Genomic DNA, 72089 nt, shown 5'->3' on the forward strand with positions numbered 1-72089 from the left:
AAACTGACTTTCTAGACATAAAATGTCACTTTTTTGACCTTATCATACTTTTTCATCAACTTTTGCATTTTAATGTAAACAATCATATTTCGGGTCAGAAACATTTCATAGTACTATATTATGTCTAACTATGTGAAAAAAATCAAATTGGAGTAGGTCGGGCAACTGATTATATGAGTTTGTTCGAAAAACCACTTTCCTTTGCTCCTAGCGCCTTCTCGTTCGCTCTATAGCGTTTTGAGCGGATAAAGAGCACAAGTGTGTAAGGAGACACAGGATGAATGCGAACTACTTTTGTTATTGTACTTTTGATGAAAACTGACTTTCTAGACATAAAATGTCACTTTTTTGACCTTATCATACTTTTTCATCAACTTTTGCATTTTAATGTAAACAATCATATTTCGTAATATTTTGGGTCAGAAACATTTCATAGTACTATATTATGTCTAACTATGTGAAAAAAATCAAATTGGAGTAGGTCGGGCAACTGATTATATGAGTTTGTTCGAAAAACCACTTTCCTTTGCTCCTAGCGCCTTCTCGTTCGCTCTATAGCGTTTTGAGCGGATAAAGAGCACAAGTGTGCATGGAGACACAGGATGAATGCGAACTACTTTTGTTATTGTACTTTTGATGAAAACTGACTTTCTAGACATAAAATGTCACTTTTTTGACCTTATCATACTTTTTCATCAACTTTTGCATTTTAATGTAAACAATCATATTTCGTAATATTTTGGGTCAGAAACATTTCATAGTACTATATTATGTCTAACTATGTGAAAAAAATCAAATTGGAGTAGGTCGGGCAACTGATTATATGAGTTTGTTCGAAAAACCACTTTCCTTTGCTCCTAGCGCCTTCTCGTTCGCTCTATAGCGTTTTGAGCGGATAAAGAGCACAAGTGTGCATGGAGACACAGGATGAATGCGAACTACTTTTGTTATTGTACTTTTGATGAAAACTGACTTTCTAGACATAAAATGTCACTTTTTTGACCTTATCATACTTTTTCATCAACTTTTGCATTTTAATGTAAACAATCATATTTCGTAATATTTTGGGTCAGAAACATTTCATAGTACTATATTATGCCTAACTATGTGAAAAAAATCAAATTGGAGTAGGTCGGGCAACTGATTATATGAGTTTGTTCGAAAAACCACTTTCCTTTGTTCCTAGCGCCTTCTCGTTCGCTCTATAGCGTTTTGAGCGGATAAAGAGCACAAGTGTGCATGGAGACACAGGATGAATGCGAACTACTTTTGTTATTGTACTTTTGATGAAAACTGACTTTCTAGACATAAAATGTCACTTTTTTGACCTTATCATACTTTTTCATCAACTTTTGCATTTTAATGTAAACAATCATATTTCGGGTCAGAAACATTTCATAGTACTATATTATGTCTAACTATGTGAAAAAAATCAAATTGGAGTAGGTCGGGCAACTGATTATATGAGTTTGTTCGAAAAACCACTTTCCTTTGCTCCTAGCGCCTTCTCGTTCGCTCTATAGCGTTTTGAGCGGATAAAGAGCACAAGTGTGTAAGGAGACACAGGATGAATGCGAACTACTTTTGTTATTGTACTTTTGATGAAAACTGACTTTCTAGACATAAAATGTCACTTTTTTGACCTTATCATACTTTTTCATCAACTTTTGCATTTTAATGTAAACAATCATATTTCGTAATATTTTGGGTCAGAAACATTTCATAGTACTATATTATGTCTAACTATGTGAAAAAAATCAAATTGGAGTAGGTCGGGCAACTGATTATATGAGTTTGTTCGAAAAACCACTTTCCTTTGCTCCTAGCGCCTTCTCGTTCGCTCTATAGCGTTTTGAGCGGATAAAGAGCACAAGTGTGTAAGGAGACACAGGATGAATGCGAACTACTTTTGTTATTGTACTTTTGATGAAAACTGACTTTCTAGACATAAAATGTCACTTTTTTAACCTTATCATACTTTTTCATCAACTTTTGCATTTTAATGTAAACAATCATATTTCGTAATATTTTGGGTAAGAAACATTTCATAGTACTATATTATGTCTAACTATGTGAACAAAATCAAAGTGGAGTAGGTCGGGCAACTGATTATATGAGTTTGTTCGAAAACCCACTTTCCTTTGCTCCTAGCGCCTTCTCGTTCGCTCTATAGCGTTTTGAGCGGATAAAGAGCACAAGTGTGTAAGGAGACACAGGATGAATGCGAACTACTTTTGTTATTGTACTTTTGATCAAAACTGACTTTCTAGACATAAAATGTCACTTTTTTGACCTTATCATACTTTTTCATCAACTTTTGCATTTTAATGTAAACAATCATATTTCGTAATATTTTGGGTCAGAAACATTTCATAGTACTATATTATGTCTAACTATGTGAAAAAAATCAAATTGGAGTAGGTCGGGCAACTGATTATATGAGTTTGTTCGAAAAACCACTTTCCTTTGCTCCTAGCGCCTTCTCGTTCGCTCTATAGCGTTTTGAGCGGATAAAGAGCACAAGTGTGTAAGGAGACACAGGATGAATGCGAACTACTTTTGTTATTGTACTTTTGATCAAAACTGACTTTCTAGACATAAAATGTCACTTTTTTGACCTTATCATACTTTTTCATCAACTTTTGCATTTTAATGTAAACAATCATATTTCGTAATATTTTGGGTCAGAAACATTTCATAGTACTATATTATGTCTAACTATGTGAAAAAAATCAAATTGGAGTAGGTCGGGCAACTGATTATATGAGTTTGTTCAAAAAACCACTTTCCTTTGCTCCTAGCTCCTTCTCGTTCGCTCTATAGCGTTTTGAGCGGATAAAGAGCACAAGTGTGCATGGAGACACAGGATGAATGGGAACTCGATTTTTTATTGTACTTTTGATGAAAACGGACTTTCTAGACATAAAATGTCACTTTTTTGACCTTATCATACTTTTTCATCAACTTTTGCATTTTAATGTAAACAATCATATTTCGTAATATTTTGGGTCAGAAACATTTCATAGTACTATATCATGTCTAACTATGTGAAAAAAATCAAATTGGAGTAGGTCGGGCAACTGATTATATGAGTTTGTTCGAAAACCCACTTTCCTTTGCTCCTAGCGCCTTCTCGTTCGCTCTATAGCGTTTTGAGCGGGTAAAGAGCACAAGTGTGTAAGGAGACACAGGATGAATGCGAACTACTTTTGTTATTGTACTTTTGATGAAAACTGTCTTTCTAGACATAAAATGTCACTTTTTTGACCTTATCATACTTTTTCATCAACTTTTGCATTTTAATGTAAACAATCATATTTCGTAATATTTTGGGTCAGAAACATTTCATATAACAAAAGTAGTTCGCATTCATTCTGTGTCTCCTTACCCACTTGTGCTCTTTATCCGCTCAAAACGCTATAGAGCGAACGAGAAGGCGCTAGGAGCAAAGGAAAGTGGTTTTTCGAACAAACTCATATAATCAGTTGCCCGACCTACTCCAATGTGATTTTTTTCACATAGTTAGACATAATATAGTACTATGAAATGTTTCTGACCCAAAATATTACGAAATATGATTGTTTACATTAATATGCAAAAGTTGATGAAAAAGTATGATAAGGTCAAAAAAGTGACATTTTATGTCTAGAAAGTCAGTTTTCATCAAAAGTACAATAACAAAAGTAGTTCGCATTCATCCTGTGTCTCCTTACACACTTGTGCTCTTTATCCGCTCAAAACGCTATAGAGCGAACGAGAAGGCGCTAGGAGCAAAGGAAAGTGGTTTTTCGAACAAACTCATATAATCAGTTGCCCGACCTACTCCAATTTGATTTTTTTCACATAGTTAGACATAATATAGTACTATGAAATGTTTCTGACCCAAAATATTACGAAATATGATTGTTTACATTAAAATGCAAAAGTTGATGAAAAAGTATGATAAGGTCAAAAAAGTGACATTTTATGTCTTGAAAGTCACTTTTCATCAAAAGTACAATAACAAATCGATTTCCCATTCATCCTGTGTCTCCATGCACACTTGTGCTCTTTATCCGCTCAAAACGCTATAGAGCGAACGAGAAGGCGCTAGGAGCAAAGGAAAGTGGTTTTTCTAACAAACTCATATAATCAGTTGCCCGACCTACTCCAATTTGATTTTTTTCACATAGTTAGACATAATATAGTACTATGAAATGTTTCTGACCCAAAATATTACGAAATATGATTGTTTACATTAAAATGCAAAAGTTGATGAAAAAGTATGATAAGGTCAAAAAAGTGACATTTTATGTCTAGAAAGACAGTTTTCATCAAAAGTACAATAACAAAAGTAGTTCGCATTCATCCTGTGTCTCCTTACACACTTGTGCTCTTTATCCGCTCAAAACGCTATAGAGCGAATGAGAAGGCGCTAGGAGCAAAGGAAAGTGGTTTTTCTAACAAACTCATATAATCAGTTGCCCGACCTACTCCAATTTGATTTTTTTCACATAGTTAGACATAATATAGTACTATGAAATGTTTCTGACCCAAAATATTACGAAATATGATTACATTAAAATGCAAAAGTTGATGAAAAAGTATGATAAGGTCAAAAAAGTGACATTTTATGTCTAGAAAGTCACTTTTCATCAAAAGTACAATAACAAATCGAGTTCCCATTCATCCTGTGTCTCCATGCACACTTGTGCTCTTTATCCGCTCAAAACGCTATAGAGCGAACGAGAAGGCGCTAGGAGCAAAGGAAAGTGGTTTTTCGAACAAACTCATATAATCAGTTGCCCGACCTACTCCAATTTGATTTTTTTCACATAGTTAGACATAATATAGTACTATGAAATGTTTCTGACCCAAAATATTACGAAATATGATTGTTTACATTAAAATGCAAAAGTTGATGAAGAAGTATGATAAGGTCAAAAAAGTGACATTTTATGTCTAGAAAGTCAGTTTTCATCAAAAGTACAATAACAAAAGTAGTTCGCATTCATCCTGTGTCTCCTTACACACTTGTGCTCTTTATCCGCTCAAAACGCTATAGAGCGAACGAGAAGGCGCTAGTAGCAAAGGAAAGTGGTTTTTCTAACAAACTCATATAATCAGTTGCCCGACCGACTCCAATTTGATTTTTTTCACATAGTTAGGCATAATATAGTACTATGAAATGTTTCTGACCCAAAATATTACGAAATATGATTGTTTACATTAAAATGCAAAAGTTGATGAAAAAGTATGATAAGGTCAAAAAAGTGACATTTTATGTCTAGAAAGTCAGTTTTCATCAAAAGTACAATAACAAAACTAGTTCCCATTCATCCTGTGTCTCCTTACACACTTGTGCTCTTTATCCGCTCAAAACGCTATAGAGCGAACGAGAAGGCGCTAGGAGCAAAGGAAAGTGGTTTTTCTAACAAACTCATATAATCAGTTGCCCGACCTACTCCAATTTGATTCTTTTCACATATTTAGACATAATATAGTACTATGAAATGTTTCTGACCCAAAATATTACGGAATATGATTGTTTACATTAAAATGTAAAAGTTGATGAAAAAGTATGATAAGGTGAAAAAAGTGACATTTGAAGTGTAGAAAGTCACTTTTCATCAAAGGTCTTCACATTCCTCTTGAGTTTCTATACACATTGGTGCTCTTCAGTTCCTGAAAACGCTATACAGTGATATTGAAGCTGCTGGGAGCGAAGGAAAGTGGTTTTTCTATCAAACTCATATAATTAATTGCATAACGAACTCCAATATGATATTTTCACATAATATAGAACTATGACATGTTACTAAACTAAATTGATACAAAATATGATTGTTTACATTAAATTCTAAAAGTTGATAATAAAGCGTAATGGAAACGTGACAATTGTGTGTAGAAAAGTGACAATAAAAGTGACAATTGAAGTGTAATAAAAGTGACAATTGAAGTGTAGAAAGTCACTTTTCATCAAAGGTGCCCTAACAACACTTGTTTACATTCATCATGTTTGTCCATATACATTGGTGCTCTTCAGATGCTGAAAAGTATATACAGCTATTTTTAAGTGGATGTGAGCAAAGGAAAGTGGTTTTTCTATCAAACTCATATAATTAATTGCATGACGAACCCCAAGTTAATATTTTCACATATTTATGACATAATATAGTACTATGATATGTTTCTAAACTAAATTGACACGAAATATGATTGTTTACCTTAAAATCTACAAGTTGATAATAATTTTTTCACTTAAGGTGAAAAAAAGTCACTTTTCATCAAACGTGCCGTAACAAAACTTGTTTACATTCCTCCTGTGTGTCCATACACACTGGTGTTCTTCAGATGCTGAAAAGGATATACAGCAATTGTGAGCTAAGGAAAGAGGTTTTTCAAACAAACTCATATAATTAATTGCATGACGTCCTCCAATATGATATTTTCACATATTTATGACCTAATATAGAACTATGACACGTTTCTGAAACAAAATGATACGAAACATGATTGTTTACATTCAATTCTAAAAGTTGATAATAATTCATGATAAGGTGAAAAAAGTGACGTTTGAACTGTAGAAAGTCACTTTTCATCAAATGTGCCCTAACAAAACTTGTTCACATTCCTCCTGTGTGGCCATGCACATTGGTGTTCTTCAGATGCTTTAAACACTATCCAGCGATTTTCAAGCGGCTGGGAGCAAAGGAAAGTGGTTTTTCTAACAAACTAATATAATTAACTGCGTGACGTCGTTCAATGTGACATTTTTCACATATTGATGACATAATATAGTACTATGACAGGCTTCTGACCTAAAATGATTCGAAATATGATTGTTTACCTTAAAATCTACAAGTTGATAATAATGTATGATAAGGTGAAAAAGTGACAATTGAAGTGTAGAAAGTCACTGTTCATAAATTGTGCCCTTACAAAACTTGTTCACATTCCTCCTGTGTGGTGTTGTGGATAAAAATTACATGAAATAAACACGAGGGAGACCTAGTATGAGTAATATGTAATTTTATTGAAAATTCACAGGACTGGTGGGTGTGTAATCCTGAGGAGAGCAGTAGGGGGATAGAAAATGGGGGGCGTCCTGGGGACATGGGATAGACAGAAAGGGTGAAATAAGGAGAATACTGAGAGTATGGCGGACTGACAGGTGAGAAGACGGAAGAATGGTCAGAGCCCAGATCAGAGAAGGCGATATCATCCTCAGACACCATGATGTCAGCAGTGAGATGTGCGAGCTGATAGTGAGTGTTCAGATCCAAATCCAGCCCCTCCAGTAAAGGAGAGAAGGAAAAATGACGACGGGCACCTAGACACACAGAAGCGGTATTAGGCGGATATTGACGAATTGGATTCACACTTTAAGATCTTTAAGAGTAACACACTATGGTTTATTAGTCACAGAGAAATATAAGAGCTGAGGAGTGCAGGCTGAGAAACACACACACTCTCGTACTGTCAAGGGCGGGTGTACAGACATAACACACCCAAAGGCCCCAACGCACACACATAACATTATGAGATAACAACATGAGACCAAGGTCTCTCTAAATTGTTTTCTCTCTCTCCCACTTTCAATCCTAATGGTAGTCAGAAAGTCCTCTTTCAAAACATCATGGTAAATTTGATAAGCCTCTTTCAAAACATCATGGTAAATTTGATAAGCCTTTTTTTAAACATCATGGTAATGTAGATGAGCCTGTAGATTGAACCCTAATGTAGATTGAACCCTATTGGTATTGATATCATAGTCTTTCTAAAATATATTGGTTATTTACTGTGTAAATACAGTATAAATACTGGAACTTGAGTTCCAGGTGTCAGATCACTTCTGAGAATTCTCATTGGTGTGGATCTCGTGAGGTGGAAATAAATTCTGGACCCTTGCTTCTTCTCAATCACGGCTGGTGTCTTTTTTTCTATCTCCAACTGGGTTTACAGATGTGAGTATTTGCTTCTATGTTGAATTTTAAGTGTCTTTGGGTATTAGGCTAAATTTGGGCCAGCATTTGGCACCCCAGATGGGACTGGGTTAAGATCTATATTATGTCTGTAATCTCTCCCGTGGGACTTCACTCTCTAAGCAACAGATGTGTAGGGGAAAAAAGGTATTGCAGACGCCTGTTATTTCAAAGTTCTGTTTAAATGATCTGTTGCCACGAGTGGGAAGCCCTGGGGTGGGAAGAAGGACTAAGTTGGTCTCCAAAAGAACCTTGAGTGAGTGAGAAAAGGTAAGAGAAGTGTAAACTGATTGTAACTATGTAAGGTTGTTTAATGAAATGGTATATGTGTTGTGTGAGCAAAAGTCCTGCAATACCGCTGTTGAAAGTTTCCAGGGCTGGATAGGAAGCAGGTGGATGTGAGGCCTCAAATCCCAGATACCGGCCCCTAGATGCACCAACTGCATTGGTGGGGGACCCCTAATACTGCTGGATTGAGTCCAGGTCTGGATAGAGAGCGGTATAAATCCTGGGCCCAGGTCCGCGTCACGCAACTTAGGTAACGGTCCCAGCGTGCCCGGTGTATGAATGTGTAATAACAAATATGTGTGTTTATAATATGAGTGTGGTGTGAGAGCGTGCATGCATGTGCGATAAGCTCTGAAACTTAGTTTTGGAGACAGGGAAAAATGTATTCATTAGTGCTCTGAACATGAGCTCCATACATAAGGAGATATGTGTGTTTAATAAGCTTTGAAAATTAGTTTCGGAGAAAGTTGCATTTAATTTATATGACCGTAAGCTTCATACATACGGAGCTGGTGTGAAGGTGCTTTATACTCTGAAACCACAACTGTGTGTATGTAATAAAATAAATATGTGCAATAGTGTGTGAATATAATATGTGTATGTGAGCTTGCAGGCGTTGTTGATAAAAAGGAAGGTATGTGTGTCCCTATCGGGCCTTATCTGCGCAGGGAGTGTGTGTGAAAAGAGAATACGGTGTGTGTGCGCTCTTCAGCGCTCTTCTGCTTTGTCATTGAATGTTTTGATTCGGGTACAGACTTTCTGTGAGTCGGGTGTGACTGTGAGTATTATAATTACTTTGGTATCAATAATTGCTGTATGAATGTTTTAAAAATTGGGGAGCACTCAAAAACATTGTAAATATTTTAGACCTTTGCCAGACTGCCTATTGTGTAAATAAGAATTTCTAGTAAAATATATAAAAAAATATTCCCAGAGTGTGTGATCCAGGGAAGACTGGAAGTGTGGAAAAAGTGTGCATTTTCAGGCCATTGTTGAGAAATGAGTGAGTCAGTCCATTTGGACCTTTCATTTATATTCCATAAATAATGAATGTCTTGGTTAGTTAAAAGGCCCCAAAATGACAATAATAATATAATTTTTTGCGCCTTTCTACAATCTTTTAGTTATCAAATTTCACACCACACATTAAAGTCAAGGGACTCTCTCTCTCTCTCTCTCTCTCTCTCTCTCTCTCTCTCTCTCTCTCTATATATATATATATATATATATATATATATATATATATATATATATATATAAATAAATGCTTAAACATATTTCTGTAAAAATTAAATGCTATGGATATGTCATACAAAGTATATGAGTTGCAATATTTAAATAAAACAGGGCAGTGATCACAAACTCGAGGAATGGAGCATATACTGCACAATCTGTGAAGTGAATTGATAAATCTTTATATAGTAGCAGTGACTGAGCTGTGAACTGGATGCAGGTGTGTGAGATCTGGGAATTGCAGTCCATGGCAGCCATGTTTGTGGACCGCAGTGCAGGATGGGAAATGTGGTTTGTGACATGAGTAGATTTAACACTACCTTAATATGGTCAAATACAGTTTAAATGAAATGGATACATTCATAGAAGGAATCTTATGCCTTTCACAATTGGGCACTCAGCCAAGGAAACAAATTGGGGGTAAATTGTAGCAAAGCTCATAGATGATAAATTTTATTTTAGACTAAGTTAAATACATATTCACATTACTTCTAATTAGATATATTTAAATAAAGTGAACAAAATTTAAATGTCATATATGAAGGGTCTGAGTGATATTTGTGTGTGATACAGTTAGAAGTTAATAAGGGACAAAGGGGTGCATGCATGTCTACCATTTAGACTAAACACTATTGTTGTACACATAAAACCAAATTCACTAGGTTGTTTTGAATAAAAATAAGTGGGATAAAAGTGACTAGAGGACTGTAAATACATATCTAGATCTCAACCTTGTTTACTCTGTTTATTAGTTCTGTAGTATGGGGATTATCACTCGTTAGCACAGACGGGATATTAACATGTTAGATTAGTGTACATCACAAATAGTCCTAGACAAAAGGATTTTGTTTTTCATGCACCAGAAGGATATTAAGAAAGGAAATCAGGAAGGGATAAGAACGTATCTTTGCCAATTGGGTTTGTATTTTTAAAGTCAACAGACAAGAACTCTTTTACAGATTAACTAAACATGAGAGTGGAAGACCCCTTTATGAGAGGTGTTATTCGTTTGGTTACAGAAGTTGAGATTACTTTAATAATTTTTAAATGATTTGATAGACCAACATTATTTAATCTCTGCAGTATTATTTCAGCAATATTTCATGGTCTTCTTATTTTATAATACTTCAAGCTATCTATTCACAGGAAAAGAGCTGGGTGCATTGTTATGGGTGAGGCGTTCACCCGGAGGTGGGAGACCAGGAGCAGTGAGAGAATGGCTGAAGCTGACTACAAGGATGCTTGATCCTCCAATGACAAGATGGTGGGGAACATGTGAAGGTTCGGTACGAAGCTGCTGTGTACGAAGCTGCTGTCAACGGGGGGTCTGCTGTCAAGAGACATTCTCGTAGAACTCTCAAGTCAATGGCAGACAGGATGAGAAGATGTGAAGATCCATACCCTGGGTGTACGTGCTAGCCTAACCTCTCCCCAAAGGGTGGCTCTCTACAGTACGTAAAGTGCTTGAGCTGAAGACAACCAGCATACAGAGAGATACTGCCAACAGAGACTGTCAAGTTGTATTGTTACAAAATGTTTGTGATATGACCCATGACATGTGATGTGCAACAAACTGTGACGCACTCAGGCATGAGAAAAATACAATGGTGCTGTCGAGCACATAGTGCTGGCAGGGTGGGAATTTTTCCTGATAGAAGGTTTATTCGCCCACCCGACTGCAAGGTTTGGGGTTTTGTTGTTTGTTTTTTTGGGGAAGCAAGACTCTGCAGGCCCCGACGAATACAAAACTGTGTGCTGACAGGCCTAGTTGAGAAAGATAGGGACGTGTAGATCCAATCAAGTAGTTACTGTAGTGGCATACTTAGACTAGCGACGGCAGTAGTAGTAGTAATGAATGATTAGGGGAACTCAGTTAATGACACTTATAATCGATGTTGGCAAACAAACGTATAATCAAGGTAGTTAGATTCAAAATAACATATACATACATACATACATACATTATATATATATATATATATATACATATACTTGAAAGGAGAAGTCAAGGGTTAAGAGTTATGGCTAGGTACATCTACATGGGTCCGGCGCAAAGTAGACGTCACGTAGGGGCCCTAAGGCCCATTCTCCAGCTGCCAATCTACTATGAAGTCCCGGGGCGCACACCGCTAGCATGTCTCCCACCAGGTCTACAAACCCTCCTCAGCTCCTATCCTGATCAGTGTAGCGTAGAAGTGGTTACTGTAAGGGACCCATTTGATTACGAGGAAGAGTGCAGGAATTATGGCTTCGTTAGAGTAATCCTCCGACAGCTAGCGGGGGACGGCCATGGGGTGTGGCAGAACCAGTTTCTCCACAGATACCCGCTTAATTAAGGTAGTGTATGAGGCTTTATAGCCTCAGAGGGGGGAAATGTTGTGGATAAAAATGACATGAAATAAACATGAGGGAGACCTAGTATGAGTAATATGTAATTTTATTGAAAATTCACAGGACTGGTGGGTGCGTAATCTTGAGGAGAGCGGTAGGGGGAGGAAAATGGGGTGTGTCCTGGGGACATGGGATAGGCAGCAAAGGTGAAATAAGGAGACCACTGAGAGTACGGCGGACTGACAGGTGAGAAGAGGGAAGGATGGTCAGAGCCCAGATCAGAGAAGGTGACATCATCCTCAGACTGAAAGCTGGAGGGAGGGTCAGGCGGAGGGTCTGTCTGTGTAGAGGCGTCAATACACACATTCACGGGCTGGATTCTGTATCTGGGGGGGCGCATTTCCATTTCCAGAGGGGGTGCTACGAAGAACGTTAAGTAGCACCATGATGTCAGCAGTGAGATGCGCGAGCTGATAGTGAGTGTTCAGATCCAAATCCAGCCCCTCCAGTAAAAGAGAGAAGAAAAAATGACGACGGGCACCTAGACACACAGAAGCGGTATTAGGCGGATATTGACGAATTGGATTCACACTTTAAGATCTTTTAAGAGTAACACACTATGGTTTATTAGTCACAAAGAAGTATAAGAGCTGAGGAGTGCAAACACACACACTTGTACAGTCAAGGGCAGGCATGCAGACATAACACACACACACACACTCTCTCTGTCTCTCTCGCTCTCTCACACACACACAACATTATAACTTTATAAGAATAATAAAAAGGAGTATTAAGATATTATAAGGGTAATATAAAGAGTAGTAGGATATGTAGGATATTAGAAGGGTAATATAATGATATTATGAAGTAGGAAGTTAAGTAAACCATTTGCAAGCAGTATAACCATATATAAAATAGAGATATAGAGCAAATATGAAAGTAAATTATAAACCAGAAATACAGAAAAATGTAAAAGAAACTTACTCATAATTCAGATGGTGAAGATTCCTGTCTCGCAAGGAAGGCCTTAATTTTAAGAGAAAACCATGAGGAGCCATTTATAAGGGTAGCTGAGTCAAGCTGCCCCGGTGAGATAAGAGTGAGACCACGGTCTCTCTAAATTGTTTTGTCTCTCTCCCACTTTCGATCCTAATGGTATCCAGAAAGTCCTCTTTCAAAACATCATGGTAATGTAGATGAGCTCTTTTTTTAACCCTATTGGTATTGATATCATAGTCTTTCTGAAATATATTGGTTATCTACTGTGTAAATACTGGAGCTTGAGCTCCGGGTGTCAGATCACTTCTGAGAATTCTCATCGGTGTGGATCTCGTGTGGTGGAACGGAACCAATAAATCTGGACCCTTGCTTCTTCTCACTCACGGCTGGTGTCTTTTTTTCTATCTCCAACTGGGTTCACAGATGTGAGTATTTGCTTCTATGTTGAATTTTAAGTGTTTTTGGGTAATAGGCTAAATTTGAGCCAGCACAGGCAAGGTGCTGAATATCTATCCATCACTGCTGTCTTCCTACAAAGGTATGAATGCACAAAAGCAAGCACAGCTGGCTGGGATTCGGATAACAGGATGCACTATGCACTTTGTGGCTGTAAGTTGGCTTCTTCCACAGCTTTTGTTAACATGAAGTCCACGGTCACTTAAGAATTTAGGAATAAAAATGTTCTCTGAAAGAATGTTTGACAGCAACAGAAAATAACATACAGTGAAGTAATTTTTGGGGAGTTCTCTCCCACAGCCAAATCCCTGATTTGGATTACCTTTTCTCTGCCATCAAAACTAAGCTTAACCTTATTATTTCATCTGGTATCTTGTAACACAATAACAGGAGGGGGTGGACGCAGGTGCCATCATCATACAGGAAGCTGGTCCCATTCTGACGGACACCGAGGACAATCCATCAGAGCGCATCCGGGAGGCGGAGCATCAGGCCTTCCCCACTGCTTTAGAGCTTGTAGCGAGTGGAACAGTGAGACTTGGGGAAGATGGGCACATCATCTGGAACCAATCAGCATAGGTGTTGGGGCTTGAGCTTAATATAGAGATGAGAGCTAATGCAGTAGTGCATGGACATGGTCACATGGTAACAGTACCTCTGTCCGTGACTCTGAATTAGTCTCGATTACACTGAGTGAGTGTTCATTTAATCGCATTTCAGATGTTGATGCTAGTGTGTTGTACATTGTCCTGTGTAGAGTTTTACAATGAGTACAACTGTTACAATGTTGCCATCACGTATTACTGAACACTCCATACTGAATCAAGAAAGTAGTTATATTAGTAACTTAGCTGCTATTATGAGTCCACTTTACCCCTTTCTATTGTGTTCAGCAATAATTACTTAAAAATTACTAACCCACTTGGGTTAACTAGATGAATTGCATGGCATGTAGAAAGTCATCAGTTTCTCAAAAACAGAGAGATACAACAGTTATGACTGGTGATAAACTGCAGTTAACTATTAATTATTCTTTGCATGTAAAAGCCGACATTGTGTCACTGCCTGGTCCGGAATACATTATATTAAATCTTGACAACTTGATCTTACTATATTAATGCAGAATCTAAAAATATATCAATGAACGATACCAATGTCACAGTTTCACAACATAACATGGTCAAATGGTGTCAGAAAATGTCAAACTTCTCATATTTTTAAGTGTTGTAAATTCTTTTTATTTAAAGATTGTCATTTCTGTTGGACCAAAATATGGAGTTATGAAATATTGAGCAAAAGATGATATGTGAAGCTCTACCTTCTTCCTAGTTAACGTTATCATTTCTCTGTTTCTCTGCTTGTGATGGACTCTCAGTATGACATGTCTCTGTTCTCAAACATATCTAAATTCACCAACGCTACAGCTACCAAGATATAGGACCTTAGAAAGACTAGTGCAGTAAAGCAAGAACAGGACACCTGTGTATTGTTTCCTTGAGATATCAGTAACTTTACATGGATGTTAACTTTTACTGATTTTGACTGCCACTCGGCAGTCAAATCACTCTGCTTTGGGGAATACAGAGAGGATTTCAGTCAGTATGTAGTGCAACTGTGCCTTTAGTATTTACAGTCCTGTGATGTTACTCTTGCTGAAGCGCAGGATGAACAACTTTTCTCTCCCCGCCTGACGAGACAGACACACCTCTCCTCTTAAGCCGGATTCACCAAGCAGAGACAGAATCTCTTCTGGACATAAAACACAGTAAAGTTCAAACTAGATTATTATCACTCCATTGCAACTGGAAGCGCTGGAATGTCACACTATGCGGGCTTGGAACTTCCAAAATGTCATTTACGCCCCTTTGGTTCAAAAACCTCAAAACACAGCCTGTAGTATAATACCCATCAACAAAATGAAGTTGATGACTGTATGGTAAAATTATTATATAAATATGAATTATATATTAGCAAGCTTCAGTGTATGGGTGCTTCCTGCTCCCAACTGGTCATTCACATGTCCAGTTTCAGTAGCATATAAACATGAGGCTACACAGGCCAAATTCCCTTCCGTGAAAAAATATATATGTTTAACCAGTACAAACATCTTGTGCTACCCTGTACAGGTTATCTGATTAAGAGTTTCTCTGTAATGCATTATGTGTGTGGTTCTTGATGTTATTAATGCAATACCCTTATAACATTGTTTACAGCTTCTGAAAAAAATTAAAGTTAGCCAATTAAGGCTACGGAATGTCCATTAATGTGGCACCAAAATCAGTTTGCTTGATCATGATTGTTCAATTGTTTCAAAAACAGTCAATGTGATGATAGAATTTTCTTTTTCCCCCTGTTATGGCAACATCTGTAACATTATACTAAAAAGCACTAATAAAGAAGACTTTAGGTTGCCAGGTTGCTTATTGTAGTAGCTGCAGTGAGGCTTATGATAACTAGTAACTTGAACTTCTCTCAGATTCTCCTACCTGGATTGTTATCGGACACCGTAACAAGGTAGAACAGGCCCTGCTTGGATAATAACTGCAAAACCATGGGGAAGAATCTGTCCATCACCTCCCTGCCTCTCTTTCCTCCTGCCCAGGAAGCCTCAATGCCATGACTGCCCACCTGTGCACGAAGTGTCAACAATATTAGACAAAAAGAAATTGTGTATCTCGTTATTCAACATACACATCAAGTCAATGCACTCTCAATTGATTTCAGTGATACTTTCAAGGGCTTTCTCAGAATGTCTGCATAAAGTTAAAAATTTAAATAAAAACTAATGTTATCAAAAAGCATACTTGGAAAATATGTGGGTTAATAGACTTCAACAGTACACAAGTTTCTTCATGGTATATAATGCTGAGTTTGACTAGGGGGGAAAAACCCCCCAAAGAATCAGCCCCCTTCAAATTCCTACTCATAAACTCTGGATGGTTTCCTCAACCCCGAGTTCAACAATAACATCAAATGAACACGGCTGTGTACAGCTTCATCAGTAAACAAAATAGGACTTTTTACCTTTAAATGAGTTCTGCTGTATATACACAAGTATTTGCTTTAGGTCAATGTACATGTTTGTTAAATCTATAACAGTGACTATACTGTATACGGTCAGCTGGCTAGTTGATTGCTAACAAAAGGTGTTTGTGGGGGTTTCCAGCCACTTCGTATATCTATCGTGTCATGGTAGGTAAAATGATGGAATTCCTAGTTCAAGTACCCAAGTCTGATGTAAGTCGTATGCAGCCTAAGAATTTTACAGCTGAAGTAAACACCAAATTTTAACACTGTTATTTTACATTAACCTGTTTGGCATTAGTCCGCCTTACCTCCTCAGATGGGGTAACCACATATGGTGGGTTGAAAAGAAGAACATCCACCATTCCATTCAATCTTGGCAGCAGACACTCAGTCTGAGGAACAAAAACAACTTCTTACATGCACATCAGTATTAAGTAATAGTGAAGTAGTTATGCTTGTGTAAATGCAAAAAGGCAGTGCTCTGATGGGGAACATTATAATTAAGATGTCATTATAATTTCACCCTTTATCATATTGTATTTGGATATTTACTGTATCTGTAATAATCTGAACAAATTTGGTTCAAAATGAACCAATGAGCAGGCATTGCACTGTGGCCTCTCTAGCTCCACTGATCATCACTCACAATCGTTCGCTTACCATGCAAAACGACCTAAAATTAACTACCAGAATGAATTCCACGTCTATATAAACAGACATACCTGTTAATCAGTCAATTACAGAGGATATGTTAGCTACATGTAATTCAGCTTAAAACTTCAACCAAAATAAAATATCTTAGATATTACCATAGCTCTCCTTCCAAATGGGACAGTTGTTATTTCAAAAACACAAAAGGCTTATTGCAAAAATATACATAAAATGCATAAAAATTCCTGACCTGAATGTTGCAATATTACCATATTTTGAAGGCTCCCTGGTGATATTATACACTGGTGCTTGCAAGTTTATTAACCCTTTAGAATTGTCTATACTTCTGTATAAATATGACATAAAATATCATCAGATTTCCACATTGTTAACGTGATCTTTAGCAAACTGCAGAAGGGCAGCAGTGTTCTTTTTGGAGAGCAGTGGCTTTCTCCTTGCAACCCTGTCATGTACACCATTGTTGTTCAGTTTTCAACTGATGCTGGTCTCATGAACATTAGCCAATGTGAGAGAGGCCTTTAGTTGCTTAGAAGTTACCCTGAGTTCCTTTGTGACCTTGCATACTATTACACGTCTTGCTCTTAGAGTGATCTTTGTTGGTCAAACACTCCTGGGGAGGGTAACACTGGTCTTAAATTTCCTCCATTTGTACACAATCTGTCTGACTGTGGAATGGCGAGTCCAAACACTTTAGAGATGGTTTACTAACCTTTTCCAGTCTGATGAGCATCAACAACACATTTTCTGAGAGCCTCAGAAATCTCCTTTGTTTGTGTCATGTTACACTTCCACATACAAGTGTGATGTGCACGGAAGGAGCCTCCCCGTATGGCACAATTGAAGTATCCGACAACCCTCGTCGTCACAGTGCCTGGCGCACCCTGGGCAACGTTCAGTGTTATACTGCTGAGCGGCCAATCCTTCGACCAGTAATATATGACACCAAACGGCACTTGTCAGAGCCAGCCCTGACCGTCATCTCTATTAACATAGAGGGTTTCTCAGAAGACATTGCGCTACTCCTTTCGGAAATGTGCCACGAGATGCAATGTAATATTCTATGCGTCCAAGAGACGCATTGTGATTCTGGCCAAACTAGGCCGCAGATACCCGGACTGAAATAAGTAGCGTGAATTCCACACCCAAAAGGTGGAAGTGCGATCTACACCAAACCGGACATTACAGTTACATCTTCTTGTGCTCGTGGGGACACTATGGAGCTCATCACCGAGGACGTTGGTACCTGCACAATCTTATCCGTGTACAAACCACGTGCCCAACCTTTCATATGAAAGTTTGGGCAGGTGGTTTGTATACGGATGACGGTGGTTTGTCCCAGGGACATCAGCGATTCGGACGACCAGTGGATTAGACTGATTGTTGGAGACTTCAATAGCCACAACACGATGTGAGGCAACCAATCCACCAACTCCAACGGTGAAGCAGTTGAAACATGGGCGGAGGCCAACGGTCTCACTCTCCTCCACAACCCGAAGCTACCTGCATCCTTCAACGGTGGACGATGGCGACGCGGCTAAAACCCTGACCTCATCTTTGTCAGCGAGAACATCAGCCAGCAGTGCTCGAAGTTCGTCTACAAACCCATCCCAAAAACACAGCACAGGCCTATGTGTCTGGTGCAAACTGTAGAACAACCAATTACGGTTTCCTTCCAGTGGCGGTTCATCTTTGGTAAAGCAGACTGGACTCGATTCGCAAAGGATATTGACGAGAAACTCTGTACTTTTTCATCTACGACGAATTCATTAAAATCGTCCGAACTGTGTCATGTCAAACCATACTGAGAGGCTGCCGCACATACCATGTCCCTGGGCTTAACGCAAATGCATCAGGACTTCTTAAAACGTATGAGGCCTTGTACGAGAGTGAGCCCTTCTCCAAGGAAACCATACAGACTGACGCCGAGCTGATGCAAGAGCTGTCCACGAGCCGTAGGAAAAAATGGGAAGACACAGTGACGAACATTGACATGACACACAACAACAAAAAACCTGGTCCACCCTCCATAGGCTAACGGGCGACCCCCCTGCAGCTACGAACCCTGGACAAGTCACCGCTAATCAGGTCGCTCCTCAGTGGTAAACCCCTACACCGACTACCTAGAGTTGCACTAGTAGCGGAAGCACAGGAAAACAGCAGCGAAATAAGTAAACCGTTCACACTGTTTCAAGTTGTCACTTCAGTGAAACTTCTGAAAAACAGAAAGGCAGGCGGTGTTGATGATCTTACCTTAGAGCAGATCAAGAACCTTGGTCCAGTGGCAACATTGTGGCTCCTGGCACTTTTCAACGACTGCCTAACAATGCTTAGAATACCAAGAGCTTGGAGAAAATCAAAGGTCGTTGCATTGCTGAAGCCAGGGAAATGCCCCAACGACACCAAAAGCTACCAAAAAAATATCTCTTCTCTGCCACACATATAAGCTGTTCGAGCGCCTCTTGCTCAACCGGGTGGCACCCGTAGTCGAGCCCCAACTCATACCAGAAGAGGCTGGGTTCCAACCCGGGAAATCCTGCACGAGCCAAACACTGAAGCTGACGCCATTTATTGAGGATGGCTTTGAACTCGGTATGATTATGGGGGTGGCATTTTCCAATCTATCTATTGCCGACGACACAGTCAACATCAAGGGACTGCTTACAAAAGTTACAAATATTACCAAGGACAGAGGCTTCATGAAAATTCTCAATGAGCTGCTCCACAATCGCAGATTCCAAGTCCATCCCCACATAGGGAACAGTCGCTGGAGATGTCATAAAAATGTTCTTCCACAGGGTAGCGTCCTGGCCCCGACCATGTTCAATACCTACACGAATGACCAACCCAGCCCACCCCAGGCACAACGATTCGTGTATGCAGACGACTTGGCCTTAGAAGTGCAGAGCAGTTCTTTCGAAGAGGTAGAGTCGACCTTGTGAGGCCTTAAAACATCTAGGACAGTACTATGAGGCCAATTGTCTCAGGCCTAACCCCTCAAAGATGCAGACTTGCGTGTTTCACCTGCGCAAGTGAGGAGAGCCCTGAGTGTCACCTGGAATGGTGTAGAGATCGAGCACTGCCCTTACCCAAGATATCTGGGGATCACACTAGACAGGGCGCTCACATACAAAGCTCATTGCTTTAACACCAGCTGGGGCGTAAAGGCTCACACTGTGCACACCACTGGCCTGGTGCCTCAAGATGCCTCAAGCCAACCCCACTCAACAAGCTGTACCCGCTAGCTGGAGTCGCTCCCCCAGAGATCCAGAGAGAGGTTGCCTGTGCCGTCGAAAAACGCAAACAGGAGCAAGACCCACGACACCCGCTGCACGAACACCGCTTGCCGCATGCCTGCCTAAGAGCTTCATGAGGTGCATGAGCCCTCTGTTGGGTGACCCGTCCAAGGCACGCTGCTCGTTCTGGCAGGGCAAGTGCCACCCTGCCCGACCTCTATGTGCGACCCGCTGAACATCTGCCGCCTGGGCACAAACAACCGTGGCCAATATGGAGGGCGCTAAACAGACTAAGAACACAAGTCAGACACTGGAGGGAGAATATGGCCAGATGGGGACTGCTTCCTGTCCAATCGACTCATTGCACCACCTGCGGATTAGCGACACAAACCATGGCGCACCTGTTGTCGTGCCCCGCGTGTCCACATTCCTGCATGGCGCATGACCTGTGCATGACCTGAAACTAATATGAAGTGGAACCTCGACACGAAAAGAAGAAGACGACAAACGTGTTGTGAAGATCAAACTCTGATAGATCCCTGTTCTTTAAATAAATCAGGGTGCTCACTCACACATGATCATTGTCCCATTGATTGAAAATACCAAACTCAAATTTCACCATCAAATTAAACCGCTAATCGTAGAGGTTCACATACTTTTGCCACTCACAGACATGTAATATTGCATAATTTTCCTCAATAAATAAATGACCAAGTATAATATTTTTGTCTCATTTGTTTAACAAGGTTCTCTTTGTCTACTTTTCTACCATTCTAAAGGGTTCACAAACTTTCAAGCACCACTGTACATCTTCGATATCACAATGTATTGCAGTATTGATTAGCATCACATGCTTAAACAATTCTAACCAAATGGTTCAAGAGCAAGGAAAGAAGAGAGCGAGTTAAGTCTATCTCACCAAGTCGGTTATAACCGGCTGCAGGTCCAGGTTATTGCAGCGAGATGTCTCTGCTGTGCATTGAGCTGCTGCCGGGTTCAAGTCAGTGCAGCTTTGACATGCACAGTATAGGAAAGGTACAATGAAAAACCATGTACTCACTTTGACCCAGAACCACAGTTTGAGTTTTATTTTTTGCTGTAGGGCTGCAGAGAAAACTAATCAAATCTATGCCAGTGACACATAGAGCAAATTTATCAAGAATAATTTCTGCCCACAAGATATCAGCAGAACAGCAGAAACATAGACATGACAAATAATTTAATCAGATTTAATACTGCTAGTTTCGATTTAACATTTTCTTTTCCTTTTTTTTGGAAAAATTAAGTAAAATGCTGATATCAAATGAAATACTGATCACAAGTCATCCACATACTCACAGATATAATGCTCCAGCTCCAGTTACTGATGCCAAAAAAGCAGAGACCACACCTGAGCCACTGCCAACCTCAAGGCAGACAACAGGTCTGAAACACGCATAGAAACCCAATCAATTACTACAGGATCAGTTGCATATGTACAAGGAACGTGAGTTCACACTAAAGTTAATGTTTTTGATGTCAGTATATCAGGAATGGGCATTAATACAAGTGCTCAGAATAATCAATCCTGACAACACAAATGTGTGGTTGAAATGTTCCCCCTTTTCTCCAATTTTCATTAAATACATTTTACATTAACTGAAGTGCAGTACCAAATAAAAATACATACATCTTTGGTTTTTCTGTCTAATGGGCCTCATAATCAAGCTGGATACAAACAAATTTGTTTGTATATCATCCACACAACAATTGTGGTATTCATGAAAATCCAGTTTGTTTGGGGGGAAAAAAGTTAATATCCTATTAGAGCTACTGAGTTAAATTCACGTATAATGAGACTAATATGAACCTCGCTTCAAATATATATATATATATATATATATATATATATATATATATATATATATATATATATATGAACATATATATGAGCTACTGCATGTGTTTAAATAGCTTTTTTATTTCAACTGCACACAAAAATTTTATGAAAGCTTGAAGTCCATAGCAAATTCACAATACAATACAAATCCATAAATTAAGACGAGTAAACTGAGCCACTCAAATAGGACAAAAGAAATGCAGTCCTGTAAAAGTATGGAGAGATCGGTATAGAGCCGGTGCCTATGGCTGCCAACTCACTGCTACAACTGAGCTGCGTTGATGGAAAATTCAGAGCACTGTACACTCAGGAGGTGTTCTTTCACCGTTTCCTCGTTACTTTGTCATTTTCAAACACAAAAGCGTTGCCTTATGTGGAGTTTCAATTTTGTCACTAAATGCACATCAGCTGCGCTGTGGGTGCGCCTGGTACTGAGGCACTAAGCATACGCAGACAAGTATGAAGAAAATGAAGGTTACTGAAACGTTTGTAAATCTGCTGAGAATTTTTACTTTGGTTTGGCCTATGAAAATAGGCCAAACACAACTTCAGTAAATGACTAAGTGACAAAGTTTGTTTAAAATAAGCTGGGTACAAGTGTGTCTGCAGGACCATAATGCAAGCAATATGGTTACTAATTCTGATATAAAATTGTCTCTCCCACTCCCATTTGTGACAACTATATAAATATTAATGTTAACTATTAAAAATATTAAAGTAAATAAAAGATATACATCCAAACTGAACCAAACAGTAACACTCCAAATAACAAATAAAAATAGAAACGTCCAAAATGAATCAAAAAACAACTAAAAAAAACTTTTTATTTCGCCTCTAGAGACCGCTCTCGCACTGTATAATAACAGCGGACCCTTCTCGGATGCTCACACAATGGATACAACTGGGAAAACTATCTGTGTGGATTTTTGCCGTTAAATGGATAGTTTGAGCAATCTGTTGTCGGTGCCGATTAATGAGCAAAACCAATCAATCGGCCGACCTCTACTAAACAGTATCCGAAATGAGAATTTGTGTGCCCCAAATCGTAATATGTTGAAGTGAGTATCCCAAAGGTACCTGGATGGTCTACTATTTCCAGGAGATTTTTGAAGCGTGGATCCCTGGACACTTTTTCAGCTAATATTTCCCACAACTTGAAAAATAAATCAATGGAATGATCAACTTAACTATATAATATAAATTATATAAGGAATAAGGAATGAAGAAAAGCTCAAACGCAACCAGGAGTTTATTTACGGTGACAGTGTGCTCTGCTGTTACAATGTATTTGTATGTCCCTGTACTTACATACTGTTTTACTACACACTCAAAAGTATGAACTTTTTCTTCAGAAATAGAGTACAGACTTTTGGTACATAGTATGCCAATTGGGATGCAGGGTATCTATCAATTTCCTATTAACTTATCTTTTTATTTAACTTACCTCAATTTCCAATTTTTTCCCTTCAAATATATGTACAGGTGCATGACAAAAAAAAAAAATTATATTGTGGAAAAGTTCTTTTTTTTTTTTCCGTTTTAATTTAAAAAGTATGACTTTCATATATTCTAGATTCATTGCACAAAGTGAAATATTTCAAGACTTTTTTGTTTTAATCTTGATGATTATGACTTACAGCTCATGGAAATCGAAAATCCAGAAAATCCAGTCGCAAAATATTAGAATAAAGAATTTATAATACATAAATGTCGACCTGAGAAGATCTCTAATCAGCTAATTAACACAAAACACCTGCAAAGGTTTCCTGAGCCTTTAATCTCTCAGTCTGGTTCAGTACAAACCACATTCATGGGCAAGATTAGAGTAAATTTTGCATTTCATTTGGAAATCAAGGTCCCAGAGTCTGGAGGAAGAGGTGAGAGACACAGAATCCAAGTTGCTTGAAGTCCAGTGTGAAGTTTCAACAGTCAGTGATGATTTGGGGTGCCATGTCATCTACTGGTTTTGATCCACTGTGTTTTCTCAAGTCGAGAGTCGATGCAGCGTCTACCAGGAGATTTCAGTCCACTTCATGCTTCCATTTGCTGGTAAGGTTTATGGAGATGTTGATTTCTTTTTCCAGCAGGACTTGGCACCTGCCCACAGTGCCAAAACTACTAGTAACTGGTTTGTGCTGACCATGGTGTTACTGTGCTTGATTGGCAAGCCAACTTGCCTGACCTGAACCCCATGGAGACACACCAGACCCAACAATACAGATGAGCCGAAGGCCGCTATCAAAGCATCCTTGGCTTCCATAACGCCTCAGCAGTGCCACAGACTGATTGCCCCCATGCTACGCCGCACTGATGCAGTAATTTGTGCAAAAGGATTAAAGCCACGAGCAAGTATCGAGTGCATAAATTAATATACTTTTCAGAAGTTCTAAATTTCTGTATTATAATTTCTTTAGTCTAATATTTTGAAATACTGGATTTTTATTACCATGAGCTGTAAGCTATAATCATCAAGAATAAAACAAAAAAAAGCTTGAAATATTTCACTTCATGTGTAATGAATCTATAATATATGAAAGTTCCACTTTTTTTAATTAAATTACAGAAAAGATTAAATTTTCCATGATATTAAAATTTTTGAGATACACCAGTATGTTTGAACACTATTCCATAAAATACTAGGATTCCTTATTTTATTTAGCAGTAATATAAATAAAATATCAACCTAGCAAAGCATTGCTGTCCTGTATTTGCATAAATGAAAACAACATGTATTTACATACATCTGTAAGAATGAATGTTTACCAAAGTTACACTGAATACAGGAGCAAACAGAAATGGAACACCCACTTGCTTCGCAGCAACAAATCAGCATCCTTCTCCAAGGTATCAATCAAAAGGAAAGAATCTTCTGCTGGTTCATATACCTCTGAGAAAGGCCCATGACCAGCATGGGAGTACAAAGGAGTTGGGTACATCAGAATGACATAGCTGATGGACACGTTCCTAAAAAAAAAAAAAAAAAAAAAAAAAAAAAAAAAAAAAGGCAAAATCACAAACTATATAAAAAAAAAAATTATAAAAAGGCATAAGAGCATAAATTGAGACAAACCAAACCACACAACTCTGTACAGAATACACAAAATGAGAAAAGTTTGACAAAAGTCTACAAGCATACACCACCCCATCCCAAAAAATTATTTGGAAAGCATGTCAGAAGGTAAGTCCACTAGGCACTACTGGAACTTTGACTGAAAACGGGTTGGATTGACAGATGAAACAACAGTAGAGCTTTTTTTTTTTTTTTTTTGGCAAGAAACTTTCAATGTGGGTTTGTAAAAAGAAGGATGGATATACAGAATAGAACCTAATCCCCACTGTCTGTCTGGTTTCTATGTATGGGATCTGTGATGTTCTGGGACTGTTTTTTTTTCCAAATGCCTTGGGAATCTTGTGTGGATATATTGCACCACAGACTCCATGAATTACAAGGTGACTCCGAATTCTAATCTAGCCGCTTCTGCCAAAAAGGTACAAATGGGTTGTGTGTTCAGTGTCCTGCAGGATAATTATCAACAAACACACACCCAAATCCACACATGGTTCACTGACAGAATCAAGTTTTTGACCTGGATATTCCAGGGCTACCAGAGCTAAACTAGACTGAAACCCTGTGGGGTGGTCTGAAGTCGTGTGTCCACAAGAGAGGACAGAGGACCCTGGAGAGACTGGGTAGTGATCTCAGATATCCCATATCATCATGCATTACTGGCGGAGGAGCCTCAATGATGTTATGTAATGGGAGGTGGAACAAAGTTCTAAGTGCAGGGGTGCCAATAATTATGACATGTAGTTTTGTTCGTTTTACGCTAATTAAGCACAAAAGGATGTTTCATATCTTTATCCCCCAGTGTGCCAATAATTCTGAAGACGACTGACTTCCCATCCAAGGTGTAGATTTGATAAAGGTTTGATTTCATACTGCGTCCTGAAGCGCATGAGACGCCATGCTTTTCTTTTTTTTGACTGAACTGTAGCTTCGCGCGCTGTGACACCATTATTATTCATAAACCACTGAAACAGTAACATCGACCCATTCTCCTTGTACAAGACTTACGAAGGGCAGGAAAGTTAGTAAACTTACTAAATAAACAGCGTATCCGCGTATCGTACCTTTTCTCTTTTTACACTTGTTTACATCCACGTGCACGTCTTCCGCTTCCGGTTGATATCAATGATGCATTGTGGTAGTTGGAGTTTCAAGTTGACCTTCTACACTACACTACACTTGTCTCAAGTTGCCCTAACAACCATAGATAAATTAATATCACACTAAAAGGCATAAATCTGTCTTCAACAAAATAGACTAATAAGAATAATAATAATAAGAAGAAGAATAATAAGAATTTTTTAATATATAGAAAATAGTGTGTATACTGAATATTCAAGATTAATAAACAGTTATTTTCTTTGTATATTATATTATATTATATTATAACATATTATATTATATAAAACCATAATGAACTTTCTTTTAATTTCACACTATCCGTTGTTACCAGATGAGGATGGGTTCCCTTCAGAGAGGTTTCTTCCTCATATCATCTTAGGGAGTTTTTCCTTGCCACCGTCATCACCGGTTTGCTCATTAGGCATAGATACACACACTTAAAATCTGTATCCTGTGTTTATATATTTCTGTAAAGCTGCTTTGAGACAATGTCCACTGTTAAAAGCGCTATTCAAATAAAATTGAATATTATATTATATTATATTATATTATATTATATTATATTATATTATATTATATTCTGCACTATTTCTAGGACTATATTTAAATGTAAACAAATGTGTGATATTGACCATGCTTTGTACAAAAGGTCAAATTTTCCTCATGCCTAATCTCTTCTACTGAAGCACATATTCAGATGACACATGTGTTCAGATTTGATCCAAAATGGACATACCAAATACTAAGAAACAATAAAATTCATGTAAATGTTACATCTCCCTCCACTGGCTTTGTGTATCTCTCTGACAGATCCTTCAAGGTATCATGGAGGGGAGGTATTTCTGAAACTCAGCAACTCATAACTGGCGTTCCACAGGGGTCAGTTCTGGGTCCACTCCACTTTTCTATCTACACTACATCTCTAGGGCAGGTGATTGAGTCTCATGGCTTCTCATATCATTGCTATGCTGATGCCACCCAGCTCCATTTGTCCTTCCAGCCTGACGATCCATCCGTCTCTGCACGCATCTCTGCTTGCCTTTCGGACATCTCGGTCTGGAAGAAGGAAAACCATCTTAAACTTAACCTGGCAAAATCTGAGCTTCTCGTCATCCCAGCCTGTCCCTCAATCAACCACAACCTCACTGTACAGCTCGGCTCACTCACACTCATGCCAACCAGGACGGCCAGGAACCTTGGGGTAATTCTTGATGATGGCTTGACCTTTGCAGACCATATCTCAGCAACTGCAAGGTCCTGTAGGTTCATCCTTTACAACATCAAGAAAATCCGACCCTACATCACCAAACAGGCTACACAGATTCTAGTCCAGGCTTTTGCTATCTCTAAACTGGACTACTGCAACTCACTGCTTTCAGGCCTCCCAGCCAGCTCCATCAAACCCCTTCAGATGATTCAGAATGCTGCAGCGTGCCTCGTCTTCAACCAGTCCAAGAGAACCCATGTCACACCCCTCTTCATCTCCCTCCACTGGCTCCCTGTAGCTGCCCGCATCAAGTTCAAGGCCTTGATGCTCACCTACAAGACCTTGTCAGGAACAGCACCCTCCTACCTCAACTCTCTCCTGAAGGCCTACGTTCCCTCTCGCAATCTGCGATCGATTAGCGACCGACGTTTAGCAGTTCCAACTCAGCGTGGCGCAAGGTCCCTTTCCAGAACCTTCACACTAACTGTTCCTCAGTGGTGGAATGCACTTCCAATCTCAATCCGGACCGCAGAATCTCTCACCATCTTCAAAAAACAGCTAAAGGCCCACCTCTTCTATGAACACCTTACCAACTCATAATAAAATAAAAATAAATAATTAAAAAAAAAAATGCACTTACACCTCTACTCTGCACTTTGCTTCTTCTGGAATTCAATTAATAGATCTTGTATGGTAGCACTTCTTGTATTGTTCTCTGCTTGATATTGCTCTGCTTGTATCTTTCTCATTTGTAAGTCGCTTTGGATAAAAGCGACTTACTAAGTCGCTTTTATCTAATTATTTATCTAATAATTCTAAGTGCATAAATGTAAATGTAAATGTTTCAAAGATCATATTAATATAATTTATAATGATATATATATATATATATATATATATATATATATATATATATATATATATATATATATATATATATATATATACACACATACACACACACACACACACATATATAGAGAGAGATAGATAGATAGATTTTTTTTTCTAGAGGAGTCCAAACACTTGTTAAGCACTTGTTGTGTAGAAGTGTAGAAAAATGATACAGATTTCTATTTAAATGTAAGAAAATATGTGCTATTGACCATGTTGGAGTTAACAAAAGGTCAGATTATTTTGGAGTCTTATCTCTTCGACTACAGCAAATATTCAGATGTCACTCTGATGAATTTGATCTAACAGAGCTTGTCAGGTTTTACACACACTTGTGGAATCCATAACAGCTTCAGAGCTCAATGTCAATAAGTGTAAGGGTGATGTACTGAATACTAAGAAATTCTGAAATTCAGGTGAAAGGATCTAATTTTCACTCAAGGTATTGTTGATAGTATCATTTGCAATGTGAAATTGTATCATTTGTAACAAACAAAAAATAAATAATAATAAAAAAAGCAAAAAAAAAAGTGGAAAAAAGTTCACTAGTTCACTAGTATTACAGCCTTTTACAAAACTTTGTTTGAACATCATTTCTATTTTTACTTCATTTAGTCGGTAAAATATGTTCTGTCATAAAAATCATTTATGGCATTTTTTTCAGTAAAAAAATCAAATGTAAATTCAACAGTTTTCAGCATTCTGAGAAATTAATCTGCAATATCTTTCTGAACAGGGACATGATGTAGGAGAAAATGTCATGAATTTAGGTCCTCTATAAAGAGAAAATGTTGGTTCTAAATATAGTAAAAACCTGATTTGGAGAAATATGGTTTTAAAAATACAATGTAGTCTCATGTGTAACCACTCTAGTATTATATTTTTTAAGGTTTATAAAGGAATTTGACATGTGTATTATAATGACACACACTGGCAGAAAAGGGATACTAAACTGTACCTTCCCGTGTCGCTGTGGTGACACCCTTATCTTTTGAATTTTTAATAAGAATATTTCACCTGGAAATGCGGATACTATACATCTTTAAAAAAAAGGATTTTAGGTACATAATTGGACTGTAATTACCGTTTAGAGTAATGCTTTAAAGGTAAACTAGATGCACCTTTCTGAGTAAATCATAGGGTATTGAGACACTGGGACAGTTTTTGAATTTCCAACTTGTCTAAGCATGATGCATTTCTGAAATCCTCAGGGTGTTGCCTATGTGCACGTGAAGGAAAAATGTCATGTATCATATCCTATCATATATCATATTCTAAGAAATTATGGCTTACCCTTTTGTCAAAACTGACTGAAAAACATTTTTAATGTCATGTTTGGTAATTTGCGACAGAAGTTTTCATTGGGTTAGGCCTTTCCTTCCATCCTCAAGAACATGTTTAAAAACTTTGTAGCATACTTATTCATGACATCAGTAAATCACATGTCAATAACAGCCATATTCACCATTCTAATTCTAATACTATATGAACAATATAGGCTAAGTAAAACTGATTATATATATATAAGATGTTGGACTAAATCATATACATTAATTCACCAATAACAGCTTACAAAATCTTAAATATTTTCCAAAACTTCTTTTCAAGAATCTTTGAAAAAAATTCAGTACGAACAGATTACAGCCTTCTTCAAAGATCCTAAGTTTCAGATAATGCAATGATCAAGATTGGACAGAAACTGAAAGTTGAAAGCTAAAATTCTGATCTATCGTCTCAGATTCATCTTTTGATTTCAAACCCAAATGCTTTCAGTGTATAGCAAAAAAAAAAAGGAAAGAAGAAAAAAAAAGAATTGGCATTGCCATTCCAATACTTTCAGAGGGGACTGTATGGATGGTATGGTCAGGTGTCCACATACTTTTGGCCATATAGTTTACTAGCTTCCAAAACCCAGACCAAGACAGTAGGTCATCTTTAACAGCTTAGACATGTTGATTACTGAATTAACACTACTAATTCTGTATTGTAGATAGCTTTCTTTTAAGATAATAACACAACATTAAGCAAATGAAAAAAACAACATTTATTGTTCAGTTTGGTCAAGTAATAAGGAAGCTAGAAAATCACAGCACCTGGCAAAGATGGTCTGGATTTTTCAACCTACACACACATGGCACTACCAAGAGCTAAGAACTGTGGAACAATCAGTCTATGTTTTCTTTGACAGACACAATGGATTAAACAGACTTTTGAAATCTCCATTCACTTTCTTTTGTTTAGGATATGGGGAGCTGCTCCAGATGGTCTCCAGTTACAGTCTCATTAACAGTCCCCACTCAGTCCCACTCAGTTCCACTCATATACATGAGAGGCACACATAAAGGAGAAGCTGTAAAACATAAAACATTTTGCAAGCAGAAACTGATAGAGCAAACTTTACTTTTTTCATTTAGTGTCACACACAGAGTCTGTGGTGGGTAGGACTTGGACAGCTGAATTGCCATGCTTTGCAGTAGTTACAGAATATGGAGTTATTTCTACAACCGATTGAAAAAATGAGGATATGAAGCAGTGCTGGGGAAAATACGTATATGTACATGCACATATGTATATGCACATACAATCCCCTTCAAAAAGTATTGCAACAGCAAGGCCAGTTCTATTGTTTTTATACACTGAAGGCATTTGGGTTTAAGATCAAAAGATGAATATGAGATGATAGATTAAAATTTAAGTTTCAGTCTCTGCATATTTACACCTAGATGTGTTAAACAACATAGAACATGGCACCTTTTGCTTGACCCCACCCATTATTTCAAGTGATAAAACATATTGGAATATATGACTGATGGGCATTTCTTGTTGCCCAATGAATAGCTCTGAATGTCTACTCTTGGCTTGAGTTCTGTGTTTCACCTGTGAAGATTGCATCTGTTGTTTAAAAGAAAAAAAAAGATAAACCAACACGGAGAAGACCAAAGACCTGTCTATGGGACGAGGAGACTGATGGAAGAAAACAAATAACAACTGAAAGTAGCTGCAGTACAAGCCTGGGAAAGACAAATGCAACAGTTTGGTGATGTTAATGAGTTGCAGGCTTGATGCAGTTATTGCAAGCAAGGGATATGCAACCAATTATTGTCTTATTTACTTTAATTTACCTTAAAATGATCTGTTCCTATACTTTTGCTCACCATAAAAATTGGGTGGAGTGCCACCAAAGGTGTTATTTTTTTAGTTGATTAACACATCTAGATGTAAATATCAGGAAATTAAAACTGAAATTCTGATCTATCGTCTCAAATTCATCTTTTGATCTCAAACCCAAATGTGTTCAGTGTCCCAAACGTCTTTTTTAAAACAAAATAATTGGCATTGCTGTTCTAATACTTTGGGAGGGGACTGTATTACTGATAGGTAATTTATTTGTCTGGACAGAAAGTTTGCATGCACATTAAAAAGCAATTTGACAGTTTAAATGAGTGCATTAAAAAGCTTGCTCTGCATGGAAAAAATGCTTAAGAGTAGATAGAGGGCAGCATTCATCCATGTTGAAATGTTTCTAGGCTCATTTTTTAAATTAATTAATTTATTTTTTGCTTTGAAAGGTGATTTTTATTGTTTTAGCTGGCAGTGATACATGTAGTGGGGAGAATCAGAGAGGGAGAGAGAGAGAGAGAGTGCAGAGGCATTGCTGGCACTGTTACTCCTTAAATTTCTCCCATTAAGTTTTACTTTCCACACCTTGAAATCAACACAAAAGAGTAAAACAACCTTGTCTGCCTCATAGTCCTGTCCTTGATCTCAGGAACAGTAGAGGAGTTAGCAATGAAAATAAATCCACATACCTACAAATGAAACTGATACAGGTGCAAAGGAATATAACTCAGACTTGAAGTAAAAACAGTACCTGCAGTGAGCGCAAAGCACTTACTCACATGAGCACAAGGTTTTAATTTTTTTCTTCAGCCTGTGAATGTTAAAAAATAAACCCCTGAATTCTGAATACAGTTGGCAGAGAATCCTACCAACAGAAAATTGTAGTTTTGTCAGTTCTCTGCATCACTATCTCTTGTCTTGTGCATCTATCCCTTTGGCATCTCAGATGAAAGAAGCTGCTGTTATTGGTATAATACTAATGATACTCTGAAGTTATGGGTGGTAAATGTCCTTACACAATCTCTCTCCAAGGTAGCTGATTTCCACAAGGGTGTTAAACATATTCCAGGCTGCCCTGTCATGCCCGTTACCACAAAAGTGAGTATTTAACACTTCTAAGGCTTGCGGGCCCCAAAAGGACATCAGGAGAGTGAATAAGTACGTTGTGAGTGTGGGGGAAATACTCCAGTATCATACAGCTGACGAGACAGAATTCAATTCTGATTGTCAGTAATGAGAGTCCTGGAAGTCTTTTTTTTTTTTTTTTTTTTTTTAAATACTTAATGTGTCCTTGTTTCACAGGCCTGTGGGATTTTAAGAACTCTCAGTTATCAGGAAGAAAATGTGTGGCATGAAACCTGGTGAAGAACCAGGTTGAACACAAGTTGAACTCATGCTGTAGTTTGTAGTCTGTGGTATTTTGTGTGACACTTTTACGAGAGTGCTATTAAAGCATGAAGAGTTTCAGAAGAAGAATATCTAAGGGCAAGTCATTCCATGGTCAGAGAAACAGTCCCAGGCAGGATGTTCAGTCCTGGCCACTCATCGAAAGATACAGCCAAGCTAAGGATAATGGATTTGTGAGAGTTAGCTTTATGAGAGGCTGGAACATATTGGGATTAGCAAACTGCATCTGAGGCTGTAGCTTGACACCAGGGAGTTCAAAGTGGTGGTGTTGTGAGGACAATTCTAGGGAGGGGGTGGTGAAGTCCAGTAAATCCAGAATGTTTCATACTGCCATTTGTACACTGGAGCAATGAAATGCTGTAAAAAACAACAACAGTTGTAACTATTTTGATATGGTCTGATTAAATGCCCTTCCAAATTTGAGCAATACCCATTGTATGTTAATTTTTTTTCTTAATGTGTATGGAAACTCTTAATTCCACAAAGAGCAACCATATTAACCATGGATGAAAGCTAACAATTACCAGGAGATCACAGAGAAATTGTTTCAATGTGTGTATATGGATTTTTTTTTTTTTTGGTAAATTAATTTAACAGCATTTTAAAAACATGTGTTGAATGTTAGTAAAGGTTTTATGCTGCTGTTATATGTGTTATATGACACATTTTATAATTGGAATATGGAATTGACAGGACTGGAATGTCCTGCATGCAATCATATGACGTGTGTGGACTCTTGGTCCAGTCCCTACAGCACCATTTCCATTGCCTTGTATTCATAAAAGTCAAAGCAGTGGAAATATGGCCAGCAAGGGAGCCTTTCAGTTAAGTCTAAAAATGTAGCACTATTAAGTACCTGTTTACAAGAATTCTACACCGCCTTCAGGTGTGTTGAAAGTCACTAGTAAAACCACATTATATCAACCTATATATGTTGTACAGTATGATAAATAACTCCACTGGTCTCATCTATGAGAAACCATTAAATAGAGAAATTGTGCAGGTATTTAATAGAATTTACACATGTAATCTCTCTCTGGTTATACAGAATCGGATGCACTCACTACAGGGTATGTTTAAATGTAAAGAATTGCTCAGCTGGGCCTATAGACCTGAGATTTACTTGCACAGAAATATTTGGGGGGGTTGAGCCAGATGCTTGAGCCATGGACTATATGCTGTATTTATCAAGCTAAAGCCCTGAAAATTACTTTAAGCACCCTTCGTCCCTCATCCCAAGGCTACAGCCATATATAATAGAAAAAGAAGAAAAGATGAAGAGTGGGAATGAGGCAAAGAAGAAAAAAAGAAGGAATAACATTAATATTTTATGCAAATTAAGCCAAATGTATTTATTTTAATGTTAATTCTTATTTGAAGATACACATTAATAAGCTACATATTAGGGTAATAACGATTAACTATTGTGGGAAGAAGATAATTCAATTTATCAGATCAAACTGAGTGTTATTATGTGCCAATGAGAATATTGAATGGGTGCAAAAAGAAGGACAATACAATTCATCAGAAATTTGGTGCTGAACTCATTCACTCTGACACATGCACACATAAATCAGCACAGGGCTCTCTAAGCCCAATAAAGTGAGAATTTGGCCTACATTGGCCTTAGGGTCAATAAATGGCAGACTTGGGATGTTTTTGAAGTTAATGATGCTGTGTCCAGGCAGAGGGAAAATACAGCTATTTCAGCTGACGCTTAAGTCCACAGGGAATGGTGTGGGTCAGGAGTAGTGTGAAACTACAGACTGTTTCCTGAACTGTTTCCACATATCTGCAGAAGTACCCATGACCATTTACTGCTTGATATGACTCCAATATAATAAGAAAACATTCATTAATTAATCAATTCTTTCATCTTTAGCAAGTACTTTATCATGGTTAAGTTTGTGTTGGTTCTTGAGCCTATCCCAGAAACACTGGCTGCAAGGCAAGATGGGATGCCAATACACAACAAGGAACCATTCACACACACACATTCACACCTGAGAGCAATCATAGCCAATTATCTGAAGCCAAGACGCAATTCACACGCCTGCCCTGGTATGACAAAGCTATGCAATGTCTCGTTCCCTTCTCAGGGAACAGGGTTACATGACCCCGACGTTTCCTTTCAAAGGGACTTTGACGTTGCATTTAGCATAACAGTATGGGAATGGGAATACCCACTCCGTCATACCGACAGTACAGCCTGTTCAAAAAGACCCAAGCCCGAGGGTCACTGCAAGACACTAGAGCCCGGGGTCGAATGAATATCCAGGCTGTAATAACGAATTAATGTGTGTGGCGTAGACCATCCTGCAGCAGCACACACATCCTGCCAGGGTACCCCTTTGGACAAAGCCTTCTAGGAGGCGACCGCCCTAGTGGAATGAGCTCTTATGCCCAGAGGCGTGGCAAGACCGTGCACCTCGTAAACCATAGAGATTGCTTCCACTATCCAATTAGAGATGCGCTGCTTTGACACAGCATCACCTTTACTGTCGCCACCAAAGCAGACCAGCAATTGCTCCGACTCTGGTGGACGTAAGTATAGAGAGCCCTTACTGGACACAGCAGGTGCATCCTCTCTTGTTCCGGTGTGAGGAACCGAGGAGGGCAGAAAGCCTGCAACACCACAGGGTGGGCAGCCAATGTAGGCACTTTAGGAATATAATCTGGCCTAGGATACAGGAAGGCCTTGGCTAATCCAGGGGCAAAGTCAAGTCAGGAAGGGGCAACAGAGACAGCTTGTAGATCTCCCACTCGCTTGAGAGATGTCAGGGCCAGTAGAACAGCTACCTTTAGAGTCAGAAGCTTCTCAGAGGCTGACTCTAAGGGCTCAAATGGGGCACCTGACAGACCATCCAAGACCACAGAAAGGTCCCAGGAAGATATGCGCGGCCTACAGATCTGCCTCAGCCGTCAATCACCACGCATGAACCTCGAAATTAGAGGATGTTGCCCCACAGAGGCTCCACCAACAGGGGCATGGCTGGCCGAAACAGTGGCCACGTAAACCCTTATTCTAGAAGGAGCCAAACCTGCTGAGAAACGTTCTTGTAAGAACTCTAGGACTGTAGCTATTGCGCAGTTCACTGTGTGTAGCTGACGTTCCTCACACCACAAGACAAAAAGCTGCCACTTGAACGCATACAATTTCCTTGTGGATGGTGCTCTAGCGTTTAACATGGTCTCTAAAACCTCAGTTGTGAGACCAGAATCTATGAGCTGGTGCCCCTCGGGGGCCAGACCCACAGTTTCCATAGTTCTGGCCAAGGGTGATAAATCAGCCCTCCGACTTGAGACAGTAGATCCCTGCGGATGGGAATCTCCCAAGGAGCACCGTTGAGCAGTAAAATTATCTCTGAGAAGCATATTTGAGCTGGCCATTAAGGTGCCACTAGCAGCAGACGTAGACGGTCTTGGCGAACTCTCGCTAGAACTTGTGGGAGCAGAGCGATCGGGGGAAAAGCATATAAACGTGACCTCGGCTACGTGTGCACCATGGCGTCCAGCCCCAATGGTGCGGGAGGAGTGAGGGCGAACCACAGCAGGCAGTGTGTTGTCTCCTCGGAGGCGAACACATCTACTTCTGTTTGTCCGAACCTCCGCCATTTGGACTCAACCACTTGTGGATGGAGCCTCCAACTCCCAGGCCTCAGTCCCTGCCTCGACAGGATGTCTGCCCCTACATTCCGGCTGCCTGGAATGTACATTGCACTCACTGACAAGAACTTTCCCTCTGCCCAGAAAAGGATTAGTTGCGCCTGCCTGAACAGGGGCGTGAACGTAACCCTCCCTGGTGGTTGATATATGAGACCACCGCTGTGTTGTCTGACACAACTAGCACATGGTGACCTCTCAACTGAGGAAGAAAGAATTTCAGTGCTAGGAATACGGCCCGCATCTCTAGGTGATTTATATGCCACTCCAGATAAGGGCCACTCCAAAGACCGTGAGCTGGACAGTCATTTAAGACTGCACCCCAGCCCATGAGGGACGTATCTGTCATTACCGTCTTGCGCTAAGGAGATGCCCCTAGAGTGTGACCCCGAGGCTAGAAACTGCGGGCACCTCCAAATACTCAGAACACATAGGCATCGCCACGTGACACTGATTACTCTCAGAGGTTTCATCTTTGGATGGTATCCCCGACTTTTCAGCCACCACTGACACAGTCTCATGTGCAATAGGCCCAATGGTATGATGATGGCTGCTGCTGCCATAAGGCCCAACAGTCTCTTGTAGAGACTGGAGGGGATGCCCAGACCTAGCTTTATCTTGCTCAAAGTTGATAGGATCAATCCTACATGTGTTGGGGATAGAAACGGCCTCATTGTAGTAGAATCCCATATAACCCCTAGAAAAGTTGTCCTCCGCACTGGAGAAAGCATACTTTTTTTGAGGTTCAACCTGAGCCCCAAGCTCCTCATGTGAGCGAGAACAACATCTCGATGTTGAACCGCCTGTTCCCTGGATTGTGCTAGAATTAACCAGTCGTCCAGGTAGTTTAGCACATGGATGCCCTATAGTCGCAAGGGAGCCAGAGCAGCATCCATGCACTTTGTGAAGGTGCGAGGGGATAATGCTAGCCCAAGGGAAAGAACCCGAAATTGGTATGTGTTGTTTCCAAACGCAAACCTCAGGAACTTCCTGTGACTGGGCGATATTCCTATGTGGAAATATGCATCTTTCAGATCTATCGTCACAACCAGTCCTCGGACTGAATCTGTGGCACGATAAGTTTGAGTGTCAGCATCTTGAACCTGTATGTCTGAAGAGTACAGTTCAGATGGCGCAGATCTAAAATTGGCCACATACTTCCATCTTTTTTGCGGACCATCTTTTGTGCTGACAACTGTGGTGAGCACACCTCTGAACCGGGGGGGTCAAGCTCTGAATTGGACCCGGTAACCATTTTCTATGGTAGACAGAACCCATGGAGACACATTTGGCAGTAGTTTCCACGCTGCCAAATGGTCTTTCAGTGATGTTAGCTTTTCCACATTTCGTTGCAGGGAAAGCATCAGATTTCCGTTGCCCTGTGACAGCTCGCTGACCAGAGAAGGCTGAAAATGTGGGATGGCCTTGGCCAGGGCAAGCCCTAAAGTAGCACTGGGGGCTATCTGCCCTAACAACCTCATGTCCCCTCCGTGGCCCATCAGGACCGTTCCTTCCTTGCCTGCTTTGCTTTTATGAGCATTCAGACCTCTTAGCAGGCTGTGGCTGTGGCTGCCCGGTCCCCCTGGCTTTCTGCGGGGGAAGGCGGGCCGCCACACTTGCCTTCTGCGCCTCCCTCGCACTAGTGCTGGCCTGGGCTCCACTCATGGAGGCCCGGGCGAACTCGACACGACGGGGAAGGAACTGGCTGAACGCCGCTGTTTGCTGTTTTGCCTCACGAAACCTGTCGGCGATGGCATTAACCGTGCCGCCAAACAGGCCAGAAGGTTTAACAGGGGCATTCAGCAAGGAGACCTTATCTTTGTCCCCATCCCTGAGAGGTTGAGCCATAGGTGCCTCTCCGCCACAACCAGACTACCCATTGAATGGCCAATATGACGGGCCATTTGTTTGGTCGCCTGGAGAGATAAATTTGTGGTTCAGCGCAGCTCTGCCACTACCTTGGGCCCAATTCCCTCCCCAGTATCGAGCTCACTCAGCAGGCCTGCTTGGTGGGCCTGCAACACTGCCATTGTATGCAGTGACCCACAAGCAAGACCCGCTGCCGCGTAGGCTTTGCCCACCAACGCCGAGGTGGCCTTACATGGCTTAGAAGGTAAAGTTGGCCTCCCTAAATTACCTGCCGTTGATGGAGAGAAGTGGCTGGCAAGCGCCTCCTCCACCTTTGGCATCACTAAATGGCCGTGCTGCTCACTCCCCATGACGGCTGAGTAATCAGATGTCACGGGGTTATAAACACGGCTAGTGTATGGTTTTCTCCAGAAGCATGATATCTCATCATGCATTTCTGGAAAAAAGGGGAGTTTTCTGTGGTGTGAGGGAGCTTTATATTAATTTTCACTGGAGAGGAAGCGCTCATCCAGCCTGCTACGAGCCACTTCCTCTTCCCTGGGCCAGTCTATACATCTACACCCTCAGAGGGTGTTTTGGCTTTCCATAGGGGAAGGAGGAGTCGTGATGCGAGCTCCAAAGTCAGGCAGAGAGCCGGACCCAGAAGACAGAGCAAGAGATAGAGCAGCGCTCATCTCCAGCTCCTCTTCCAAATCCATACGATAACCCCACAACATTAACTGGCTGGCTGCCTTGGCAGCGGCCGGCTCTCTTCTCATCCGAAGGGAGTTGGATTTCAGAGCCTCGCAACCGCGAGGCTCTGAAATCCAACTCCCTTTGGACGAGAAGAGAGTGAGTCGAGAGCGGAGCTAATCGGGAAATGTTCACCATGCTAACGGTCAGACCCCTCGAGGGCTACTGTCGCATGCTCTACGCCCAAACACTTCACACAGAAAGCGTGTCCATCTCCTCCCGTGATGAAACGGGAGCAAGGCGTAACATACTTTCTGAATTCTTTCTCTGTCATTATTTCCCTCTCTTTTCTTTTCTTTTTTTCTAAAAAAGGGATAGAAAAGTTTAGCGATTTTGAGAAAATATAGAGTAGAAATGAAGCGTTTTTTGTCACACAAACAACAGACATGCAGTCTTGCTGAAGATAATAAGGCTGGTGGCGTGATTCACAGGTGCCATGTATATATCATGCTGATCTTGGCAGGCCTATAAGTAGAGGCATGAATTTACACAAGCTTCAGATACTGGTCACGTGCGCAAGGTCGCTTCCCATACTGTTATGCTAAATGCAATGTCGAAGTTCCCTTTGAAAGGGAACATGTCTGTGTGAAACTCCACACAAAGAGTAACCCAAGCTCAGTTTCAAACCAGGACCATGGATCTATGTGTTAATGCTACTTATTGCGCCACCATGACAAAAATTTTGTATCAGTAAAAGAAAAGAAAAATTACAATAAAATAAAAAAAAAGCTTAAATAAAGAAATACACAAATTGTTAATGAGTAAACTATATTTTTGCAGGACAAAATCCAAAATTTCACTTTACATTTTGTTTAATGTGCAATGCATGCCAAAAATACAGCCTGAACAGTAATTATTGTAATTACAGTGCATATGCACACAGTGAATCCCATTCAAGAATTTATAGTGACACAATAAATCAGTCATTGTACAAATAATATAAATTATATAGCAATGGATAGACGATATGCACAACAAGTTCAAACCCTGACTTGTATATAGCCTGTTAGCATATGTATGTTATTTGTGGGCATGCCTGGACAGGTGTTGGTGTATATGTCTGTGTCTGTGTACGTGCAGATTTGCACAAACTACCACATTTCACTGAAGAGTCATGACAAGTTGTTCAGCAGTCTTGAAAAGTTGCACATGATACATCTTCAGGAGGACAATCCTGAAAAGAAGTAGGTCAGCTTGTCAAAAAGGCAAGAAGATGTCTACTCAACCATGTAGAGAATCTTATATATATATATATATATATATATATATATATATATATATATATATATATATATATATATATATATATATATATATATAATATTTTTTTCTTGAAACCCCTTCCAAACAACTTGTGGTGATGTAGGTGAAGTAGTTGTGGAGACTTTCTGACCCAAAGACACAACTGACTTCTGCAATTCTCCAGCTGAGATCCTTGGAGATTTTTTATGCATCTTCACAGTGCATATATAAACATATATATTTATTTATATATATATATATATATATATATATATATATATATATATATATATATATATATATATATATATATATATATAAGCTATTGTTTAAGGAATTTACAAAAAATATCTTAAATATAGATAATATCTTATTATTATCTTAAATAACTGTTAAATATAGGTGTGCAATTCATATGAGGAAAAATATTTCAAGTATATTCCCACTGATATTTTACATTTATTTAGTAGCCCTAGGTGACTAGGAACAGGAAATTGGTGACTTCCTGTTTCACAGGAGTATAAATATGAGGTAACACATAGGCCAAATTCCCTTAGTCATTCATCACAATGGGTAAGAGTAAGGAATATAGCTGTGATGTGCGGCAAAAGGTTGTTGAGCTTCACAAAATGGGAAGTGCCTCTAAGAAAATAGCACAAGCATTGAAAATGCCCATTTACACCATCAGGGCATCAATAATTATTATTAAGAAGGTCCAGTCCACTGGAAATGTTATGAATCAGACTGGAATTGGATGTGTGTCTATATCGTCTCAATGCACTGTGAAGAGGATGACTCAAGTGGGCAAAAAAAAAATCTCCAAGGATCTCAGCTGGAGAATTGCAGAAGTTAGTTGTGTCTTCGGGTCAGAAAGTCTCCACTACTACTTCACCTACATCATCACAAGTTGTTTGGAAGGGGTTTCAAGAAAAAAAGCCTTTACTCTCATCCAAAAACAAAATCAAGAATCTTCAGTTTGCCAGACACTACTGGAACTTCAATGGGATCAGGTTCTAAGGTCAGATGAAACCAAAATACAGCTTTTTGGCAATAAACACCAGAGGTGGTTTTGGCACAAAGAGAGGTAGCCATATGGAAAAGTACCTCATTCCCACGGTTAAATATGGTGGTGGCTCTTTAATGCTTTGGGGTTGTTTTTCTGCCAAAGGGCCTGGATATTTAGTTAGATGGATTCTGTGTGTTCAGATGTAAAGGTTGTTTTTTTGTTTTGTTTTTGAAATGGGTCCAATGATCAGATTAATATACTTTACACTTAATTTTCACACAAGTCCTAAGCGTAGTTAAGTAGAACCCAATTAAACAAATGAGACCAAAATATTATACTTAGTCATTTATTTGTTGAGGAAAATAATCCAATATTTCATATCTGTGAGTAGCAAAAGCATTTATTTATGGATTTTCCTCAATAAATAAAAGACCAAGTATAATATTTTTGTCTCATTTGTTTAACTGTGTTCTCTTGGTCTACTTTTAGGACTTTAGTTGATGATGTATTTATTAATGATGTTTAAAAAAATTTTTTTATGCAGATATACAGAAAATTCTAAAGGGTTCACAAACTTTCAAGCACCACTGTATGTACTGTAAATGTATTTGTGCCCCTAACTTACCATAGAACCCTAATCTGAACATCATTAACCACTTTGTCAATGGCTGCTAAAATTGGTGCCTTTAAGAAAATTATTAAAATATTATTTAAATTATTTTTTATTTTGCAACCATATTGAATAAAACAGATAGAAATAAGGAACAACACAAGATGTTGGTGATCAAGTGTTAATAGCTAAAGTGTGTTTGTAGCTAACCAGTGCCACATTTGCTCAGAGTTGTAGTTGTATAGGGTTAAATTCTTAACAGGACACAAATCCTGTAGAGGATGCATGAAATGGCCATTCACAAAATGTCCCACAGTTCTCCATGGCTCGGGCTATGGGGCACTTTTGCCATTACTTCCAAACTAACTCAGAAACGCAGCATTCAAAAACAGAAAGTAGATGGGGAAACGACATTTTAATAATCTCTAATGAAAATAATGAGAAACAGCTAAGCTTTTGTTACCTCCTAGCAGCCTAAATCAAATACAGCTAAACTCAAATCCAGATACAGCAACATATTCCTCTCCTGCTGGAGTCATGAGAAGCTGCTGGTAACATGAGAAAACACTCAGTTATCATCTCCAAGCTGAAATACGCTCCTATTAAGTTTCTTGCTAATGAACTCCATCTTACTGGTGGTTAGATTTATAAAGGAAACACTTTTCTTAGTTGGTAGCACAAGTTTCTCATTCATAGCCAAGTAGCCTATGTTTACCAAGGAAGTCTATGGGAATGCCTCTGTCATAGAAGCAAGTCAGTTTCATACTGGTCAAGTTTGGGCAATAAGATTATGAGGGTAAGTATAAAAGGATCCTGTTGCTTAAGGTTCACCACTTTTCGATTAGTACAGGCAAAACACACACACACACACATACACACATATACACACACACACACACACACACACACACACACACACACACAATTTTAATCAAAATCAAACTGAAAGGTGCGGACTAGGGAGGTCTTCTTGAAGATTAGCACAACCACTAGGGGAGAAGCCAGTAATCTGCAGAGTAAGGCTATTCTTCAGTGGCATGTTGTTGCGGTTTGTGGTACTGTTGCTTTTGGGGCTGGTATCACCCTGGGGAAAACATGTGTGAGCCAAATGTGTTCCTAGTGAGCAGCATTAAGGATCCTTATTTGCAGACCTGCTCTTAGTGCTGCAACCTTTCAACGACATCTCATAAAAGAGATGCGAGGAGAGCTGAAAGGAGGCAGTAGTTTCCTTCACAAGAAAAAGCACTTAAAGAAGTGACAATGCTGACTTCCGGGTCCAAGGCTGTGTTCTTGTCTTCAACCCTGTGGAATTTTATATTTAGTTTTTATAAGATTATTTGAAGTCATTAAGGAATATTTTACCCACTGTGTTTAGCCCCTTGATGGATCCTGGAATTTTAAGGGGTTAAATATGTATGTATGTATGTATTTATTTATTTATTTGAAACCTATTGTGTATTTATTAAATTAATGCTGTCTGGTAGTAAAGCTGCACTTTTGACTTTCACTATTTTGAAAATGGTAAACCATGACCGTTTGTCTGTTATTCTGCTACGTAGGATTAACAAAAGGAGTGTCATATATCAAGGAAACGCTGGACTTCAGTTCCCATCAGTCACTGCACTGCACTACATGTCACATGACCACCTGCACCTGATTCACGTTTGTTAATGAGCACACTTGTGTATATATAGCCATTGTCTGCACTGTTTCCATGTCTTTCGTTTGTCTTAGACAACCGTATTTCATGTTACCATGTTTCTTGAGCTTGTTAGTTTATGTTTAGTTTTTGTCACAGTTTACTCCAAATTGTCTTAGTGTCTTTGTTTTGTTGTTTATTTAATAAACTATTTGAAAATCTGCGATTGCTTCCGCATCAATCTTGAACAAGGAGCAGCTGGATTTAGCATTGTCAGCCTATTAAGAGGTCTATAATTAAATACGAATATTATATTTATTATATAAATATAATTAAAACCCTTTTTAGGAAGCCATTTAAAATTCTCCAAGGATCTCAGCTGGAGATCCTCATACTCCCCCTATTCATAATGGTGGTCACACTCTTGACCTCATACTAACATACGGACTAAGTATAGAAAATATTATAATTTTTCCGCAGTCTGAAGTTGTCTCAGACCATTATCTTATCTCGTTCATAATACATATTGATCATAATATTTCCACCTCGCCTCGCTACCGCATAAAATGTACCTACACATCAGCTACTGCACCAAGCTTCATAAATAACCTTGCAGAAACATCAATTAGATTTGGATCACCGTCAGATCCCATAGAACTCGATCAGGCGACTGAAAGCTTGGAGTCAACACTCCGCTACACGTTAGATAGAGTGGCTCCACTCAAAAGAAAAATAATTAGAGAGAAAAAATTAGCACCCTGGTATAACGATCAAACGCGAACCTTAAAACAGACATCTCGACAATTAGAACGTAAATGGCGTCAAACCAAACTGGTGATATTTCAAACAGCATGGAAGGAGAGCCTACTGAAATATAGGAAATCTCTTGGCGATGCTAGAAAAATCTATTTCTCCACCTTAATAGGAGATAACAAAAACAATTCTAGATTCCTTTTCAACACAGTAGCAAAATTAACTAGGAATAAAACCACTACAGAGAGAAACACTCAATCATTACATAGCAGTGAAGATTTCATAAAATTTTTCATTGATAAGGTTGAAAATATTAGACGTGAAATACAGGCCATTAAATTAAAACCGGACAGTACTGTAACAAACCCATTACATGACAATGTAGTAATATCAGATCAATGTTTAGAGTGTTTTGCTCCGCTTAGAGAGACCGAACTAGCTACATTAATCTCTTCAGCCAATTCATCAACTTGCTTACTAGATCCCATACCTACATGTTTGTTTAAACAGATTTGTCCAGGAGTAATTGAACAACTTTTAAATATAATCAATTCTTCCCTAAGCACTGGCTATGTACCTAAATCACTTAAATTAGCAGTTATTAAACCCTTGATTAAAAAACCTGACCTTGACCCGCCTCAATTGTCCAGCTATAGACCAATATCAAATCTCCCCTTCATCTCTAAGATTTTAGAAAAGGTTGTAGCAAAGCAGTTATGCTCATACTTAGATAGGAATAACATTCATGAAATGTATCAGTCAGGATTTAGACCTCATCATAGCACAGAGACAGCGTTAGTTAAAGTAGTAAATGACCTTCTACTGACCTCTGATCAGGGTTGTGTCTCGCTGCTTGTGTTACTCGACCTTAGTGCAGCTTTTGATACTATAGATCACACTATTCTCCTTGATAGATTACAAAATGTTGTTGGTATTAAGGGAACAGTCCTCTCCTGGCTCAAGTCTTATCTGACCGATCATTATCAGTTCGTAGATGTAAATGGTGATTTCTCCATGTGTACTGAGGTTACTTTTGGAGTTCCACAGGGTTCTGTTTTAGGCCCACTGCTCTTTACTTTATATATGCTACCCCTAGGACAAATTATTCATAAATATGGAATTAGCTTCCACTGTTATGCTGATGATACACAGTTGTATCTTTCAGCGAAGCCAGAGGACAGACAGAAGCTTAGTAAAGTTGAGGATTGTGTAAAGGACATTAGACGTTGGATGTTAACTAATATCCTTTTACTTAATTCTGATAAAACAGAAATACTTTTATTAGGCCCATGTGTAGCTAGAAGTAATCTCTCTGATCACATGCTTACTCTGGATGGTCTTTCTGTTTTTCATGTACAGCAGTTAAAGACCTTGGAGTGATTATTGACTCCAGCCTATCATTTGATGCTCATGTAGATAATATTACTAGGATAGCTTTCTTTCATCTCAGAAATATTTCTAAGATAAGAAACATATTGTCACTACATGATGCGGAAATACTAGTTCATGCATTCGTCACCTCTAGATTAGATTACTGTAATGCCTTACTGTCTGGATGTTCCAGTAGGAATATAAATAAGCTCCAGTTAGTCCAGAATGCAGCTGCTAGAGTCCTAACTAGAACTAGAAGATACGACCATATCACACCGATATTATCAGTACTGCATTGGCTCCCAGTAAAATCTCGCATTAACTATAAAATACTTTTATTAACCTATAAAGCACTAAACAGTCTCGCGCCACAATATCTAAGCGACCTTTTGGTTTTATATGATCCGCCACGCCTACTTAGATTAAAAGATGCAGGCTATTTGACGGTACCTCGAATAGTGAAGGCTACAGCAGGGGGAAGAGCCTTCACTTATAGAGCCCCACAGTTATGGAACAGTCTTCCTATTAGTGTTCGGGACTCAGACACAGTCTCAGTGTTTAAGTCTAGGCTTAAAACGTATTTGTTTACTTAAGCCTACCCTGACTAGACTTTCTATTATACTAATTCCCAGTCCTAATAATCTTTTCTCTCCCTCTCTCCTTCTGCCGAGCCACCCACGATTTTATGGAGATACTAGAGATCCAGATTCTTTCTGCCTCTGGATGGAGCTCAAATCTTCTCTAATTCCAGACTGCTGGGACTACGGCTGCTCCTAAGGCCATACAGACTTCATATAAATCCATAATGAACTTTTCACACTAACTGTTGTTACCCAGATGAGGATGGGTTCCCTTCTGAGTCGGGTTCCTCTCAAGGTTTCTTCCTCTTAAAACATTTTAGGGAGTTTTTCCTTGCCACCGTCGCCACTCAGTGGCTTGCTCAGTTGGGATAAATTCACACCTTTAATATCTGTATGCCATGTTGATATTTCTGTAAAGCTGCTTTGAGACAATGTCTATTGTAAAAAGCGCTATACAAATAAAATTGAATTGAATTGAATTCTAACACACCCAATTCAGCCCATGAAGGCCTCAGCAATTAGCTGTTGAGGTAACCTGGGTACATTAAATGAAGGAGAATCCTAAACTCAGTAGTGATGTGACCCACCTCTGGTTTATAGAATATAGGAGTAATACATTGCACACAAACATGTATTACGGTTGTTCTAAATTCATAAAGAAAGCATTGGTTACTCTACCTTTTGCTTTCTTAACAAATTTCTGAACAGAGCCCACATTGTCCACTACAATGGCCTTGATAGTTTATATAAAAACTAGCCTGTCAATTCTGCTGACTTATCCTACAAGTCGTATTTCTGTCTATACAACTCTGGGGTACTTTCTTTCTCCAAATAACTGGAGAAACCCTCCTGTGCATCAACTTGAACTGAACCAAAATCAACAGTCTACATGTTTGACAGAAGCTGCATGAGTGATTCTCATACTTAAATGATGTGTATCAGCATTGGGGCATATCTGAATCAGACCCAGTGTAATAAAAGAGCTCTGTTTTGGAACTGAACAAATATAAAGACACAGATATATGCACTTGTGTATTCAGATATACCAACATCCTGTGTGACTGATCAATAACTCACTTGTGATGGGATTTAATGGAAAATTTCATGCTAACATCAGATCAAAAGCAAAATTATTGCTTTTCTAATCATTTCCATATGTTAGACAAATCTTATTCCCATAGTTACTGGTGCCTTCAAACCCAAAGTAGCAAGATGTATATTCAGTCATCTGAAACAATAAATACACCCCATGGCAATTGTTGGCTTTTTTGACATACAGTTGGGGAAATAAGTATTGAACACGTCAACATATTTTTCAGTAAATATATTTCCAATGAGGCTATTCACATGAAATTTTCACCAGACTTTGGTATTAACTCATGAAATCTGGAAATATAAAGAATTCACATTAAAGTCCATAAATAAAGTTATGTGTAATAAAGTGGAATGATACAGGAAAAAAGGATTGAACACGCTAATTGAAATGTATTTAATACTTAGTGGAGAAGCCTTTGTTTGTAATAAACAGCTTCAAGACTCTTCCTGTATGAAGAAATTAATGGGCCGCTGTATTCAGGTGTGATTTTGGCCTGTTCTTCTAAACATATTGTCTTTAAATCTTGTTCAATTGGATTCAAGTCAGGTGACTGGGCCATTCTGACACCTTGATTTTTTTTCTCTGAAACCAGTTGAGAGTTTCCTTTGCTGTATGCTTTGGATTGTTGTCCTGCTGGAAGGTCCACCCATGTCTCATCTTCAACATCCTGGTGGATGGCAGCAGATTCTACTCAAGAATCTCCCGGTAAAGGGCTCCATTCATCGTTCCTTCAGTTATATGAAGTCTGCCAGTACCATGTGATGAAAACCAGCCCCACCCCATGATGCTTCCACATCCAAACTTCACTGTTGGTATAGCGATTTTAAGGTGATGTACAGTGCCATTTCTTCTCCAAACATGGTGTGTCGTATGACAGACAAAAAGTTCAATTTTGCTCTCGTCTGACACTCTCCCATTATTTCATAGGCTTGTCCAAATTTGAGTTGTAATAAACTTTAAACGAGCTTCAACATGCCTTTGCTTTAATGGTGTCTTGCTGTGTGAGCATGAGCAGTGGAGTGCTTTGCCTATTGTTTTCTCTGTGACAATGGTACCTGCTGCCTCCAAGTGTTTCTGGAGGTCTTTCCAGTGTTCCTTGGCTCTTGGACTACTCTTCTGACTATTCTTCTGACTCCCTTGTCTGAAATCTTGCAAGGAGCTTCTGTGCGTGGCCGGTTGATGATGGAGTGATGTTGTTTCCACTTGTGGATAATGGCCCCAATGGTACTTACTGGAGGATTCAGAATTTTTGACATACGTCTGTATCTGATTCCATCAATGTGTTTTGCAACAATAAGGCTGCGAAGGTCTTGGGAGAGCTCTTTGCTTTTACCCATCATGAGATGTTTCTTGTGTGAAACCTTGGTAATGAAAAACCTTTTTATAGACCATCAATTTACTATCCCAGCAGATATTATTTGCACAGATAGGAGGAATAATTATTTACAGATTTCAGCTGATTCCTTGCCTTACTTTGGTTTGGAAAATTGCTTTTTCTCAGCCTGTTCAATACTTTTTTCCTGTGTCATTACACTTTTTACACATAACTTTATTTATGGACTCTAATGTTGTTGCAGATTTCTTGAGTTAAAACTGATGTCTGGTGAAAATTTCATGTGAATAGTCTCATTGGAAATATATTTACTGAAAGAATTGTTGATACGGTCAAAACTTATTTCCCCCACTGTATTTGGACATGCAAACATTTGATCCTGTGCACTCTATCAAATGACACATAAAATTGACATTTTGTAGTAATTTCCACAATATAAATGAACAAAAAAACAGATCAATCACACCCCTACATTTATCACACCTTCAAATCCATGAAATTAGAATCGGGTTTTCAAAATTGGGTGCCAGTGATTAGAACCTGTTTAGGGAGTGCAGGTGGAATCTGTCTTATTTATACCCCTCTCATATCTAGTGTCTGGTGTTCCCTTTGTTATTGAGGTGTGTGGTGTCATCATGACAAGATCTAAAGAGTTCTGTAAGGCCTTCAGAAAAAAAGGTTGTGGATGTCTATGAGTCTGGCAAGGGATTTAAAAACATCTCCAAATTATTTGAAATACATCATTCAGGAAAATCATCTACAAATGGCGCAGATTTCAAACGCCTGCCATTTTGACCAGGTCTGGCCATCCCAGCAAATTCAGCCCAAGAGCAGACCATCTTATGCAAATAGAAGTATCCAAGAACCACAGAATTTCATCACAGAAACTGCTAGTAAGTCTTGCAACTGTTGTGAAAGTGCATGCTTCTACAATCAGAAAGAGATTGCACAAATTTGACCTGCATGTAAGGCATGCCAGGAAAAAGCGTTTGCAAGACTACTGTTTGCTAATGAGCATATAGCCAAAGACCAGGCCTTTTGGAATAATGTGCTCTGGACAGATAAATCAAAGATGGAGTTGTTTGGCCACAGTAACAGCAGACATGTTTGGCACTGACCAAAGACAGCTTTTCAGGAGAAGCACCTCATACCAACTGTGAAGCACAGTGATGGAAATGTTATGGTTTGGGAGTGCTTGAAAATAATGTGAGGCTGTTATAAAACAACCAAGAAGTTATTTATGCTGAAGGGGGGCAATACTAGCTTCTGAGGCCAAGGGTGTACTCACTTTTTCCACAGATGCACCATGTCTACTGATATTTCTGTTGAATAAATGATTGAAAAAGCTAATTTTCCTTGTGATTTTGTTCAAGTATATTAACTTCATTAATAGGCACTGTTTCAAAGATGATCAAATATGCGTGTCCAAATATATCGAAAAACCCAACAATTTCCATGACTATACAGTGTACACACACACACACACACACACACACACACACAATCAATCTAAAAAAGATTGATTAACTGTAGTTCCCACTTCTTCCCAAAGGGGTTATACACCAGGGAAAGAACGGGAAATGTGGTAATGACGAATATCCCCACATTGTCTCCCACATGTGCATATGTATAATGATAAAAAAAGAAAATTCGGGAAAGGTTTATTTTATTTTATTATTATTACAAATTTTCAAAGAGTAGGTAAAGAAATCAATATAAGGTTTCATTTTCAGCATCTACATCATCTTATTTGCAGTTAACAATGTTTTAAAGAGTACTATCTTTTCTTTTTTATTTGTTGTGAAACCAAGTGCAACAGCACCACCAGAATGATATGAGGTGAGGCTGTGGGCTAGGGGTAAATGAGCCCAGAGCTTGTCAGGTGAAATCGACAACCCCAATTCCAAAAAAGTTGGGATGCTGTGCAAAATGAAAATAAATAGGAAATGTAAATAAAAACACATTGCAATGATTTGCAAATCTCTTAAACCCATATATTATTCACAATAGAACATAGAAAACATATCAAATGTTTAAACTGAGTAAATGTACCATTTTAAAGAAAAAAAATAAGGTAATTTTGAATTTGATGGCCACAACACGTCTCATAAAATTTGGGACGGGGCAACAAAAGACTGAAAAAGTAATTGTTACTAAAGAGAAACAACTGGAGGAATATTTTGCAACTAATTAGGTTAATTGGCAAGAGATCAGGAACATGATTGGGTATAAAAAGAGTATCTTAGAGAAGCAGAGTCTCTCTGGAGTAAAGATGGGATGGAATCTGGATGGAAGCATATGTTGCTTTAAACCTGTATATACCTTTCAGCATTGATCGTGCCTTTCCTGATGTGCAAGCTGCCCATTCCACAGGCACTAATGCACCAACATGCCATCAGAGATGCAAGCTTTTGAACTGAGTGCTGATAAAAAGCCGGATGGTCCCTCTCCTCTTTAGTCCTCTTTAGTTTAGAGAACGCAGCGTCCATGGTTTCCAAAAAGAAATGAAAATTTTGATTCATCTGACCACAGAACCGTTTTCCACTTTGCCTCAGTCCATTTTAAAAATGAGCTTTGGCCAGGAGCTTTGGCATTTCTGGTTTATGTTCACATATGGCTCCTTCTTTGCATGATAGAGCTTTAACCAGCATTTGTGGATGGCACGGTGAACTGTGTTCACAGACAATGAGTTCTGGAGGTGTTTCTGAGCCCACGCAGTGATTTCCATTACAGAATCATGCCTGTTTTAAATGCAGTGCTGCCTGTTACCAATTAACCTAATTAGTTGTAAAATGTTCCTCCAGCCGTTTCTTTTTAGTTTCACTAACTTTTCCAGTCTTTTGTTGCCCCATCACAACTTTTTTGAGACATGTTGCGTCCATCAAAATTGTTAGTGTTGTTTTGGTTTGAACTAGAGAGTTAAAGCTTTTCTGTTTACCGTGTTTGATATTCAGAGGAAACACAGCATGATCCCAATAGATAATTATGAGCTTGAAACATGAACTTAAAAAAAGTATAATCCAATAATGTAGCTTCCTGTCTGTTTTTTAGTGTGTGTGTGTGTGTGTGTGTGTGTGTGTGTTGCCTTATCTGAAAGTCTTAATGTATAGAAATCTATTTATTTTTAAGGGAAGGGAGGGGACAAGAATGAAGAAAACCTGGGCTACAGGAAAAACTGATGATGTTTAAAAAACAGATGTTTTATCCTAGGGCCATTCCACCTCAAGTACTCCAACACACGTTGCTCAACTGTTTTTAGTGTTCCTAAAAAAAATTCAGTGATTACCTCTATGTATTGACATTGCAAATTCACCATTTCTTTAAAAAATATTTAATTTTAAAAAAATATATATATTTTATTTGGTTTAACTACGATGGCCATCTTTGTGTTATGAAAATAAATTTTGGTTATACAGCAGTTTACAAAAACTTATTTCAGCTCAGGAAGGTCCTAGCTCCTTGGAACATTTTTTTTTTCTGGAGCACATTATAAGGTACATGTACAGTAGTACTATGGAAAAGTCTTAGGGACATGCAAAGAAATCTAAAAAACAAAATACACTATAAAGACCATTAAACAGTAATAAATGAAACAAAGGCAATATTTAGTGTGACGACCCTTTGCTTTAAAAAAAAAAAAAAAAAAAAAAAAGTAGTCTCCGGTAGAATTAATGCAGTTTTATAAGGAAATTGAGCATCTTTGTAGAACCAGCCACGGTTCTTCTGGAGACTTTGATTGTCTCACTTCCTTGATATTTTTGGAGCTAAATCCAGCAGACTTCAGTATGTTTTTTTGTCTGAAATGTGTCTATTATCACTTAATATGCTGCTTTCTTTATTGACATACTATTTTTCTGTAACATGTAATTTTTTCTGGAAAGCTAATGTTTGGAGATCTAAAATGTTTGTCACGATTCCCCCTTGAAGCAACGTGCTCTAAGCGCGAATGCGCGAGCACCTGCTTTTCCGTTGTTGGCCGTAGTGACATCTGGACACGTGTGTTTTGTTTATGTTTCTGTCATGTCTCCTCCCTGTTCCGTCATTGGCTGGGAATTCACGTGGGTCTGTATTGCTCTCAGCTGCTAGCAGTTTAGAAGCTGGTCATGTCCGCATATATACCGCGCGCCTCCCAGCACACGACGCGGAAGATTATCTTAAGAGTTAGTTAAGTTCGTATCGTATCGTATCGTATCGTAGTCATAGTCATAGTCACGGTCCATGTTCAAAGTTAGTTCGCGCTGTATTATCCGCTTCCAGTCCCTCGTCATAGTTCGTTTCTTGTTTTGTTTATTGACCCTGTTTTCCGTGACCACGACCTAGATTCCAGCCTTGCCCCGTGTATACCTGTTTGCCAATCGCCTGACCTCTTGCATGTTTGTGGATTACGTTTTGGATCACGTTTTGGATTTGTCTGCCTGTCTCTCTTTCAAATAAACAACTGTTCATCCTGCATTGCATCCGTCCTATCTCTGCACCATCACGATTCGTGACAGAATCTTCCGCCTAAATATGGATGCAGCAAGAGAACGGAGGAGACGCAGAACCTGGAAGTCGACGCCAACCGTCCCCGCTATGGACTCAGTCCACTTCCCACAATGGACATTTATGGGGCTTCCTGATCCATTTGACAGATTTTTCGGTGCCCCAGAATATTTCCTGGTAGATTGTCAATTCTATTTCTCCAGCCTGTCAGACCCTAAGCCAGAGGAGAAGCACTGGCTCCGATTCATGTGGTCCTGGTTCTTTGGATCGGCCCGTCAATGGGTGCAGCTCAAACTGGATAAGCACTGTAGGAACCTGGACAGTGTAGAACAGTTTGTGGGGGAATTCATAATGTGATTCGGGAGTCCGGAGGTGAAGGATGAGCTAGAACAACTTCTCAGGGGGGTAAGTCTGGCAGGCGAACTTGCCCTGCTGTTTACCCACTACTACAAGCAACTTCATGCAGAGCTCAACTCTGAAATCCAAGTCAAGCCTCCAGTCTCTGAAGTCCAAGTCAAGCCTCCAGGCTCTGAAGCCCACGCCAAGCCTCCAGTCCCTGAGGTCCAAGTCAAGCCTCCAGGCTCTGAAGCCCACGCCAAGCCTCCAGTCCCTGAGGTCTGAGCCAAGCCTCCAGTCCCTGAGGTCCAAGCCAAGCCTCCAGTCCCTGAGGTCCGAGCCAAGCCTCCAGTCCCTGACGTCCAAGCCAAGTCTCACGTCACTGAGCTCACGTCCAAGCCTGCTGATCCAGTTGACCAAGCTCTGCTAATATCTCAGCCTAATGACCAAATGCTGCTCACGCCCAAGTCTACCGACCCGGTCGCCCAAGTTCAGCCCACGCCCAAGACTATTGACACGCACAGCCAAGTTCGGCTCGCGCCCCAGTCTGCTGACACGCACAGCCAAGTTCGCTCAGCCCGCCTGTTCAGCTGAGGTCCTCGCTCAGCCCGCCTGTTCAGCTGTGGTCTTCGCTCAGCCCCCCTGTTCAGCTGAGCTCGTCGCTCAGCCTTCCGGCTCCATGGCAAACGTCGTTCCCCCCTACTGCTTCGAGGAGACCCACGCTCCTCTCCCGGGCCGCACGGAGACCCACGCTCCTCTCCCTGGCCTTACAGGGGACTTTGCTCTGCCTTCCAGTTCAGCTGGGGTCGTCGCTCCACTTTCATGCTCCACCGAGGACTTCGCTCTGCCTGCCTGCCCGGCTGTGCTTGTCGCTCTGCCTTCATGCTCCGCCGAGGACTTCGCTCAGTCTGCCTGCCCTGCTGTGGTCGTCGCTCTGCCCTCATGCTCCGCCGAGGACTTCGCTTAGCCTGCCTGCCCTGCTTTGGTCGTCGCTCTGCCCTCATGCTCCACCAAGGACGTCGCTCAGCCTGCCTGCCCTGCTGTGGTCGTCGCTCTGCCTTCATGCTCCGCCGAGGACTTCGCTTAGCCTGCCTGCCCTGCTGTGGTCGTCGCTCTGCCCTCATGCTCCGCTGAGGACTTCGCTTAGCCTGCCTGCCCTGCTTTGGTCGTCGCTCTGCCCTCATGCTCCACCAAGGACGTCGCTCAGCCTGCCTGCCCTGCTGTGGTCGTCGCTCTGCCTTCATGCTCCGCCGAGGACTTTGCTCAGCCTGCCTGCCCGGCTGTGGATGTCGCTCTGCTTCCCTGCTACGCCGAGGACGTCGCTCCGCTTCCCTGCGCCGCCAAGAACACCGTGCAGTTTCCTGGCTCTGCTTGGGACATTCAGCCCAGGGGGCCAGGGCCGCCAATGAAAGGGGATGACTCATGGCACTAAGGGAGGAGTGCCTTTGGGGGGGGGAGTTCTGTCACGATTCCCCCTTGAAGCAGCGTGCTCTAAGCGCGAATGCGCGAGCACCTGCTTTTCCTTTGTTGACCGTAGTGACATCTGGACACGTGTGTTTTGTTTATGTTGCTGTCATGTCTCCTCCCTGTTCCGTCATTGGCTGGGAATTCACGTGGGTCTGTATTGCTCTCAGCTGCTAGCTGTTTAGACGCTGATCATGCCCGCATATATACCGCGCGCCTCCCAGCACACGACGCGGAAGATTATCTTAGAGTTAGTTAAGTTCGTATTGTAGTCATAGTCACGTTCCATGTTTAAAGTTAGTTCGCGCTGGATTATCCACTTCCAGTCCCTCGTCATAGTTCGTTTCTTGTTTTGTTTATTGACCCTGTTTTCCGTGACCACGACCTAGATTCCAGCCTTGCCCCGTGTATACCTGTTTGCCAATCGCCTGACCGCTTGCATGTTTGTGGATTACGTTTTGGATCACGTTTTGGATTTGTCTGCCTGTCTCTCTTTCAAATAAACAACTGTTCATCCCGCACTTGCATCCGTCCTATCTCTGCACTGTCACGATTCGTGACAATGTTTTTGTACTGACTCAATAATGTAGAAGTCATAAAATAAAAATTTACAACAAAGTTTCTACTAAACAAAATAGGCTGCCTAAGATTTAAGAATTGCACAATACTGTATATAAACATACTGCAGATTCATGTTCCTTAGACTTAAAAGTCCAAATATAAAACATACCTGCAGCAGCGATGCCCAAGCACTACGGTGCCATCGCCACCCAGTGGGAGCATGAAAACTATGCATATTGAAGCAAGTGCTGTAGAGTAAAACACCTGAAATTACAAAGAAAAGAGTGTCAAAGTTTAATTACTATTTAAAAGAATAATAATCCTTAGGAAAAAAAATTCCAAAGGATTGCACACTTTCAGTGCTTGGGCCCTATAAAAAACTGGTGGTTTTGAAATGCCAATATATAGAGGTAATCAAAAAAAATTTTTTTAATTAAAAATGGTTGAACAACCAACTTTGTGTCATATATCAAGGAAACGCTGGACTTCAGTTCCCATCAGCCACTGCACTACATGTCACATGAAGACCTGCACCTGATTCCCGTTTGTTAATGAGCACGTGTGTGTATATATATATATATATATATATATATATATATATATATATATATATTGCCATTGTCTGCAGTGTTTCACTGTCCTTCGTTTGTCTTAGACAACTGTGTTCCATGTTAGTATGTTTATTGAGCTTGTTAGTTTATGTTTAGTTTTTGTCACAGTTTATGCCAAGTTGTCTTAATGTCTTTGTTTCGTTGTTTGTCAATTAAACTTTTGAATATCTGCGATTGCTTCTGCATCAACCTTGACACGTGACACTTTGCAATTATTGGACCACATGAGATGGAATGACCCCCTAGTAAAGAAGGCTCTGTTAATACAGAGCACATAACATATATTTACTTATTTATTTGCTCAGATTAATGAAGGTCATATGATGGTGTCTGGTCATGCAAATACCTAATTGATAAAAATGCATATACAGTTTGTGTGTGAGTGAGTGAGTGAGACATAACCACTGTCAGGCGTTTTCCAGCTGTACAAGAGCGTAGACCATCTGGACATCCAAGCCTTCTCTGTTAATCAAGTCAGGTAAACAAAGTGTACTCATATGCTCATCCTGTACCTCTGTTTTTATTGATTTTTATTAGTGCCTGCACTAAGGCTTGCAGCAACTCCACTCTCCCTTCAGCTGTTTTTAAGACCTGGCTTCTTGAAGCTAAAGTTCCTGAAGGACTAACACAGTTAGTGCTAGTGCTTCAATTCCATATAAAAGGCAGTTTCATTGCTACCATCAAACATACAGACACGTGTACAACTCTAGTTTCATAATAATGTGGAATATTTAATAGCTTGCATGAGACTGTGAAATGGACACAGGAGCTGGAGGGATAAAAAACACCAAATCCTTTTTGAGCCTTCTCCAATAACATCTAACAGAGCTATCTATCAGCATATAGTTATAGATACTTCTACTTCAGTCTGGTGGAACAAAAGAAACAAAGGAATAATTTCATTCTAAATAGGTGTTATATGTTCTAATCTTTTTTATTTGTCAAGTATAATATTTCAGTCGCTCATTGTGCAGCCCAAATATTTTTCAGGTGTAATATTGTCTGCAGAATATTTTCTGGCAGCAGGAAATGTGCACTGATCCTAGTTATAGAGGATAGAAATAAGAAACTCTAAAATAAGCCAAGCGGAATGTTCATAAAGCCACCTTCTATGTATGCCTTAAAAATGCTGGTATGTTTTCAAATGAGTATGACTGAGATAGCCAGTGTTTTTGTTTTGAAACCTAAATGTCTAAAAACCCAGACTCAGATAACATGTGCCAGTTTTTTGCAGAGCAACTATTGATAAACTGATCCCATATTGTTAGCAAAACCAAAATGATTTAGTGTTTGTCTCCCTTTGCAGAGGAGAGCCAGGTATTTCCTAACCTGAGATGACACAATTGCCAAGCTCAAGGCTCCAGATTCCTCCCCATCTCCAAAAGTCTCGTGTGGGCCACATTAAGATGGATCTTACACACATCACTGAGGTCCATCATGATATCTCAAGTACCAGTTGCAGCCTTGTGGCCCTTCAGTGGCCTTTGAGCTTTTCTCTGTTACTTTATTTTTTTAAATGATTTCTTATACATTTAGTATTAATTATATTTGTTATTTTAAAAGGAGATATCATTATATCATTTTCAGCAAAGCCCAGATAGATGAAATTAGAAAACCATTTATATATGTGCAAAAATACATACAAAAATATGACCCAACATGATACTTAGTTTCTTCAGCAGCTTCATCACAACAATTTTGAATAAAGGTTTACAGTTTCCCCTTAAACCCAACTATTTATAGGAAGCCTTAATAAATGGATCAGAAATAGTCTTTATCTTTAGGTTAATTATGAACAGCAACCAAACCCATTTTTAAAGTGTCTTTTATTTTTATTATTTTTTTTTAATTTTCTTATTTCACCTTTCCGTTCATTTGATTGATTGCAGTGTAAATTGCTTAAATGCAAATTGCTTAAATTGCTTAAATTAAAGTGGTGCTTGGAAGTTTGTGAACCCTTTAGAATTTCTTTATCTTTGCATAAATATGAACTAAAAAATCATCAGATTTTCACACAAATCCTAAAATAGACACAGAGAACCCCATAAAAAAATGACAAAAATATTATACTTAGTCATTTATTTATTGAGGAAAATGATCCAATATTACATATCTGTGAGTGGCAAAAGTATGAAAGCAAGTGTGATCCCCTTGTGCAGCAATAACTGCAACTAAACATTTCCAGTAACTATTGATCAGTCCTGCACATCAGCTTGGAAGAATTTTAGCCCATTCCTCAGTACAGAACAGCTTCAGCTCTGGGATGTTGGTGGGTTTCCTCACGTGAACTGGTTGCTTCAGGTACTTCCACAACATTTCTACTGGATTAAAATCAGGAGTTTTACTTGGCCTTTCCAAAACATTAACTTTATTCTTCTTTAACCATTCTTTGGTAGAACAACTTGTGTGTTTAGGGTCGTTGTCTTGCTGCATGATCCACATTCTTTTGAGATTCAATTCATGAACAGGTGTCCTCACATTTTCCTTTGCTGGTATAATTCAGAATTCATTGTTCCAAATAGTCAAGCCATCCTGGTCCAGATGCAGCAAAACAGGCCCAAACCATGATACTACCACCATCATGTTTCACTGATGGAATAAAGTTCTTATGCTGGAATGCAGTGTTTTCCTTTCTCCAAAGATAATGCTTCTAATTTAAACTAATAATTCTATTTTAGTCTCATCCATCCACAAAACATTTCTTCCAATAGTCTTCTGGCGTGTCCATGTGAGCTTTAGCAAACCGCAGAAGGGCAGCAATGTTCTTTTTGGAGAGCAGTGACTTTCTTCTTGCAACCCATTGTTATTGCACACCATTGTTATGCACATCACACTATGCATCACATTATGTGCATTAATGTGCATTATATGCATCACATATAATGTGCATTATATGCATCACATTATGCATATGCACACCATTGTTATTCTGTGTTCTCCTGATGGTGGACTCATGAACATTAACATTAGCCAATGTGAGAGAGACTACTCATGGACAAATCTTGCTCTTAGAGTGATTTTTGTTGGTTGAGCACTCCTGGGGAAGGTAACAGTGGTTTTGAATTTCCTCCATTTGTACACGATCTGTCTGATTGTGGATTGGTGGAGTCCAAACTCTTTAGAGATGGTTTTGTAACTTTTTCCAATCTGATGAGCATCAACAACCATTTTTAGTAAATGGTAAAAAGTCTGCACTTATATAGCGCTATGGATAAAAGCTGTGTGGATATATGCAGGTGAGCCAGACACTGACACATTTTTCAGTGTTTTTCTTCTGTTGTACTGTTTTGCTTTAATACAATTATAGAGTTCATTCAATTGTGGCTAAATGAGGATATGACATGCAACATGTTGCTGGAACCCCACTCTACCATGTCTGACGTTAACAAAGAATGTGTAATTTGGTACTTAGCAGTGAGCCTGAACTTCTGGTAAACAAGAACTAGTAGTCAGCCTCACATAACACAGCTGGCTAGAGGAGTCACTGCTAGAAAAGCATCATCCAAATATGTCTTCATTACAGTAACAGCAACGTCATCTAACAAATAGTAGACACAGACCATTCTGACCATCTGAATTGTTATAAAATGTCGAAACTGAATATTGTTCAGTAGACATATTCAAGGATATTACAGCATGCAGGCAAATACTCTATATACAAACATCTCTATGAACTTAGTTAAACAGGTCAACAACCACTCCAGCTGACCTATTTTACCATTTTGCATACTTCCCAAAAAGTTCTCGCAATTTCTTCCCATCCTCCCTCTCAGCCCACATCTCAGATCCCTCTACGAATCACAGAAAATTCAAGCACATTTGTGTGACATTTGTTTATTTTATTTTCATCAAATGTTCTGTTTGTCAGGCCAGGCAGTGGCCAAAACAGCTCTAACTTTACTTCTACCACCCTCTAATAGGTGGAAATCCCCTGGCAATAGAGTAAACTGCACATGATAGAAAAATTGCACATTGGAACAGATGTAGTGTATCTTTGATTTTCTCTCTCTCTCTCTCTCTCTCTCTCTCTCTCTCTCTCTCTCTCTCTCTCTCTGTCCCTCCATTTCTTCGCTGTATGAAAATAATGACTAATGTTTGCACGTAGGAGTCTCTTCCGAGAACCAAAATGCTGTTTTTTTTATTTTATTATTTTTTTTTATTAGAGGACCAGGAAATCTACAAAACAGGCAACTGCAAGTAAAAAAAACATTGTGTTTGTTAGGGTTGGGATCCCACTAAAGTTCCTTACTACATGTGTACTTTCTCATTAAGGATTAGTTTTGCAATACAATTGTTTTGATATATTTTAACGCCAATGGGGAAAAATTGATTTTCTCTTTCAAACAGGGTAAAAGGAATCTAGCCAGTACATTTTCTCCATTAAATATTTGTTTTGTAGCATTCTGAAAGCACTACTCAAAAATGCATTCTCTGCCTTAGGGACTTTCATCTTGCTTTTAAAGGGAGTCTTAAGAGCCATAACAAGCAATAAGTTGTAAAACAATAAAAAAATAAAATAATAAACAAATAAATAAAAATCTTAACATTATATTATTATTGGATAAGGGCAGTCTGCAAAGTCAATTAGCAATTTCAGTATATGCTCTGTAAAAAAAAAACAATGGCAAGAATATTTCCAACTGTGGTGTTCAAAAATTGGTTACTTGTTACAAAAAAACAAAGCCTGATGTATTAGCATGAATAAAACACAGACAATAGTGAATAATGACAATGATGGTTAGCAACTTTAACATTAAAAGACAGCTAGAACCCACAAACAGCTAGAACAACGTTCATATGCATTTACAGTTTTGTTTGACACAGAGACTTCAATTACAATTGATTCAAAAAGTGCAAGAAAAGTATTGATAAATTGTTTTCTGTGGTTATTGATGTAATTTCTTAATTCATTAATATTATTTTTTTTATTTCAATGTCTTTGTGTTATCCAGTGTAGCTGTGTGCAGGCATACATCACTGCAGGACACAATATGTAACTGCAGACAGCTAGGTTCATCTATTGGATGTAATTTTTTTTTAGGTAAGTTGCTTACACCAGTGTGAATGATTGAATCTACAGTAAATAATTGATGAACTGCATGAACAGCAACAAGTCTGCAGATTCAAAAAAACTGCAGGCTCAGTAAAGTGACCTTCTGTCTGTTTATCCTTTGGCTTAGCACTGTACATTTATGTTGGGCTTCTAAGAAACAGTTAAGCCACCCACAATCCATGACCCTTGGGGCTCCCAGCTGGTCTCAATTTTCTGTCCAACATCACAGATGTTGCTGAGGATGAGCTCCTATTGGCCTTGGCTTTTTACACCACAGTTAATACTGTGAGTCAATTTTTTAAAGGATCAATAGAAATTTTAGGTTGGACAAGATCATTCAAGCAACACAAGTGTTTCTTGTGTTTATGTCCACAGTTTTCAGTGTATTTTCTTTTCGAAGTTATGTACTTTCCCCATGATTACACAATAAAAATATACAGTATCTCACAAAAGTGAATACACCCCTCACATTTTTGTTAATATTTGATTATATATTTTCATGTGACAACACTGAAGAAATCACACTTTGCTACAAGGTAAAGTAGTGATTGTACAGCTTGTATAACAGTGTAAATTTGCTGTCCCCTCAAAATAACTCAACACACAGCCATTAATGTCTAAACCGCTGGCAATAAAAGTGAGTACACCCCTAAGTGAAAATTTCCAAATTGGGCCCAATTAGCCATTTTCCCTCCTTGGTGTCATGTGACTTGTTAGTGTTACAAGGTCTCAGGTGTGAATGGAGAGCAGATGTGTTAATTTTGGTGTCATCGCTCTCACACTCACTCATACTGGTCACTGGAAGTTCAACATGGCACCTAATGGCAAAGAACTCTCTGAGGATCTGAAAAAAAGAATTGTTGCTCTACATAAAGATGGCCTAGGCTATAGGAAGTTTGCCAAGACCTTGACACTGAGCTGCAGCATGGTGGCCAAGACCATACAGCTATAAACCGCTGTAGGACAGGTTCCACTCAGAACAAGCCTCGCCATGGTCAACCAAAGAAGTTGAGTGCACGTGCTCAGCGTCATATCCAGAAGTTGTCTTTGGGAAATAGATGTATGAGTGCTGCCAGCATTGCTGCAGAGGTTGAAGGGATGGGGGGTCAGCCTGTCAGTGCTCAGACCATACGCCGCACACTGCATCAAATTGGTCTGCATGGCTGTCGTCCCAGAAGGAAGCCTATTCTAAAGATGATGCAAAAGAAAGCCCACAAACAGTTTGCTGAAGTCAAGCAGACTAAGGACATGGATTACTGGAACCATGTCCTGTGGTCTGATGAGACCAAGATAAACGTATTTGGTTCAGATGGTGTCAAGCGTGTGTGGCAGCAACCAGGTGAGAAGTACAAAGACAAGTGTGCCTTGCCTACAGTCATGCATGGTGCTGGGAGTGTCATGGTCTGGGGCTGCATGAGTGCTGTCGGCACTGGGGAGCTACAGTTCATTGAGGGAACCATGAATGCCAACATGTACTGTGACATACTGAAGCAGAGCATGATCCCAGCACACCTCCAAGATGACCATTGCCTTGCTAAAGAAGCTGAGGGTGAAGGTGATGGACTAAACCCTATTGAGCATCGGTGTGGAATCCTCAAACGGAAGGTGGAGGAGCACAAGGTCTCTAATATCCACCAGCTCTGTAATGTCGTCATGGAGGAGTGGAAGAGGATTCCAGTGGCAACCTGTGAAGATCTGGTGAGCTACATGCCCAAGAGGGTTAAGGCAGTGCTGGAAAATAATGGTGGCCACACAAAATATTGATACTTTGGGCCCAATTTGGAAATTTTCACTTAGGGTTGTACTCACTTTTGTTGCCAGCGGTTTAGACATTAATGGCTGTGTGTTGAGTTATTTTGAGGGGACAGCAAATTTACACTTTTATACAAGCTGTACACTCACTACTTTACATTGTAGCAAAGAGTCATTTCTTTAGTGTTGAAAGATATAATCAAATATTTACAAAAATGTAGATGTCTATTGTCTTGTGTTGTTGCATTGTTGGTACATAACATTGCAAGCATTTGTGTGGTCAATTAATGTATCTAGCAACTATATAACACAGTTCCCATGTACAGTACTGTGCAAAGAAATGCTGTAATAATGAAATTAAACGTTTCTCCATTAAAAAAACACTACAAAAAGCAGTAAACAGTAATAAATGAAACAAAGGCAATATTTAGTGTGACAACCCTTTGCTTAAAAAAAAGAGTAGTCTCTAGTAGAATGAGTGCAGTTTTATAAGGAAATTGAGCATCTTTGCAGAACCAGTCAAGGTTCTTCTGGAGACTTTGTTGCTCTTGCTTCTTATTTTTGTAGCAAAATCCAGAAGCCATCATTATGTTTTTTGTCTGAAAAGTGTCTCTTACCACTTAATATACTGGTTTCTTTACTGACAGACAAACATTTTTTCTGTAACCTTAAATTTTGGGGTGGAAAACAAATTTTTGGAAATCTAACATGTTTTTGTACTGACTCCATAATGTAGTAATAAATAAGAATCAATAACAAAGTTTGTACTAAACAAAATAGGGTGCGTAAGACTTTTGCACAGTACTGTACATGTAGATTTCATATGGAGGTAATATAAAGTTACAGACTGATGTTGGGGGGCGCCTTACAGTTATAGACTTATAGTTTATGTGTAACTACACAGGCACCAGACAACATTTGTGCTTTGAACAGATCATGAAAAACCCTAACCCTTGCCATCTTTCACAGATTTATTCAGTTTTCTACACTTTGGAAACTTTTTACATTGGCTCTCAGCTCTGGTCATTTGGCCGATGTTGGGCTTCATCTTCCTAGGTGGAAACTTAGCTTTGAATCCCATGAACCCTCTTTTTCTTGTTGGTACAGTTACTGAGTCATTCATCACACCCTCTGCTCAGCAAGCCTTCGGTTTCACCACAATGACAACCTCAAGGCAACCATATTTTCTATATGCAAGGTCAATGGCGTTAACATTAATTGTTCTTGTTCTGTGTTGTGAAGATGAGGTTTTCTTCTTGTGGTATAGTGGAACTCCTCCTAAAACCCACATCATGCAATGTTTGCATCAGCACATTGCAACCCCCTCCCCTTCCTCCTCCTTCTTTTCTTTTAGAGTATGAAGTATCTTACATGTTACATTCTGAAAATTTGCATCTCCCTTGGCCACAAGGAGCTGGAGCTACATCTGAACCACTTAAGCAATTTGGACAGAAGACCTGAGTGGACTTCCCTAAGTGCAATGTCAGAGGCGAATCTGGCAAAGATATCTACCCTGCAAGGATGAAAGTGAGTCACCGGCAACTGGGCCATAAAACCACAGGAAGGAAAAGGCCTTGCCTGAAGTGCCAAAATCACCCACTTCCCTCCCCGGCCTTATCTCTCTCTTTATTTATTTATTTATTTATTTATTTTTTACAAATTGAACAGGAAGCCATTTTGAGTCAAACCCCATAGGTGGGAATGAAACAAAGTGACAGATACCAACTGAAGTTGGCACTAGTCCAGTCAAGATAACTGGCACAAAACCATAAAAGTAACAAGTACTGAAATGACTGGGGTTTTCTGCTGCCAACTCATAATTCTTCTTGTCTCCAGCATTAACAAAATCTTTACATGTAAGAGCAGAACCAATGGAGAAATTACAAAAGAAGATCAGTAAACTAAAGGAGAAGCTACTAGCACAGCTGTTCCCCTCATTTGAAAGGAAGGATTCTTCAGGTGTCTCAGGGGAAGCGACCCAGCACACACAGCATAAGCAAACCATCATGGAGTAGATGGAGGTCAACATGACAGCACTCAAGAAGTCTGCTTAGCAGTCAGCCTCAACACTGTGAGCCCAAAGAGTTCACTGTAATATCTCTTGATAGTAAGTTGTATTTCAGTTCTTTGGATGGCAGGTTTTACAGGAAAATAACTTCAACAATAACTTGAGATGCACAGGTTATTGAGGTTTAGACTGCCAATGTCATGTCTGCTCATGTGATTACATTTGATTTGAATTACTTTACACAGGGGGCTTATTCAGTATTTTCAAAGAGTGCTTTAACACATTCTAGGGTTGGGGATGTCGGCTGTTCGATCTAACAGACACTTGATGTGGGTGGACTTATTCCTTCAGATTTGCCATTGTATTTATTCAGAAATCATTTAAAAAATATATTTAATTGTAGGTGAACTCCTGGGCAGTATGAGGTATATTTAAAATTAAATGTGGAAGCAGTGCTGAGGCAACAGAGAACAAATTTAACTGCCATTAATGACCAGTGGAATAAAGTGCCAGAGTTGGATTCTAGCCAGGGCTGATCACCACTAGCTACTGTAGGACTCAGGTTACCTCTAGCCTCCAAGCCACAAATAGATAGCATTATTTACTGGTATATACAGTGCCCTCCACTAATATTGGCACCCTTGGTAAATATGAGCAAAGAAGGCTGTGAACAATTGTGTTTATTGTTTAACCTTTTGATCTTTTGTTAAAAAAAAAAAATCACAAAAATACTCTGCTTTCATGTAATTGCAAATATAAATTACAATTGCAAATATAAAAAATATCTTTGAAAAATGTAGATGTGCAACACTTATTGGCACCCTTTTAGTCAATACTTTGTGCTACCTCCCTTTGCCAAGATAACAGCTCTGAGTCTTCTCCTATAATCCCTGATGAGGTTGGAGAACACAGGGCAAGGGATATGAGACCGTTCCTGTCACGATCCGGTCTAGGTCAGGCCGCAACATACAATAAAATTAAAAAAAGAAAAGGGTTGGCGAGACCAAGATTGTGTTTACTTTGTTTTATTCTCCAGACGGAGCACCTGTTATGTATATAGTGGTTCACACTTCAGAAGCCGGCCAGGCATAAACAATAAACAAAAATACACTCTAACTTTACCAAAAGAAAACTAACTAAACTACAAGAAAAGAAAACAAAATACACCATCTTCCCTCACTACCTAGCCAACCCAAAACCAGGAGAAAAGTAGAATCAACACAAATGGCGCCGACTTCCTACAAACCACTCTTAACTGTGCACTATTTATAGAGGTGACTATTAGTGTGTTAATTAACAAAATAATATATACATATATACACAAGTGTATCTCACAAATCGTATAGGAACTGAAGAGCCAACATCCATGGTAGCACGAGAGATATAAGGCTTGAGCATATTCACATGGCACACTCGAGACTTTCGTTTCCGGTCAGGGGTTTTCACAACATAAACTGTATCACTCAACTTAGACTCAATAACATAAGGACCTGAGAACCTAGCCTGGAGAGCAAAGCCAGGTAATGGCAGTAAAACCAAAACCTTATCACCCGCTTCGAATGTACGCACCACAGCCTTTTTATCAAAATGAGCCTTCATACAGGTCTTTTATTTTTATTATTTTTTTTTAATTTTCTTATTTCACCTTTCCGTTCATTTGATTGATTGCAGTGTAAATTGCTTAAATGCAAATTGCTTAAATTGCTTAAATTAAAGTGGTGCTTGGAAGTTTGTGAACCCTTTAGAATTTCTTTATCTTTGCATAAATATGAACTAAAAAATCATCAGATTTTCACACAAATCCTAAAATAGACACAGAGAACCCCATAAAAAAATGACAAAAATATTATACTTAGTCATTTATTTATTGAGGAAAATGATCCAATATTACATATCTGTGAGTGGCAAAAGTATGAAAGCAAGTGTGATCCCCTTGTGCAGCAATAACTGCAACTAAACATTTCCAGTAACTATTGATCAGTCCTGCACATCAGCTTGGAAGAATTTTAGCCCATTCCTCAGTACAGAACAGCTTCAGCTCTGGGATGTTGGTGGGTTTCCTCACGTGAACTGGTTGCTTCAGGTACTTCCACAACATTTCTACTGGATTAAAATCAGGAGTTTTACTTGGCCTTTCCAAAACATTAACTTTATTCTTCTTTAACCATTCTTTGGTAGAACAACTTGTGTGTTTAGGGTCGTTGTCTTGCTGCATGATCCACATTCTTTTGAGATTCAATTCATGAACAGGTGTCCTCACATTTTCCTTTGCTGGTATAATTCAGAATTCATTGTTCCAAATAGTCAAGCCATCCTGGTCCAGATGCAGCAAAACAGGCCCAAACCATGATACTACCACCATCATGTTTCACTGATGGAATAAAGTTCTTATGCTGGAATGCAGTGTTTTCCTTTCTCCAAAGATAATGCTTCTAATTTAAACTAATAATTCTATTTTAGTCTCATCCATCCACAAAACATTTCTTCCAATAGTCTTCTGGCGTGTCCATGTGAGCTTTAGCAAACCGCAGAAGGGCAGCAATGTTCTTTTTGGAGAGCAGTGACTTTCTTCTTGCAACCCATTGTTATTGCACACCATTGTTATGCACATCACACTATGCATCACATTATGTGCATTAATGTGCATTATATGCATCACATATAATGTGCATTATATGCATCACATTATGCATATGCACACCATTGTTATTCTGTGTTCTCCTGATGGTGGACTCATGAACATTAACATTAGCCAATGTGAGAGAGACTACTCATGGACAAATCTTGCTCTTAGAGTGATTTTTGTTGGTTGAGCACTCCTGGGGAAGGTAACAGTGGTTTTGAATTTCCTCCATTTGTACACGATCTGTCTGATTGTGGATTGGTGGAGTCCAAACTCTTTAGAGATGGTTTTGTAACTTTTTCCAATCTGATGAGCATCAACAACCATTTTTAGTAAATGGTAAAAAGTCTGCACTTATATAGCGCTATGGATAAAAGCTGTGTGGATATATGCAGGTGAGCCAGACACTGACACATTTTTCAGTGTTTTTCTTCTGTTGTACTGTTTTGCTTTAATACAATTATAGAGTTCATTCAATTGTGGCTAAATGAGGATATGACATGCAACATGTTGCTGGAACCCCACTCTACCATGTCTGACGTTAACAAAGAATGTGTAATTTGGTACTTAGCAGTGAGCCTGAACTTCTGGTAAACAAGAACTAGTAGTCAGCCTCACATAACACAGCTGGCTAGAGGAGTCACTGCTAGAAAAGCATCATCCAAATATGTCTTCATTACAGTAACAGCAACGTCATCTAACAAATAGTAGACACAGACCATTCTGACCATCTGAATTGTTATAAAATGTCGAAACTGAATATTGTTCAGTAGACATATTCAAGGATATTACAGCATGCAGGCAAATACTCTATATACAAACATCTCTATGAACTTAGTTAAACAGGTCAACAACCACTCCAGCTGACCTATTTTACCATTTTGCATACTTCCCAAAAAGTTCTCGCAATTTCTTCCCATCCTCCCTCTCAGCCCACATCTCAGATCCCTCTACGAATCACAGAAAATTCAAGCACATTTGTGTGACATTTGTTTATTTTATTTTCATCAAATGTTCTGTTTGTCAGGCCAGGCAGTGGCCAAAACAGCTCTAACTTTACTTCTACCACCCTCTAATAGGTGGAAATCCCCTGGCAATAGAGTAAACTGCACATGATAGAAAAATTGCACATTGGAACAGATGTAGTGTATCTTTGATTTTCTCTCTCTCTCTCTCTCTCTCTCTCTCTCTCTCTCTCTCTCTCTCTCTCTCTCTGTCCCTCCATTTCTTCGCTGTATGAAAATAATGACTAATGTTTGCACGTAGGAGTCTCTTCCGAGAACCAAAATGCTGTTTTTTTTATTTTATTATTTTTTTTTATTAGAGGACCAGGAAATCTACAAAACAGGCAACTGCAAGTAAAAAAAACATTGTGTTTGTTAGGGTTGGGATCCCACTAAAGTTCCTTACTACATGTGTACTTTCTCATTAAGGATTAGTTTTGCAATACAATTGTTTTGATATATTTTAACGCCAATGGGGAAAAATTGATTTTCTCTTTCAAACAGGGTAAAAGGAATCTAGCCAGTACATTTTCTCCATTAAATATTTGTTTTGTAGCATTCTGAAAGCACTACTCAAAAATGCATTCTCTGCCTTAGGGACTTTCATCTTGCTTTTAAAGGGAGTCTTAAGAGCCATAACAAGCAATAAGTTGTAAAACAATAAAAAAATAAAATAATAAACAAATAAATAAAAATCTTAACATTATATTATTATTGGATAAGGGCAGTCTGCAAAGTCAATTAGCAATTTCAGTATATGCTCTGTAAAAAAAAAACAATGGCAAGAATATTTCCAACTGTGGTGTTCAAAAATTGGTTACTTGTTACAAAAAAACAAAGCCTGATGTATTAGCATGAATAAAACACAGACAATAGTGAATAATGACAATGATGGTTAGCAACTTTAACATTAAAAGACAGCTAGAACCCACAAACAGCTAGAACAACGTTCATATGCATTTACAGTTTTGTTTGACACAGAGACTTCAATTACAATTGATTCAAAAAGTGCAAGAAAAGTATTGATAAATTGTTTTCTGTGGTTATTGATGTAATTTCTTAATTCATTAATATTATTTTTTTTATTTCAATGTCTTTGTGTTATCCAGTGTAGCTGTGTGCAGGCATACATCACTGCAGGACACAATATGTAACTGCAGACAGCTAGGTTCATCTATTGGATGTAATTTTTTTTTAGGTAAGTTGCTTACACCAGTGTGAATGATTGAATCTACAGTAAATAATTGATGAACTGCATGAACAGCAACAAGTCTGCAGATTCAAAAAAACTGCAGGCTCAGTAAAGTGACCTTCTGTCTGTTTATCCTTTGGCTTAGCACTGTACATTTATGTTGGGCTTCTAAGAAACAGTTAAGCCACCCACAATCCATGACCCTTGGGGCTCCCAGCTGGTCTCAATTTTCTGTCCAACATCACAGATGTTGCTGAGGATGAGCTCCTATTGGCCTTGGCTTTTTACACCACAGTTAATACTGTGAGTCAATTTTTTAAAGGATCAATAGAAATTTTAGGTTGGACAAGATCATTCAAGCAACACAAGTGTTTCTTGTGTTTATGTCCACAGTTTTCAGTGTATTTTCTTTTCGAAGTTATGTACTTTCCCCATGATTACACAATAAAAATATACAGTATCTCACAAAAGTGAATACACCCCTCACATTTTTGTTAATATTTGATTATATATTTTCATGTGACAACACTGAAGAAATCACACTTTGCTACAAGGTAAAGTAGTGATTGTACAGCTTGTATAACAGTGTAAATTTGCTGTCCCCTCAAAATAACTCAACACACAGCCATTAATGTCTAAACCGCTGGCAATAAAAGTGAGTACACCCCTAAGTGAAAATTTCCAAATTGGGCCCAATTAGCCATTTTCCCTCCTTGGTGTCATGTGACTTGTTAGTGTTACAAGGTCTCAGGTGTGAATGGAGAGCAGATGTGTTAATTTTGGTGTCATCGCTCTCACACTCACTCATACTGGTCACTGGAAGTTCAACATGGCACCTAATGGCAAAGAACTCTCTGAGGATCTGAAAAAAAGAATTGTTGCTCTACATAAAGATGGCCTAGGCTATAGGAAGTTTGCCAAGACCTTGACACTGAGCTGCAGCATGGTGGCCAAGACCATACAGCTATAAACCGCTGTAGGACAGGTTCCACTCAGAACAAGCCTCGCCATGGTCAACCAAAGAAGTTGAGTGCACGTGCTCAGCGTCATATCCAGAAGTTGTCTTTGGGAAATAGATGTATGAGTGCTGCCAGCATTGCTGCAGAGGTTGAAGGGATGGGGGGTCAGCCTGTCAGTGCTCAGACCATACGCCGCACACTGCATCAAATTGGTCTGCATGGCTGTCGTCCCAGAAGGAAGCCTATTCTAAAGATGATGCAAAAGAAAGCCCACAAACAGTTTGCTGAAGTCAAGCAGACTAAGGACATGGATTACTGGAACCATGTCCTGTGGTCTGATGAGACCAAGATAAACGTATTTGGTTCAGATGGTGTCAAGCGTGTGTGGCAGCAACCAGGTGAGAAGTACAAAGACAAGTGTGCCTTGCCTACAGTCATGCATGGTGCTGGGAGTGTCATGGTCTGGGGCTGCATGAGTGCTGTCGGCACTGGGGAGCTACAGTTCATTGAGGGAACCATGAATGCCAACATGTACTGTGACATACTGAAGCAGAGCATGATCCCAGCACACCTCCAAGATGACCATTGCCTTGCTAAAGAAGCTGAGGGTGAAGGTGATGGACTAAACCCTATTGAGCATCGGTGTGGAATCCTCAAACGGAAGGTGGAGGAGCACAAGGTCTCTAATATCCACCAGCTCTGTAATGTCGTCATGGAGGAGTGGAAGAGGATTCCAGTGGCAACCTGTGAAGATCTGGTGAGCTACATGCCCAAGAGGGTTAAGGCAGTGCTGGAAAATAATGGTGGCCACACAAAATATTGATACTTTGGGCCCAATTTGGAAATTTTCACTTAGGGTTGTACTCACTTTTGTTGCCAGCGGTTTAGACATTAATGGCTGTGTGTTGAGTTATTTTGAGGGGACAGCAAATTTACACTTTTATACAAGCTGTACACTCACTACTTTACATTGTAGCAAAGAGTCATTTCTTTAGTGTTGAAAGATATAATCAAATATTTACAAAAATGTAGATGTCTATTGTCTTGTGTTGTTGCATTGTTGGTACATAACATTGCAAGCATTTGTGTGGTCAATTAATGTATCTAGCAACTATATAACACAGTTCCCATGTACAGTACTGTGCAAAGAAATGCTGTAATAATGAAATTAAACGTTTCTCCATTAAAAAAACACTACAAAAAGCAGTAAACAGTAATAAATGAAACAAAGGCAATATTTAGTGTGACAA

At 39.2% G+C, this 72089-nt stretch overlaps 1 protein-coding gene across 5 annotated transcripts; it reads right to left on the reverse strand.

The window, feature by feature from the left end:
• Positions 1 to 6994: 6994 nt before the first annotated feature.
• Positions 6995 to 26277, reverse strand: n6amt1 (N-6 adenine-specific DNA methyltransferase 1). Of its 5 annotated transcripts, XR_008393471.1 has the most exons (9): positions 26185 to 26270; positions 24891 to 25046; positions 21542 to 21628; positions 21123 to 21213; positions 16607 to 16690; positions 15758 to 15899; positions 14903 to 15020; positions 12801 to 13831; positions 11905 to 12357 (listed from the first exon to the last, which is right to left on the reverse strand). XR_008393471.1 is itself a non-coding variant. In XM_053675936.1 (8 exons), exons 2-8 carry the CDS (start codon positions 25016 to 25018, stop codon positions 7222 to 7224), a joined length of 741 nt encoding a protein of 246 aa, XP_053531911.1. In that variant the 5' UTR covers positions 25019 to 25046; positions 26214 to 26277; the 3' UTR covers positions 6995 to 7221.
• Between the last annotated feature and the right edge of the window lie 45812 nt (positions 26278 to 72089).

This window comes from Ictalurus punctatus, chromosome 26 (genome assembly GCF_001660625.3).
Source record: "Ictalurus punctatus breed USDA103 chromosome 26, Coco_2.0, whole genome shotgun sequence".
Taxonomy (NCBI): Eukaryota; Metazoa; Chordata; class Actinopteri; order Siluriformes; family Ictaluridae; genus Ictalurus; species Ictalurus punctatus.

Excerpts from the sequence above, each read along its gene's own strand:
- n6amt1 (XM_053675936.1), bottom strand. The coding sequence starts at position 25,018 with ATGTACCCAACTCCTTTGTACTCCCATGCTGGTCATGGGCCTTTCTCA. Across the intron at positions 21,214-21,541 it reads GGAGCTGGAGCATTATATCT|CTGCACTGACTTGAACCCGG; the intron begins GTGAGTATGTGG and ends TGCATGTCAAAG. Across the intron at positions 16,691-21,122 it reads AGCCGGTTATAACCGACTTG|ACTGAGTGTCTGCTGCCAAG; the intron begins GTGAGATAGACT and ends TTTGTTCCTCAG.